The sequence below is a fragment of the Cryptomeria japonica genome, chromosome 5 (assembly GCF_030272615.1).
Source record: "Cryptomeria japonica chromosome 5, Sugi_1.0, whole genome shotgun sequence".
NCBI lineage: Eukaryota > Viridiplantae > Streptophyta > Pinopsida > Cupressales > Cupressaceae > Cryptomeria > Cryptomeria japonica.
In genome coordinates this window covers 743,194,593-743,266,681 of record NC_081409.1, presented here as the reverse complement: position 1 = coordinate 743,266,681, position 72,089 = coordinate 743,194,593, and the positions used below count along the sequence as shown (strand labels likewise).

The window sequence follows — 72,089 nt, the reverse complement described above, 5'->3', positions numbered from 1 at the left end:
TAAGTTTGAGGAATTTTCACTCTTGGGAATGTTAGGAACCAACCATGTCTTATGAAACCCTTGGTAGGGTTTTCTCAAAACCTGAAACTGAAGAAAATCAATCCCCTGGCTCCAAAATTTGTTTCAACTCCCACAACCACTTGGAGATGTTAGATATAACATTGTTTCAACCCTCCAAACACATTAGATGCATTCACCAATCAGATACAATAATGAAACAAAGAGAATACACATACTGAGACACAAGTTCTTGCAACCAAGATGACTTCTCATTCATCAAATCATCATCAATCATACAAGTTTGGCCTCATAGGCTTTTATATGCAACATCCAACATCTCCCAACCTCCACAACTGAAATTTTAACCATAGGACCGTTGGAGACCAACTAACTGCAAAAGTTGTTAAGTTGACAACAAAAGTTGTCATGACAATTTGGCAACAATGTACAACTTTGCACTTTTGGCCTTACAACCGACCAAGCGAACACAAAACCATTACATAGGAGTCAAATATGCCCACATAACACAAATGACATCTTTTAGGACTCATCTTGGTCCTTTTGAACAAGTGTGACCAAGGTTGACCCCCTAGATCCTATTACATGATTGGATAAACAAGATGGCTATAAAGCCTTACAAACATGATATTGTTCCACTTGGATCTTAAGATCCTTATTACATTCAAAACAAGAAAGATTAAATTGATTATGGATTGGACTCAATATGTTCACTTGGTGCCCCTGCACCAATTTAGTCATCCATGACCATAGGGGCTTCACTTAGTGAACCTGAGTTATATCACATGCATTCATGGCATACTAAATAATCCCCCTATTTTCAAAAAGTATTGACATAAACCCCTTTTTTATCACCCCCTCCCAATACACAATCTGAATTAAAACCCCCTATTTTCACCAGATATTGCATTTTATTTATAGCTCAAATTAAACCCCCCTTCCCCCTATTTTCACCGATAGGCAATATATTGTACCCTCATTTTTGGGATATTAAACCCCCCAATATAAATGCACGTGATATAATATTGCCTTGGCAATGAAGCACTTGTGTCCATGACTTGGATGTTTTTTTTCATTTTTGTTTGTTATAATATTTAGGTTTTTTTTAAAAATTTAATTTAATTTAAAAAAAATTCAATTGTATTGTTTTGTTGTGTTATTTAGAGGTGTTATTGTGTTTTTCTTTATGTATGATGTGTTTAGCTTCTTCAACTATTTTATCATGTTTATATTTAGTTGAGAATAAGTCATCTTCTTCCTCATCACCATCCTCATTCTTTCTATTATATATTGGTTGTTTTAGTTTTGTGGTGTTTGTTCCATGTCTTCTCACTATTACAACCTTATTTTTATCTTTATATTCTACTATAAATTTTTGTTTTTACTTTTTTTTTTTTCTCTTTTGGCATTGATTTTCTAGAGTTTCTTCTTCATCAAAGTTGTTTGAGCTATCTTTGTCTTCTTTTTGACATCTCCTAACCCCTTGCGTGACATTTTTGGGAGCTTTTAGCATAATTTTGGCACCTCTAGTCACATTGGGTCTTGCTAGTTCATCACTCTTTGACTATGGTGGCATATTCTTGAAATATTATTGGACTCTTTCACATGTAAATAGGTCATGTTTTGGGTTTCTAAAAAGAACACACCACTTCTTCCTATCCAATTAATATTTATTTATGTAGTGTTCTTGCTTATTGAATTTGTAACAATTGTTATCTTCTCTCTTGTAGCTACTCTTGTCTCTTCCTCTTCCACCTTAATAGTTTAAGAAGTATCTTCTATCCTTATTTTGGCTTTGTAGAGGTGTGTTTTAGAGTATATTAATGTTTCTTTAGTTCCTCCAACTTGGTAGTCCATATCCCTAGTCCTAATTATACAAGGGTTTTAGGAAAAACCCTTAATATAGGCAACTTTCTTATACATGGTCCATTTGTTGTGGTTGATGCAACCATAACCGGTAAAAACCCTCAAAGGAGTCAATCGGCTTATGCAGCAAGAGCCACACCACGAAATCAACAAGAAAACACAACAAATTCACAGAAACAGATCATAATAAAGCCTTAGAACTTCCATCAATCATCATATTATCAAAGAACATCCGAAAATTAACCGGTTACATGCAAGCTTCAAGCCAAATACAATCCAATCGGGACTCTAAGAATCAATCAAATCACAATATGTGAATCTCAATCCTTATTCTCAATTCTACTTCCTCTGCCCCTACAAATGATTACATAACATCATATTTATATCCACCAAAACATATCTGGGTCGACCTCCTAAGATTACATTCACCAATGCAAGAAAATGAAACGTGTAATTAGGTTGACCCCAAGAATTAGACAAATATTTCTGGAAATAACAACCAAGTGATGTGGCTCAATAGGAAGGTCAACCACACACCAAACAATATCGGACAAGACCCAAGATAAAGGTTCCACACGCCAAGAATCGCGTCGATAATGAAGGAAAACCAACCGGTAAGCATAAGAACTATCCCGGGAACCTAGAAACAGCCCACTGGAAGCGACAACTAACTGGAAAATAACCCAAATGAGCTAGAAATATGGAATCAAGCACATGAAACTGCTCGGAAACCGAAAATAAGATCTACCACGAAGAACAATCAACTACTAGTGCCAATCGACAAGAACATAGAAAAATGCCCAAAGAACCAAACAAGAACAAGAAAAAAAGGAAATATTTTTGGTTGATGCAAGATTGCTCATCAATCGAGGATGCTCTTGCATCAAACAACCCAGGTAGAAAAAAGATGTTCCATGAGAGGCGACTCATGAACATCTAAAAGGATTCATAATGAAGATCCCATGCTCATTTCTGATCCAAACATCTTTATCTATCAATCTTTGCTTTATCTTTTCTGGTGCCTTAACCGACTTCTCTAACCTCTGACTCTCTTTGTTTCTCTTTCTTTGCTTCAGGTCTGAACATTGTCTCTATTTCTGAAACTCTGATTTGGTCCTGCCACAAGACTTCATCTGGTTTGTCACCATCAGCTCTTTGTCCTCCGGTTCCATCTACCTAGTAGACTCCTCCGTCAGATCCTTCTGCCAACTCATGCCACCCTCTGGTATAATCTATGTAACTGTTTCTATCAGATCTTTCTTAAAAACCTTTGGTATGATCTCTGCAATCGGTTCTTTCAAACCTTCTGGTATAACCTCTGCTACCGGTTTCTCAGTACTGCAACTTTTCTCCAGACTCAGATTCTTCACCTCCTTCTCTTTCTCCTTCAAAGAAATCAATGTGAACTTCTACCCATCGTTTTTAATAGTAACTAGGTTTCTTCTACAGTCATAAATAGTTCCTCTATCATACTACCAAGACTTTCCCAACAATACATGACAAACACTCATAGATACAATATCACATAAAACTTCATCTCTGAAAGGCCCAATATTGAAATTCACCAAACATTGCTCCTTTATCTCTATCTTCTGATCATCTTGTAACCAACTCACTTCATAAGGGCAAGGATATTTAAGCCTCTTGAACCCAAGCTTCACAACCATCTCCTTAGATACTAAATTATCAGTACTTCCACTATCTACAATGACCTTGTAACACTTACCACCATATTTGCACACAGTTCGGAAAAGACTCTTCCTCTGAGTAGATCCGGTATCCTTTCTTCTTAACATAAGGGATTCTCCCTGCTCCGGTGCACAGTCAAGTCTGGTACCATCCGGTTACTCACTTGCCACACAACTTCTTGACATTCCTTGCTTACATTCATAGAATCTATGTCTGGTTTCTCCACACTTGAAGCATTTGCCAGAAAATTCTCTACCGATACTACTGCTACCTTTCCTCTGTGTCTTCTGCTCTAGTTCTTTACTCCACTTAGGTTTTGACTCCTCTTCTTCAACCGGTTTCTTCATACCATCACTCATCTTGAATTTCTCCTTTCCCTTATTCGACTGTCTTATTCTCACCTTCTCCTCAGCTTTCAAAGCATATTGGTAAGCTTCTTCAACTATGGAAATCTTCAACATACTCATCTCATCTTGAAAGTTAAAAGCAAGCCCATTGATGTATCTTGCCGCCTTTTCTTTGTCCATCTCTCTACGTCCAAATCTGATTGCCACCTTTTATAATTCCTCAGTATATTCCTTCACAGTCATGTTTCTCCGTTTCAGGTTCCACAACTTCTTGAACTACTCCAGTTCATAGTCTCTGAGTATGAAATTGGCCTTCAATCTTGCAACCATCTGTCTCCACCGGGTGATCTTCAATTCACCATTCTCCACTTTGTCTTTTTGCAACTCTTTCCACCACAAGGCATCATGCCCTTTCAACTTGGTTTGTGCCAACTAGACTCTCTGCGGGTCCTTGACATCCTCAAACTCAAAGTAGTCCTCCAACTCTCTGATCCAATCGATCAGATCCTTTAGGTTCAACGTTCCAGAAAAGTTAGAAACCTCAACTTTATGAACTTTACTTTCTTGCACCACTGCTTTCAGGAATCTTTCCTCTCTCTCATCTTCCGGTCCTTCATCTTCCTCAAGCTCTTCACTGGCTTCCTCGTATTCATCCTCAGAATCAGGGTTTCTTTGCAAACTAGCCAAAGCATTCTGGATTTCATTCCTCACTTTATTCTTGAAGTGTTCCATCATCTGCTCTACCCTTCAGGGGTTTTTTCTCCTTGGCGGCATCTCTTCTTCCACTCTAATGAACTACCTCAATTCAACGATTTGACTACCGATTTCAATTGTCTCCTCTCGGCGATCTATTAAACACATGCGCAACCTACCTCCAATCGACGATCTGTCCACTTCAAGGAATGCCTCAATGTTCGCAAACCATTCTTCCACCAACCGGTCCATAACCAGCTTTGATACCACATGATGCAGCCATAACCAGTAAAAAACTTGGAAGGAGTCAATCGACTTATGCAGCAAGAGCCATGCCACAAAATCAACAAGAAAAAATAACAAATTCACAAAAATAGATCATAATAAAGCCTTAGAACTTTTGGCAATCATTTGACAATTATCATATTATCAAAGAACATCCAGGAATTAACCAGTTACATGTAGGCTTCAAGCCAGATTTAATCCAACCAGGACTCTAAGAATCAACCGAATCACAATATGCGAATCTCAATCCTTATTCTCAGTTCTACTTCGTCTGCTCCTACAAATGATTACATAACATCATATTTATATCCACCAGAACATATCAGGGTCAGCCTCCTAAGATTACATTCACCAATGCAGGAAAATGAAATATGTAATTAGGTCGGCCCCAAGAATTAGACAAATCTTTCCAAAAAATAACAACCAAGTGATGCGGTTCAGCAAGAAGGTCAACCACACACCAAAGAACATCGGATAAGACCCAAGATGGATCCACACGCTAAGAATTGCATCGGTAATGAAGGAAAACCAACCGGTAAGCACAAGAACTGTCTCGGGAACCCAAAAACAGCCCACCGGAAGCGACAACTGATCGAAAAAGAACCCAAATGAGCTGGAAATCTGGAACCAAGCACATGAAACTGCCCAGAAATTGAAAACAAGATCTACCACGAAGAACAAGCAACTACCGATGTCAACTAGAACACAGAAAATTGCCCAAAGAACAAAACAAGAACAAGACAGAAAGGAAATATTTTTGGTTGATGCAAGATTGCTCATCAACCGGGGATGCTCCTGCATCAGTGGTGGTGGTGGTTGCACCAAGTATCATGTTCTTCGTCTTCTTCTCCTTTGATTTTCAAAAGTAATGAGGGACAATCATTTATTTCGTAATTGCCCTATTCATTGCAAATAACACAATAAATTGATTGATTTTTATTAAAGCTTTTTTAAAGTCTATCCTTAATGTGACATCTCTCTTCTCTCCTTTCATAATTAAACATTCATTTCTTATATGTCCGCACAAATAATAGTGCACCACATATTTGGCCCATGTATTTATGGTATCTTGTTTGGCAAGTATTTCTTGTTTAAGTGTTAATTTTTCTAATTCTAGCTTTAATATATCTATTTCCTTATTTTTCATTAGATTTTTCCTTCTCCAAGTTTGGACTTCTATGAGAGACTACAATTACTATTTTGAGTATGTTCTGAAAAATTCACTATCTAGGTTTGATTTTAGGTTTTAGTCCTAAAATGAACCAATATTTGTGTTATTTTTTTGTTAGTGGTTCTAATTTTCTAAACACTTCTTTGAACCACTATTAATAATCTTTTATTGATTCACCTTCCTCTTGTACCCACTCTCTTATTTTACTAACACTTTTTATTAGGATTTATAGAGATTCAAAGTTTGATAGAAATTTTCCCTTGACTACATTCTATTCTTTTATAGTGTGGTGGGCAAGTCTTCCTATATCAATTAAGTGCATCATTCTGCAATGTTCCCACAAAGTCAAAGAACTTGGCCTAATTCCTACTTGTGATGTTTATTTCTTGGATTGATTTTGAAATAAATATATGTTATATGGCTTTAGTAGTCACTTTTCACATTGGTAGTTTTATCGTCAAGTTTATTTTAGTTTTAAATTTTTCTTGTCTGGATTTTGTTTAGTAATTGATCCTTCTTTTTATTTATTTATTTGTTTAGGTTTGTTTTCTCTAACTTTGTGTCTCAATAGTTGAACACCAAAGAATTATGTGTCCAATATGGCATCACAATCTTATATATTCTATTATTGTGGATCCAATGCTTGGTTTTAATTCTCACTTGTATTTGATGGTAAAATCCTTCTTGAATTGAATAACACATGTGATGACTCCTGGTCTTGGGGGTGTAAGTCCTCAAACTGGTGCTTGGTCTTAAGGGACAACTTTCTATTTTTTATTGACATATTATTAGTTATTGAGGATAATGTTAGAACTATGTTGTTATTGATGTCAAGAATGAAACAAAGAAAATGTGGGCCAATGCAAGGTTGGAGTAGTAATATTTAATTAAATATTATTCATTTGTTTGGTGCCCTCCTTAGACCGTAATTATTGCAAGAATGTTTTTATTTTGGGCCAAACCCTCCTTAGTGGTGCCCATGTGAAGAGGAAAATAAAAAATCATATTAAACATATCCTTATTGGTTGGCCTTATGAAGTTTGGTGCATATGTTTGGGAGAGAGGTTTCAATTTAAATAAAATTATTTTTCTTCTTAGCCAACCTCCTTCGAGCAAGCAGCCACTTTGGGCAAGGAAATTAAAAATAAGAAAAATATTTTGCATTCCCTTTGGGCAAGGAAATTAAAAATAAGAAAAATATTTTGCATTCCCTTTGGCCAACCTACTGAAGGATATGAAATTGTTTGATGAAAGGGTGCAATAGTTGGTATAAATAAGAGGTCATGCAGAGATAATTTAATCAAGCATTCCATTGAATATCATATCTATTCAAGACAAAATTAAGTAGACCTTTGAGTAGATCTAAGGAACATTTATGAGCATATTATTTCAAACATGAGCATACTTGAACATACATGTGAGTAGTTTGTTTCAGAGCTTTTTAAGGAATTTTTTTGAAGAGCACAAGTAGACCTTGAAGGTGATTAATTGCAAACCTTAGGGGAAAATAGTTGTATACTAGCAAAGATTCTTGAAGATCTTAAACAAATTTAAGGAGCTTGTTAGCAAATTTGTGAAGGTCTTTTGGATTTGACTCAATAAGGAGATTAACATTTCTCACTTTATATTTTTGGAGGTTGGTGCCTCGCTTTCAAAGACTTTGGTGTCTCTTGCTGATTTAGTGCTCAATTGTGGGGATTAGTGTTTCAAGTAGGTCGGTGCCTAGAAAATAATCTAGAGGGGATTGTTGTCTTGATTATGGATTGATGCCTATAAAATATGTAAGAAATTTATAATACAAAAGCAATATTTTATTGTGATTTTCTCTCACAAGGGTTTCCACATAGATTGTGTGTTCTTTTGTGTTTCTCTTGCTAAATCTTGCATTTGTGGTTGATTAAGTTTCCAAAGTATTGCTACTGTGACTAAACAAGTGTTGAAAGTTGTTGATATCCTAATTCACCCCTCACCCCTCTTAGTATAACCACGTGCTCTTAAGATGACTCATTTCCCAAGTTGGACATGGCCTTATTTTCTTTATATAGCCCATCTTTCCTTAATTAAGCCCATCTTTCCTTAATTATATTACACTATTGTTAACCAACTAATCTAGGTATTCCATGTCAAATGTTAGAAGTTATAACTTCTTTGAGGTTTTTAGTAGTTTCTCAAACCTTTCATCAATTGTACTTTGGATATTAGAAAATTAGGTTTCATGTGTGGTGGTTGAGTTAAAACTAAGAGTGTTGCTCGACCTAAATGCTATCACAACTAGCTTCCCACTTTGTTAAGATGTGGATTCATTTTTAATTTTTTTTTCTGTATCTCTATACTTCTACTAAGTCTATTATCATTTCTTCCACTTTGTCTAGACGTGAATGCATTTTTTGGATTTTAATATGACTATTTTGTTACTATCATTAGTACCCACATAAGATTTTGTTCTAATGTTTTTTAGTAGCACCCCCTTTGGCACACTTAGTAGCACTCTTCTTGGCATGCTCTAACTCAAATCTTTTTTGCCTTTTCCATCCTTCTACGATACCTTCCTTGATGTTCCAATGTATATTTTTTATGTCTTTCCTTCATGCTTGTATCTTCCATGTTCAATTATTTTGTTATTTGAATTCCCTCTCTAACTTCTCTTAATCTTTTTTTATCTCCCTTAGTCATGGATGTTAATGATTTGTTGTTTCATTATTCATTGTATGCATCCCATGGTGTTTATAATAGACATAATTTGATTAGTTGCATCTTTTTAGGGATCTATTTTGGGATCCCCTCTTTCCATTTCCCTTCATCTAGGTGCATGACCCCCTCTCATGATACTAAGACATAAGTGAATGTTTTGCAAATATATTAAAAAAAAAACTCCACCTTTCTTATAGTTTCTTTGTTTATTTGTAAGTTTTACTTGAAACTCTAATTTCTTATTTATAGGTTTACAAAGGTCTTGACAATATAACCAATGTTAGCAAGAAAAATGGGGACATAGATTGGAGTTCTAAGCCCTAGGAATTTAAAGAGTTGTATTTATACAAAGGTGATTAGAGAGTGAGTGGTAAAGAATATCACTATGTGGCACTATAACAAAGTTTGCACATGCATCACATAAATGTACATCGTAATCAACTATCTCCTTTATATATATGTTAGTGTCTTTTCTATATATAATATATGATGAAAAGTATTTGCTTATAATATTCTTTCCTATCTAATTTTCTTCTTATTACTTCTTACATCATCATATTATCTTATACAACTATAGGCGATAAATTTTCCACTTTTAGAGTTAAAAGTTTGCAATGACAAACTCATCCCTTAGATAGAAAAATAACTTTTAATTCAAAATGTCAAAATAGACCATTCGACAAATGGTAAAGGAAAAACATGAAAGACACGTTGGAAATTTTAAGAGGTTGACATGGCATCCTACCTTGAAGATACCATTTATTTATTTATCGCATTTTGCTAATTAGCTCATGAATTGTTTTCTTATTCATCATTGGACTTCCCACATAGAATTGTTCATCTTTGGCAGTGACATCATGGCCAAAATTATGTTGATGATAACTATTTGTAGGTAAAGAAGGGATTTTAAGATAGGGGTATCAATAAGGCATTGAGCACTTTTTGTTAAGAAGTAAGGTTAATGGGAATGGTAGTCAATGTAAGGCACATGAACCTCATATTCACTATGGGAAGACTTACTAAAGGCGTCAAATAATGAGTCATTTGTAGAAGTATAGGATCCTTGTAAAGATAAGTTATCATGAAGAGTGGATGATAAAGAGATACCATGATTATCCCTAAATAGCTTGAGCATAGAGGGATGCAAGAAAGACTAAGCCATTATTATATGCCCTAAAATAAGTATCAACAAGATAAACCTTATGGGAAAATGTAGTGAGAGTGTTGATAAAGGAGGATGTTTTAGGAAAATTATGTCTCAACCTTACAATTTCAAGAGATTAATATAATTAGCTTAAATTTCAGCATAGGGGGTTGCAAGGGAGGCACCCCCTTTACTGTTAGAGTATTCGGGTATTTACTTGATTAATTAAACATTCTTTGTTTAATTATTTAAGTTCCCTTTATCTCTATTACACTTAAGCTAACTTTAGGTGCATATAATTAATTGTTTTAATTAATTATTATGTGCAAACCTAGGTTTTCCCTTTTTAGGGTTTCTTAACCTATTAAAGGTTGAGTTCTTTCTTTTCATTGTAAGAATCACATTACATATTTTTGTGATTATTGAGCTCTCTCTTTTTGAGCATATTCTCTGTGTTTTGTATGTTCTTCAGATTTTGCTTCATTGCTTCTCCTTGTAACAGGTTATTCGGCTTGCAGAAGATCTTTAGGCTCCTGTGGTGTTGTATTTTCTCAACTCTTATATGGTATCAGAGCGTAGATCTGCAACTGCCTGTTCTTGTTTTGAGATTTTTGGCTTTGGAAGTAGATCTGGGGTTTCAGGAATTTTTTTCTGTACCTAGGGTTTGAGCTTTTTTTCTGAGCACTTTGGGCCTAAACGGACCTCACCATCGTGCTCAGAAGGCCCGAAAACCCCTATGGTCATATAAAATTTGACCTATTTTGGTTCCTGAGCCTCTGGGAGCAATTTTTTTCTCAGATCTAGGCCGTACGGCCCTGACACGCAGATCGAGAAATTTTTTTTAAAAAAAATAAAAATTTGCCTTTTTACGACATGCAGGCCGAAATTTTCTTTTGAAAAAAAAAAGGTGAAAAAAAAAAAAGGGGAAAAAAAAAATTTTTTGGGAAAGTTTTTTTTGGGGTTTGTGGGTACCGCAGGGTACCGGACTGACAGGCTTGTCAGACCTGTCAGTCCGGCCCCTGCGGCCCCCGCCGGCGGCCCCTCCGTCCTTTTCCGGACGCCGCCGCTGTTCCTCCGGCTCCCGCCGCCCACGATCTTCCTCCGCCGGTGAGTCTCCCGCCGCCAGCGAACTGCCCCCGCCGGCCACCGCATATCGCCGCTCCGGCTCCCCGCCGGCCAAGTCCGCTGTCTCCGCCTCCCTGCGCTGCCGCCGCCGGCCAGTCACAGCTCGACCGCCGCTCACCTTCCAGCCGCCGCCTACCAGCACTGCCGGCAGCCCGGCTCCGTCCACTCCCCGGCCGCAGTTTTTTTCCGGCCGCCACCGGTGCGCCACCGGATCTCTGCTCCCTGGCCACCGGACCACCAACAGGCCACCAGACCCCTTTTTTTGGGCCTTTTAAGGGGGTGTTTGGTTTTTTGGCCCTATCTTGGGCATACGGAGTCGAATTTTGGTGAACGAATAGGCGTCGGAAAGATGGTTCCGAGGCCGACCTCATGGTGTTGGTACTTTATTCCAATTTTGCTGTTTGACTATGTTTTTTTACAGTCAAAGTGAGGTCTCTTTTTTGCACTCCGGGAGACGTAGAATGAGCATCTGACCTCCATTTTTTGAAAACTTTATATTTTCGGAAAGCGTGTTCTGTGTCCTTTCCAGAAAAATGAGTTTTTTTTCCAGATTCTGCTCCATGCATATTTTATTCAGTTTTTTTTCTTTTCAGCACTCTGGTGGATATCGTGGTTGTTTCAGGTCCTGGGATCTCTTTTTTGAGTAGGGTGTCTCTGTTTTGATTCTCGTTTCTATTTTCCAGTCTTCTTATCATTGTAGCTTGTAATTATGCAAACGCACTGAGATAAAGTGCCATCATGCATTGTTTACTTGGAATCTTGCATATCTTGTGTCTTGTTGTACATGCATTGTTGATCAAGTGCCATGAGGGGGTTGATGTTTGCCTTTGTTTGCCATCTTCCTTTGTCAAGTGAGTGTTCCTTCCACGACATTCGCCTCATGATGATGTGTCTCAGCACCTTTGATGTTCTTGTTCTTCGTCATGCAGTTGTTTTTGGCTGTCCTTTTCAGTGTTCCTGTCCCTCTCCCACTTCCGCATTATGGGGAGGTTTATCCTGTTGGTTCTAATGCTTCCGTGGTTCGATTGATCAGCTCTGCAGGCTTTGGTTTCTCCTGCCATCTGCATCTTCGATTTCAGTTGTTTTTGCCTTGTTTGCCTCCTGATTCGAGTAGTGTCATTTGAGGGCACTCATGCAGATTACAGTCTTCTCTACCTGGTCATGTTCTAGTTCAGTGGATGTTCTTCAGATCAACAGTTATTCTTCGACAAAGTTTGCAGGGTCTTCATGCTTCAGTGATATTCTTTTCCATCTCTTTTTGGAGTAGAGTTTTGTTCCCATGTGGTTTTCTCTATTTCTCCAGTTCATAGAGATTTCATTGTATTTGGGTACCTGATCAGGCCTTGTTGCTGGGACCCATCTTTCATGCTTTCAGTAGTTGTTCTAGGTTTTAGCTTCTCCCTAAGTCTAGCTTAAGGGGGGGTGTTAGAGTATTCGGGTATTTACTTGATTAATTAAACATTCTTTGTTTAATTATTTAAGTTCCCTTTATCTCTATTACACTTAAGCTAACTTTAGGTGCATATAATTAATTGTTTTAATTAATTATTATGTGCAAACCTAGGTTTTCCCTTTTTAGGGTTTCTTGACCTATTAAAGGTTGAGTTCTTTCTTTTCATTGTAAGAATCACATTACATATTTTTGTGAATATTGAGCTCTCTCTTTTTGAGCATATTCTCTGTGTTTTGTATGTTCTTCAGATTTTGCTTCATTGCTTCTCCTTGTAACAGGTTATTCGGCTTGCAGAAGATCTTTAGGCTCCTGTGGTGTTGTATTTTCTCAACTCTTATATTTACAAGGTCTAGGATGATGACCCCTACGATGGGGGTCTAAGGGTTGCAGACCTCAAAAACGGTTCAAGGGTAGGACCCTCAAAAGTCACGTTTTATATATTTTTTTCATTGTAATATGAGCATTTCATCATTAGGTCATAGATGTAATAGTAGAGTGGATTTAGTTACTTGAGTTATGAGATAATTAAAATCAAAATGTGTTTGTATTTTTATTATCAGGAATGACATTGAGTAAAGGAGTATAAGGGTGTGAAGTGCAGGTTGAAAATTGTGTTGTTGCAAATCACGCTACTGAGGATGGTGTGTAGGAGTTGGGGAGTCTATTGTTTAGTCAAGGGATTGAGATGGCCAAGGACGATGGAGAAAATAAGATCGCAAGGATGATGGTAGGGAATTTGAACATCTCAATCTTTAAGTGCGTGCTAGATATTGCCATACCAAATCATTTTCAGCACTCAAAGATCAAAAGGCTAAAGAAATGGGCAACCATTACGAAATTCATAGGAATGTAGCCTACCATGGAGCACATCAAATGGTGGGTTTCTCATACCTGGACCAAGATGGTACATGAGATTATTTTTTTGGCACTCGGTTTTATTCAATTTGTGTTTTAGACAAATCTAGAAAGGGAAAAGGTCCTCGAAGGGGGGTTGTGGTTCTTATGGAATATAGGACTATATGCTAGGGCTTGGACCCCTAACTTTGATCCTTACTCTGAGCAGATTAGGGCAACTTCAGTTTGGATTTGCATGCAAAAGCTTCTACTGGAGCTAAGGATGGAGGAGATTTATAGGCAAATTGGTCCAATTCATCGAGAGTCTTTGGATCCTCTAGGTAGTGGCATACCGATTCCATAGGCACAAATATGTGTCAACTTGAATCTGAGGAAGCCACTAAAGCATACCATTCGACTTAATTCAATTTGGGGGGAGAGACTACAACAATTGGATTACAAATGTTTTCCCATTAGATGGTTTGGTTGTGGTCAAATTGGTCATGTGGTGAGCAATTGTGACAAAAAACCCCATGAGTACAACGATAGAGAAAAGTAGTCATGGTTGAGTGTTGATCATATTCCCATGGAGAAGGATGGTGTTGATCGAGGTAGGAAGGAAGGTGTCTTGGACGAAGCAGGTTATGTAAAGACAACCTAGGATTTTTTAAGCATGTGTCTGAGGGTTGCAGGGACCCTAGGGCTTAGGCAACGGATAATGTTGCTACTGCTTCACATAAGAGAACTGTCGAGGAAAGGGAGACTAAGGTAAATCCCCTTAGTTTGGAAAACAATTCAAACATGGTTGTGCCTCACTTCGGATTGGACTCACCCTCAAGCAAACAAGTGGCCACAAGCGGTGACAGCTTGGACAAAGAAAACAAATGGTTCATCGCCATAAGGAGAACTAGGAAATGTGGAGGAAAGAGCAGAATTCAGGTGGATGTAGGGGAAACAATATTAGAGGCAAAAAAGGAAAAGTTAGCAAGGCCAAGGTAAAGGCTTTGGAGGAGGTTGAGAATGAAACCCAGACATCAATGAGGCAATTTGTTTCTAGGGGAAGAGCACCAGTAGTCGTCATAGCTAACTTCACACACCCACAAATCCTAAACGATACATCGGATTTTGATTTTGATTTTAGTTGTCTTCGTATGTGACTTACCTGCTTATAGCTATTGATCTGGCTTTTGGGTAGTAACGATGCATGCTGTAGAATTAGTTATGCGCACAGAGGTCAAAAAGTACACATTTCAAAGTGTCGCCTGATACCTAACTAAAGATGTTCCAGTAACTGTCAACTCAAAATCGCTAGTACTTGTTGACAAATGTCCCAATAGTGGTGCACAAATGTTCCAATAGTGGTGCACAAATGGGCCAATTATGAACAAAAATTACAAAAAATGATCGCTATTGGTACAAAACAAATTTATTAATGGTGTTTTCACTATGATGGTTATTGGGGGGTCAACGCGACAATAAGGTGATGGTTATTGGAACTATGTTATCTATTGGTGCTCTTCCCCTAATAGAGATGGGCACCTCGCTGAATCCAGGAAATTATGAACATCCTTAGTTGAAATGTACGGGGCCTTAATGGCTAGGAGAAGCACCGCTTGCTTAAACAACTAATTGAGGTAGAATGTCTAGACTTACTATTGTTACAGGAAAAAATGGATAAGGATTTATTTCTCAATATGGTTTCGAGGTTTTGGAAAAAATGGAGTGGCAGTTAGTGCTTTAGGTTCAGCGGGAGGTTTGGCTCTTCTTTGGAACAAGGCTTCTATCGAAGGGGTGGTGGTGGAATCCAAGGACTACTTTATCAGTATCAAATGCAATAGGCCACCTATAATGACATTTATGGTCACGAATGTGTATGGGCACAATGTGTTGGAGGTAGATTGGAATTGTGGAATTACCTCAAGTCTTTTAGGATACAAGGGCTCCCAGTTCCAATGCACGGTTCTGATCATTGGTTTAAAGGGGGTGAATTTAATGTCATATCTTCTTCAATGATAAGAGGGCTCCTCGGACTTTAGAGGGTTCTGTGAAGATTTATCCCTTATTGATAGAAAACCAAAGTCAAGATGGTTCACTTGGTCTAATTGATTTGAGGGAGCTGACAATATTGCTATTAGATTGGATAAATTTCTTGTTGGCACGGATTAGCTATTGAGCTTGAATTATTTTTCTACCAAGGTCCTCCCTTATGGCAGATTTGATCACTAGCCAATTGCTCTTTCGGTGAACAAAGCCTCTAAACCCAAAGGCATCACTTTGAAGATGGAGGCAATGTGGTACGAAGTCCTTGAGTTCAAGCAACTATTAGAGAGGTGGTGAAATATAAATGTCAGAGGATGTTGTAGGTTTATTTTACACAACAAGTTCAAGGCGATGAAGGGTTAGGTAAAAAATTGGAACAGTAGCATCTTTGGGGATCTCTTTGAGAACGACGATAAGGTGGAGCTTGAATTGCGAAGAACAGAAGTGAACATTGCTTTGAAGGTCCTCTCCCTCGAGCTTTGAGCCAAGGAGATTGGACTTCTGGAGGACATTAATTGATACTTGCATATGGAGGAAATTTTTTGGCACCAAAAATCCAAGGTTAAGTGGTTGAAAGATGGGGACATGAACTCCATTTTTTTCCACATTTCAACTAAGATCAGAAGACACTATAATTGAATATATAAGATTCAGACCCCAAATGGGGCCACTTTAGATAACCTAGAAGCAATTAGATTAGCTAGGAAGAACTTCTTTCAATCCTTGCTTAGTGGTGCCCAATTGACTGGTGATAGGGATGCCCAAGGTGAGCTATTGAATAATATCTCGAGCCTCATTTTGGAGGAGCAAAATGCCTTCCTTTTGGTCCTCTTCTCCAAAGAAGAAATTAGGAATGTGGTTTTTTCCAGGAGCACCAGGAAGGCCCCAGGCCTTGACGACTTCCAAATAGAGTTTTTTCAAATATTTTAGCATATTGAGGGGGATTACATGTGGGCGACTATGGAGGAAAGTAGGGTTTGTAGATCTATCATCAAGTAGTGGAACAATACATACATAACCATTATCCCAAAAGTTAGGGACCCAACCTATTTTGATCAATACCAATTGACATCTACAAGAAAGTGGCTAAGGCCATGACCTCAAGGCTCAAGGTAAGTTTGGACACCATCATCTTAGATGAACAAAACAATTTTTTGAAGAATCGACCAATCTTAGATGGTATTATTATAGCTCAAGAAGTGATTCATTTAGTAAAAACCAAGAGGAAAGAAGGAATGGTTATCAAGCTGGATATGAACAAGGCTTATGATAGGGTCTCATGGGATTTTCTTATTAGTAGAAAGAGGAAGCTTGGCTTTAGCGATTCTTGGTGTAAATGGTCAAAAGTTGCCTTTCATCTACCTCGTACATTGTTCTCATCAATGGTGTTTCGATAGACTTATTTGCTAATCGAGGGCTTTGCCAAGGGGACCCTTTGTCCCCATTCCTCTTCCTCATTCTAGCCAAGCCCCTCGGCAAGAGCATCCAAAGCAAGGCCAACAAGGGTGACATCAAAGAGCAACAAGTGTCGGCAGGTTGGGCAATATCTCTCATCTACAATTTGTAGATGATACTTTGCTATTTGGAGAAGCCATTGGGAGAGAGGCTTATGCCTTCAAGAAAACTCTTGCTCAATATGAGCAAGCTTTTGGGCAAAAAGTGAAAGTAAATAAGTCCTGTATCTATTTCTTGAAGACAAATTATTTGGAAGGTTCAAAGATTCAAAGGACTCTTGGTTATGTGGTTGGGCTTCTGTCAAGCAAATATCTTAGCGTGCCTTTGGTGTCCAAAAAGCTCGTGATTAATGACTAGAGAGGGGTTATAAATAGAATTAATGGTATGATGGACTCCTGGAAAGGGTGTTGGTTGTCACTAGAAAGTAGAATCACGCTCATCAAAGCCTTTGTGTTTGTTGTCCCAATCTTCACCATGTTGGTATTTCAAATCCCCAACAAGGTTGCTAAGACCATTGAGGATACTAAGAGGATTTTTTTGTGGAAAGGATGTGAAGATAATTTTAAATATAATCTGGTGAAGTGGGATAATGTTTGCAAGCCTATTGAATGCAATGGATTGGGAATCAGAAAGTGCAGGGAAATGAACTTGGCTTTGGGGGCTAAGCTTGTCTAGAGGATTCATGTAGAAAGAGGGAAATTGTGGAGTAGGGTGGCACAAGCTAAGTATCTCCAAAACAAAATTGACCACCTTTTTGATAAGGACATTATTCTTGCTCCAAGCTCTAGCATTTGGAATTTCCCCGACCAGTGCAAGAATCTCATTATGCCTAAGTTGAGATGGTGTGTTGGGGATGGTGGTAAAATTTGTTATTAGAAGGACGAATAGTTGGACTATGAGGTGTTGGAAAAGTTTCCATGTTTCAAACTGTGATAAGCCATTTTGAAGACATCAAGGTTGATAAGGTAAAAGGTTATATTGAGGGTTGACCCTTGGTTGTAGATGGGGCTAATTTGAGGCTCCGGTGAATGAGCTAAAGAAGGTGTGTAATGAGATTCAGACAGAGCTTGAGAAGTGGCCTTTGATTGGCTCTATCAAGGAGGATATGATGATCTAGGGGACATGGGCAATGGCCAAGTCTCTGTCAAAACTGTTTTTAGAGATCATGTTTGCAACACAGACAAGGTTGAGTGGGCTACAAAAAGCTTGTGGTATAAACACAATATGCCAAATATGAACTATTTTCTTTAGATTATTGGTAAGATAAGGATGCTTACTTGGGACAAGTTGAGACTCCTAGGTCGGGTGGGGCCTTCAAAGTGTGTGATGTGTGAAGCCAACGAAGAAGATAATGACCATCTATTTCTACATTGCTTCTTTGCCAGCTAGCTTTGGACCACCTTTCTTCCAAGTTGAAAATTCAGAGTCCTGGCCTAAACTTGATTTGGTGTGCTGCTTAGGCCATCATTGTGTGGAATATTTGGATTGGAAGGAACAAGAGCATCTTTCAAAATAAAAATAGAGGTATTGAGTTGGTCTGGGACATGATTGAAAGTACTAGAATGGAGACCAAGGAAATTCAAAAGAGCGGTAGAAGAGAGGTTCATATTAGTGAGAAGGATTAGGGGGACGTCTAACCTCGTTTTCTTTGGCTTGAAGTTCATCAAGCCACTATGGGCAAAGTCTCTAGTATCATGTGTTGGTCTCCCCCTTGTAGAGGCTGGATTATATTCACATTCAATAGTGCTACCAAACATAATCTTGATAAGGTGGGCGAGGGAGATGTTTTTAGAGACGAAAGTGGTTAGTCGATTGGTATCTTTGCCTTGGACTTAGGAATGGATTCTAATAATAAACCAGAGGCCCACACTTTGTTGTGGGGGATCATACTTGAGAGAGAAGGGATGGAAGTTGTGGATTGAAGGAGATTCCAATTCAATCATTAAAGCATTGGAGGGGAGGGAAGTTGGAGAATTGGAGTTTAGAGGTCATATTGTATAGTACAAAATGGGCAATCAGGGATTTGGAGTAGGTGAAGTTCTCCCATATCAAAAGGTCGAGTAATCAAGTGGCTGATTGGATGACCAATATTGGTGTTTCATTGGATAGAGAAGAAGGCATCTGTGAGAAGCAATGGTATAGCAATTACCCATTTTCGTTTATCAAGGTTTTGCAAAAACACATTCAAAACTTCCCTATTAGGGATCTCAAAGAGCATCCCCTAGATGAGTTATAGGCAATTCTTCTTGTTGCTATGTTTGTTGGTTGTTGTCTTTGTTTGGGTTGATGTGCTCAATTCCATTCATGGATGCATTGTGTTGTAATTGAACACTTGATGGTTGCTCCATCTTGGTTATGTATCCATTGATGCTTTATGGCATCTTTGGATTGATCTTTTATTCTAGTTCTTGGACCTAAACCAAGTTATATTTAACAAAAACAATAGATCTAATGCTAGAGATTATATAGCTTTGCTTGCTCTAGAAGGCAGCTCTATTTTAAAAGGGTATTGTATTACGATTTGCATTGTTATATTGTGTGTGAGAGTTTGATATCTATTGACTTTCCTTCAAATCTCTAATTGGTGATACTCCTAAGTAAGCTTGCTCTAAAAGTATATTATAATCTTTTTTCATTTCTGAATATATATAGGGTGGCTTTTGGAGCATGGGTTTTTTCTCTTGAGATGGCTTTCTCCACGTAAATCATTGTGTTTTGATATGAATGATATTTATGTTTAACTTTTGTAACTATTGTTAAGATCTAAAAAGTTTTTGCATAACCCTCGTCACAAGATTAGTCAAGTCTAAATTCTAGATTTGTTATTTTTGATAGTGTGCTTAAGACTCAAGCATGGACAACCATGTCTAATATGGTGCAATCTTATCTACAAGGCTGCAGTATTGTCTAATGTTCCACAATAATTTACTTTACCACAATGGTATCTTTTTCTATATCATTGTGTCTGCTATAAGTGTTGGAGCCAAACTTGCAACTTTTGTGGGAAATCAAGTGCCTAATGGCATTTTTAGTTATCCACCAAATCCCTAGGTTAAGTAAACAATGGAGAATGTACATGTTTGGATGTGTGAGATCTTATGTGCTTAAGAAGAAATAGTGTGCAAAAATGGGAGTGTGTCAAATGGGGGAGTTTAATAAAGCTCTAACATTTCCTAGGTGTACATTATGCCCTAACTAGTGTGTGTGGTTACTTGGTTGTGCTTGACTCTCCTTCCTAATAGCCTTCATTTTCTTTTACACCTTGTTTCATAAACATTTTACCTATTTGTCGTTGTTGGAGATGAGCTAGGGTTAGGGTTTTATAAAATGAGGATTCTTTGAATGGCAAAAGCATAATCTAAATTTAAGGAACACTACCATGCATCATCTTATCCAAGCAGAGAGGAGTGTGATGTGTTGACATCTAAGATATGTAAATAATACATAATGAGTATGAGGAGGTTTCAATGCATTGTAGAATTTGGTTTGAGTATAGGAGACTAGCTCAAGAATGAATTGATGCTCAAGCACTAAAATAAATACAAAACAAATAAGAAAAGTGAACACTTTTTATCTCTAAAATAACAAATTGAATTCTCTCATTCATCATCTTTGTAGAACATCTTTTATATGACAAAAATAGAAACATACCAGATCATTTTATTTTTATCTATGTATATATCTAAATTACAATATGATATATATTGCTATAAGGACTAAGCTCTTGGAGTGAACCCCAGTCTCCCCTTATAACTCCATAACTTTATGTACCTCTTGCTTACTTACAATGTGATGTATGTTGCCGTTTTGATTACAACTCTTGGAACAAACTCGTAAAATATGAGCCATAAAAAATATTTACTTAAAACGGCAATTTCATTGGGATAATAATACAGAATAAAATAAAATAAATAACAAATTACAAAGCCGAGTTCCAAGATGGCCAACGACTTCACTCTCCTCTCCGAACTCGACGAGAACATCACCAATTTACAAAATTCAAGAGTATGTTTTGTAGGACAATTTGTTTACAGCTTCAAGGCAAACTGTTCTGATAGGCCCAAATAGTTCAGGCAAAGATTGTATAACAAAAATCTCAATTTCCTGGATTATTATAATGCCATGTTTCTTACCATCTCTTTGTTTCAACAAAGAATTCCGGTTCTTGCCCATAGGATTGTTCACTCCATGGATATAAATTATCAGGCTTCTTTCGTGGTCTTTCCTTGACCAACAAACCATGCAATTTTCATGAGCTGCATCCCAAGCACTAGCACCCACCATGCTACTAAACCTTTCATTCCTTGCATTAACCAGGATGGTGCATTTAGATCTATTCCCAACTCTAGGCTTCTACTTAACTGCAGAAGACGGTATGCTTCATACACAACAGGGACAATTAAGCAAACTGGTGATTTCCAATTCCATGTCAAGATCTCTGCTAGCATTTGCACCATTAGCAACATCAGATAAGGTCCCAACATTGTAGCAAACGAAATCAAGCAAATTTGTGGTTCAACTATAGATCTGTACGATGCAGCTATTGCCAAAGAGGGCACAACAAAACCCACCACATTCAAAAGAAAATTCCAAAACATGTAGCTGAAAGGAATTTTGAAATAAGAGACCTGGCCCTTCTTAGAACGGGCACAGTAATCTGCTACAAGAAGAAAAATTGTTGCTCCCAAATTGAAGGTACCATCTAATCCTGTCAAAGACAAAAGACTGGCCATGTTGGATGCTGGAGATATTATAGAGAAAGGTAGCCATAGGATAGGAATGGCCGCTGTTGCAAGGAGCATAGAGGGCCCAAGCAACCATAAAGGCCATTTCAGTGGCTGTAAGCTATTCCCCTCTGCTCGCTCCACATTTTCATTTCCTTTATCTGAGATAGTCCCTGCTGCTTCTCTAGAAGTAGCATGCACAATATTAAGGATGCCATCAGCAATGTTCTGCTCCCTTTCAACCTCAGCTTCATTCTCAAATGCATCACATACATTTTCCCCTAATGCTTCTGGTACCCACTTAAAGCTTTTGCCCTTCCCTGTGAATGCCTGGGTTAACTTGTTGTTATTAACTGGATTTCTGCAGCATAAGGATGAACCAGTTAGCCTGTAATTGTACGGTGAACTGGGTAGAATTAGCCTTCTCTTCCTCACATTGAGTTGAGAATAGGAGTGAAGCCGTGAGTGAGATGATAGGGAAGTTTGATCAAATTTTGCACTCCAAGTCTGCTCCATGAAGCTTTTTGGGCTGTATGAACGAAATACCATATTAAATTAGATCCAAAAGTTCATATAATTCAGGTTTGTTTAGGCTTCAGACATGTAGGAAAATTAGATCTTATATTTTAGATTGGTTTAGGTCATTGCAGACATATACAAAGGGAATAAATTCTTGGAAAATAAATTGCATCATTGAAAGTCTGTTCCAAGTTCCAACCAATCATCAGACATCTTAAATACATTAAATTCCTTAAATTTGTCTGAATTTATTCCGAATTCACTCCCAAGCTAAAGAAGTGTGAAGAAGTTAAACCAACAACACAACCATTACAGTGCTTACAATCACTGGTATCTTAAGGAAGATAGTTCATGGATAACTTGGATCTGGCTAGTAGTAAAGAAAAATTAAAATTAAAATAAGTCAATCATAAATCAACATTTCACCTGGAGATGAATTTTGCTGAAACATAGAACATGCTTGGACAGTTGTATCTAGCGAATTTCTGGAAAATTTGATAGGTCATAGGACAATTGGAATAACTTTGTATTGAGGATTCAATAGCAGATTTTATTACGATCAAATTTGAAAATTAAGTGTATTTAAATTTAAGGAAATTTTTTGAGGGTGATGTCATCGTAATTTTTATCAAGCTTTACACCATACACGAAAAGATCTAATATGATTGAAGGATATGAAAGCATTACCATTGTTGTTGAATTCTTTCCTCTAGGGTTTATCCAACCTAAGTTTTAGAGAAATTTATAGTACCAACTTTTTGGAAGTGGGTCCATGTTTGGAAATTTTTGAAAAGTTACCACTGACAAAGGTAATTAGTATGATTTGGAACAGATGGCCAATTAGAAACATAATTACATCTAGGACTGGCTTATAAACGACCTATAGACTATTATAGTGTTCTATTTCAGACTACTGCCAAATCTAATATTGCAGTAAAACTATCATAATGTTGACTTTACTCTAAAAAAGTCTGATTTATTCTAGACCAATAACTTGAGGTTCACTACTCGTCAAAGAACTTTGTGTTCAAAAGTGCTGGGCTACGTGATACTTGATTATGAGGTTGGAAGATGTCTGTAAGGCTGTGGACAACATATTAAGGAAATCCATATGTCTACTATGTGAGAGTACAGTGAGACTATAATAGGTGAGTGAGTGAAATCACATATTATGGAGAGTAACAACAAAAGAGATGCTTATTCAAATTCAATGATTAAGTTATCAAAATAGAACCAGGAACCAGATCATAGGATGTCTAAGTTGGGAGGAAATAATATGAAAAGATTCTTGACAGACTTAGCAGCCAAGAAAAAAAAGAAAATCTTTAAAGTAGTTCTACCAAATATGAAATTTCCTGGAAACAAGTCAATGTATGGTAAGAAATATTATTGTACGTGCCGATGATGAGCAAAATGTATAGCTATTTGCAGTCAAATGGTTAAATGAATAAAAGCTTTTATTCTGTAGGATCCAACGGTTTAGAAGTTTTTAAAAACTAATATTTTAAAAAATCTCACCATACGACTGTGTTGCCAATTGTCTATAAAGCTCCCAAAAAAATGCTCAAAGGGCAATGTAAACTTCTAGGCCCCCATCTTGGGCAGCCATTGAAGGTTTCCTGCTTAAAAATGGATGTTGCTCATTTCTAGGAGAAGATTATGTTTATTATAATTTTCACTTTTGAAAACTTTGCAGGGGACCACCGAGGATAAAGAAGAGCTGTAGTCCCCCCCATGCGGATTATAACTGCTTTATTAGCTGTCTAACGTAATTAAATAAAGCTGTTGATTTTCAAAAACAGACTCAATCATACATTAGAATACTATGTTTCTAATATTCATATAAAGGACCCAATGGTTGACATAAAAAGCACTATAATAACATGCAGACACGGCTTCTCTCACAGCATTGCGAATTCTCCTGCAAATCAGATTCAGACTGTGTATGCTTGTCAAAAGAACAGCAAGGGTAGGGGGAATCGTCCCACCTTGCTTGATCCCTGAGGGTAGCGTCCCAGGTCTCTGCTCGTGCACTAAGGCTGCACATTCAACTTTCAAAAACTACCCACCTTCAACAACACATCCTTTATTTATAGGAGTTGAGGCAGATTTAGGCAAGGTTGACTCCAAAATGGAAACAACACAAAAAACAGAAAATACTAAATAAAATTCCCACTCAAGTCTGCTGACCTGATAAGGAATCTTCTATTTATTAAAAAATCTTCCTGCTAAAGTCTGCTGACCTAATAAGGAATCTTCTATTTATTAAAAAATTTTAATTTGAAAAAAGCTCAAATGTGGGGTGTTAAGGAAACTGCCATAAGACTGGCCCAATTATTTCAGATCATTACATTCAAAGTGTAGCTAGGGGGAAGATCACGCAGTCAAATGACCGATTTGTGAAACAAGAAGAATGCATGTTTTGGTGCTATTGGAACCAAACAGGTAATAGTAATTGATCAAATAATAGTAGTGGGACCCAAATACAGTATGGCTCCAAAAGTAAGCCCATCATACAATGTCAAGAGTCAACGAATAGGGTCAATTCACAAGTGACTACCCAAGAAGTCAAGGCAGGATAGGACTACTTCGTAAATGGTGCAGATCTGGAGACCATGATGATGCTAGATGACCAAAGTAGAAGGTGAGCATCAATATAATTGATGTAGAGAGACATAACAAAGTATTGGTTATTATTTAAGCCCAAGCAAAGAAGGTTGTTTACTTGAACACACATATTGAAAAAGAGAGACTTCATGAAGCAAGAGTCGAGGTGAAGCAATGTATGGACAACAAACATTGCTACTCAAATGCAAATGCAAGCATGGTAACAAATCAATTGTACTCAAATAAAAAGAATGCAAGGCTTCAAACCAATGTACCAATTAAAGTAGTGGTTTTATTGCAAATAGTCACAAACTTAGAAATGTTATATAACTAATACAATACCTAAGAGGGATGAGATGGTGTGTGCTACCACCTATTTAGAATATGAAAATAATGATGACACAATAATTGAAGCTCCATTTTTAGAAGATTAGGTAATTGATCCCATGATTCTTATAGTGAATTTGGCAAGGACACAAACAGTGGTACATATAGAGATTCTTAGGAAAAACCTAACAAATACAATTCTTGATAGTGGGTTTGATGTGAATGTACTTCTAGAGGATGATTGGCAAAGTTTGGATAAGCTACCTAATTGGTCTCCAACTTTCTAGTTGGTAGGACTGGATTGACAAAAAATAGAGGTGCTTGGAGTCCTCATGGGAAGAAGATAATATTTGGTACTCAAAACATTTATAATTAACTTCGTTGTCACTTGTTATGCAAAAAGGTGTGTGATGCATTGTTGGGTCAAGGTTGGTGGTTGTAGCCAGAGCCAACTGCAATTAGGAAAAAAAAAAAAAAACCTCCATTGAAAAGAAAGGCTCTTAAAGTGTAATTAATTTGAATAATCAAGTAGTCAGCGAGGAAGCAACTTCCTCAAATTCATCAAATCCAAACTCTAGGGAAAAGTGGATGAAGAAGCATGATCAAGATCCTCTGGAGCCAAACACCAAAGGAATCTTGGAATTGTAGTCGTGTTCAGAAGATGAATCAAACTCCCTTTGTGGTTTGTTCCACTACAAATGGAGGTTTGTAAAGTGTTTCCATCAAATTGTAATTTTATTGAAGCCATGGATATTATAGAAGATGAACAGAGGCTATGAAATGACAAGAAGCAAATGAAGAAATCATTTACAGTTGCAGAAACCCATGAGAACGATTCTAAAAAGTTGAATGGTTCATGTGTGTTGGACAATATACATGGTTCAAAATCAAAAGCTTATTCTCAAAGGTTGGAAGCTATCAATTGCATGGGCATGCAGAACTATTTGAAATAAACTCAGTGGGCAACAATATGAGCATAAGAATTGTAGTTATTAATTTATTTTTCATCTCAAGCCAACTCATGTATGTTGTGTTAATGAACGTTATAGAGGAGCATATTGCATAAATCAACAATTATGGAAATCTGGTGAAGTCAAAAATAGTAATAGAAAGCATATTAATGAAGTTGGAAAAAGAAACACAAGATAAAATAATGAAGTTGGAAAAAGAAACACAAGATAAAATAATGAAGTTGGAAAATAAAACACAATATGGACCCCATAATGAAAAAATGAAATAAGTAATAAACGGAAAAACAGTAGGCAATGCGTAGAAAAGAGCCCAAGTCCACCATACGGTCTCTTTCTCCATTTACTAGAAACAAGTCAACCATATGATCATTTTTTTCAATTTACTAAAAACAAAGTCAATTGTATGACTATATAGTAATTTTTTTCATTTACCAAAAACAAGTCCAGTGAATGGTCATTTTTTCCATTTACCAAAGAACAAACCTACCATTTGGCCATTTTTCCACATACTAAAAACATGTCCACCATACAGTCATTTTTTCCACTTACTAAAAACAAGTCCATTGCATGCCCATCCATAAATATTCGTTCCACCGTACAATCAAAAAATAATTCTAGGCACTCTAAGCCTGCAAAATGACCTTGTTTTTCCAATGTCTTCTATCATGCACCCTCTTGCAAAAATTAAGTTTTCATCTCTAATCTATGTATGGATAGAGGGGAGGATGGTAAAAAGTTTGATTTAGAGTCACTGGCCACTTATTTGCATGGTTCTCCAACCCAAATTATTTAGTTTTATGGCCACTAGTGAGTACATTCTCCGTATGGTGCACATTATTCTAGATACAAGGTTGATTAGTGTGTACTTCAAAAGTTTATTTATCACTTCTAACTAAAGAACCCGTTACCAATTTCAATCTTGTGGAGCAAATACTTAGCATTCCATGGATCTCTGTCAGCTATTAGTGGTGGAACGTTGAAGTTTTAATCAAGCTTTCCTGGCTGAACTAGGGGAACATCAGCTCAAAGGTCCTTTTTCCTTTGCTGCCACCAAAAATTTCAAAAATTGTCCCAGATATCGCATGATTTGTATTCTTGTTCTCTATTTGTCATCTAAGAATCCAACTTTTATTTTTAGGAGGGATGATGTAAATCATATAAATGAAATTCTAATGTTTTGCTAAAGTGCTTATATCAAACTATGTATTATTTACTTGTCAACTTATGGGTAGTTGCTAGGAGTCAATTGTTAGTGGTTATCAATGGTTGTGTTCTATTTGACAGCAATGAACTAATGCTAGTAGATTTCCACAATCCATGTGATTGATATGAACTGCTTCTGGATTAGATTGTGTGAGTGTTTTTTCATAAGCAGCTCATATCAAGCAATGAAGTACTTTATAATTAAATAGGCTTCTAGTAATTAAGGAAGGCTGTCTTATGTGGTATGCTATCCTCCCTGGTCTAAATTTGGATTGTACAAGCACTACCCTGAAAGAAAGAATTCATTGCTTTTCATCTACAATTATTTGGCATGTATTGTTATATTTTTGTTTACATTGCAATAGCTATTGTTATAATTTGGCATAAAAATATCTGTTAAGCTAAATCTGACTAATAAACCTCAATACGAGTTGAAGCTTTAATTTGAAAGGACTGGAAAAGTTAATTGCCATTGTTCTGTTGAATGCTTGCAAAATACACTGCAAGTAGTAACTTTAATGAGAAAGATGTTGGGTTCAATATATGCATTGAGGGCAAAATAACTCATTTTCATTTGGCAAGTGATCTATACATTTATTCTGAAATGCAAGAAGTTTTTCTCTAGCTCTTTAATCTTTTTGTATGATTTGGTCTCTATGGACAAAAGACATTTTTCTCACTATATTGGGTCCTGTTGGTGTACGTTTTATCATCTACCAAACATTAGAATAAGATACCCAAAGGTATTCTATCCTCTCCTGAAAAATCACTGCTGATTCCAAGGTCTATATGTGCGAACAAGCGACTTTAGTGGGATAGCTACTTGGGTAGTGTATGCTGAAAATCTCTAGGGGGACTTACATTTACGAATGTCTTTCAAGCTTCTGGACTTAGATGGATTTATCAATTTTAGTCTCTCTCTATTTTTTGAATTTTCCGGGATTTAGACTTTCAAAAAGGGAAAAAGGGGATAAGGTTTAAGAAAGCTGATCTAAACCTACGAATTCTGGAGACGGTATTAACTTGGTGTTTTCGGGAAACCGCACTTTGCTTTGCCACACTAAGGACAACTACACAAAGCGGGTGCAATCTTCAATGGGTTGTGCTTATGATCGAAGTTTTGTCATACACAAGGGATAGGCTCAGGCTAACCTTGCACAGTGAAATGGAAATCATCCATTCACCAAAAGTATGAGCAGAGATACACCATTAATTAATACTTATCAAATCCTTCATTCAATTCTATCAACTTTGAAAGCAAATCTAAATTAACTTCTAATTAATGTGTTGAGGAAATTGAAACCATGCCAATCACTCAAATAACAGAGATTACAAAGCCTTAAGAGAAAGCGCACATGCAATGTATTATTTGAAAAACGACCTTCACGCAACAATATATCAAAATCCTCACATTCTCCAAATGAGAGGAGGTAGCCTTATATAGTTTTTCAGAAAATAATGAACGACCGAGATCAAACAGTGATCAAGGGCCCAGATTGAAAGTTACAAACCCTAATTAGGGTTTCTCAAAACTCTATCAGTTAGAATGAACAAGAAGAAGACAAGTGGCGCAGCTGCTATTATTACTGAGGTAAGTGTCCAGTTTCCTCTTTTGTAGATTCAATGTATCTGGACACAATAAGTCGCACTTCCTCTATGGCCACACTTGGCAAATTGCTGATTTGGAAATCGACCATATCCACGTCATCAGTACAGGTGGCAAGAGTATCTTCCCAGCCAAGTGCTTGTGTCAGGAAATCTTCGTCTATGCGCATTCGAGACTCTAGAGAGATTTTCCTTGAGAACTGGCTCTGTAACTTTGAAGAAGTTTCCTTGAACTTTGTCCCTCAAATTCTTTGCACGCAAATGCTTCTCTCGCACCTCATCCTGTTGCAATATCTTAGCTGCCACAAGAAAAACCTTGTCTTGAATATCTCTGATGGTTTTTTCAATTTCTACACATAGCCTCGGATTTTCTCAGAGATTCAGCCCTTGTAATCAAGGCAAAGTACCAAGTGCTGAAATCATACAGGTCACCAAGCTGGATGACTTTTCAGTTTACAAGATCCTGCCGAGAAAGTCCTCTGATTACCTTTAGCTATGGAATAATCCTCTTTTGAATATCCTCCATATCTTCCCAAGTTTCAGCTGTGTCTCGAATTCTGCTCAATAAGGAAGATGTGGGTTCATGTGCTACTATTAGGTTCTCAATGAGTATGTCAGCACGTTCTAAGGCATCCACAGTCCATTCTTTCACTTCTTTGAAGGTTGCCTTCATGTCTTCATAATCCTTTAACGACTCTTGTGGAAGAGGTATGGGCGGAGTAACAGGTACCTCCTCTTGATCTAGAGGTTTCATCCACTATTGAACATATCTCTTCCATTGTTGATTCTCTTCCTCAACCTTCATTCTTTTTTCCCTCTCCTTGGCTAGTCTTACTTGAGGACATTGCAAGAATCATCAAAGTCTTGGATCTCTTGAGCCTGAGTAGGCTTACCCAAACCCACTGTAGTGATCTCATAATCTTCCGGAGCAACATTGTCCCGAGTTTTACCTTCCTTCGGCACAACTATCTGAACCGTTCTAAATCCTACGCTATCTCTTTGAATCAAAGAGAATCTCTTGGCTGGTTTGGGCGGTCTTATCTCAATCAATTTACTCACCATAGCCAAGAATGTTGGTGTGTTCTCCTTTGAATGATCCTCTTTAGGAGCCTGAGCCTTTATTCTTTCCTTTAACCAATCTGGAATGGTTGACTGCTCCATGCCACTTTCATCAAACTTATCCTCTGTTTCCTTTGGTCTTGTAACTATACCATCTAGGAATTCCCTTGGAAACTCACGTTCTTTAATTTCTACATTCCTAGCAGATTTTGACTCTTGGGCTGGTTCTTCCATTACCTCTTCCACTGAAGGGGAAGGAGCTCTTACTCCTATATCAATATTCATCCTCTGTTCATTAGCTGTAGCCTTGACTGGAGCAGCGGATACAGTACTTAAGGTCAAATGACCCTCATCAGATTTATACTTTTTGCTTGCATCTCCAACTACTTTCTTTCCTTTATCCCTCAAAGAATTTCAGTGGGTTCTTTCCTTTTTCTGGATCCAACACTTTCTGGATTTCGAGCATTGCCTGAAGAGATACCATGGTTGGAAGACATTGATTCATTGGTCCCCATGAGATCATATGTGAGATCAGTACTGTTGGATTTAAGATCCTTTGTCTTCTCACATGCCCACCATTTCAAATATTCAATTATTGGTCTCATAAGGTCACTCAAGTCCGACCTTTTAAAATCTGACCAATTAACCAAGGCAAGGGGCTCGTTTCTCAATTTGTCAAAGTGAGCCTGCTCAAACTCGGGATCATCTTCAAGCTGATCTACTACTCTAAATACTTTTGTTGCTCTAATCAAATTCAAGGGAAGTCTGGACCACAATCTCTTTCTGACTTCAAAATTGTCAGTTGCATCAGCCCAATAGTCTTCGAGATCCGGTCTATGCTCGAATATTTCTCCATCAACCCTTTTCATCTGGTGAAAAGGCCAGATGAAAAGGGTCAAAATGTGTTCTAGCCTTATACTGGAAGAATGGGTACCAAGCAAGCTCCTTTTCAACACTAGCAACAACTTGTGACGATGGACATGTCTCCAATCCATTTCCAATAGTGAGAGAAGATGTTCCTACCTTCTTCTGCTTCTCTCTTTGAACAATCATATAACTTTCTAGCTGCCTAACAACTTCAAGCAACACTACCCTGTTGGTGGGATACATAGGTAACTTGTAAGGAGAACCAAAGAATCCTTGAATTCTTAGATAAGTAAACTTAGGATACTAGATGTACCAATGCCCGAATCTGCTGATAAAATCTTTAGATTCCTAGGAGGGCCTTTGATGCAAACCACCTTGGAGTGTCCTAGTAATGTGCATTAAGAATGCATCATTGACTCTTTTGAAGTGAAATTTTTCCGCTAAGTGCAACTACGGGTAGCAATCGCAAACATCAAACTGATTTTCTTTATTTCCCACTTCTCCTCTACAGGTGAGTCTTCTATATCTGTAGGTTCGAGCAAGAGAGTACACCAAATAGGAACTCATATAGAATGTCCTGTTTTTCTCTAAATTCTTCAATTGGTCATCAAGATTATCACTTATAATCCTTGCCCAATCAATCATCTTCAGTTTGGTATTTATCTCATTGATGAAGTAGTACATCCAAGGCTCAAATGGGACGCCTTGTGGACTACCCATGACCCTGTTTAACAAAACTATCAAATCTCCAATATCTTCCTTGAAATATGCTCTTATAAGATCCTTAGGTAACTTGGAAGCACCTTTCCTTGGCTTTTCCAACCATTGATGATTGATGTTGGCCTCATATTCTTCAATGTTATCCTAGTACAGCCGTGTTGCTTCTTCCTTGGTCATGTAAATAGGGTTATGATATTCAAGGATGTGGAAAGCTTCCCTGATAGCAACATTGCTGACATTTGCCAAGACTCTCCCATCAGATGATATGATCTCTCGGCTTATAGAATTGTAGTGCTTAGAGCATTCTACTACCAACTCAATACACTGCATCGCTGGAAGGAAACCAGCAGCCTGTACAATTCCATTTCTCAACATCTTTCTACCAGTTGTTGTAGGCATCAAGTTGTCTAGGCCATACATTCGCTTCTTGAAATCCCTCAGGTTGATATGCCCTAGGTTCGTGTCTCCGACCAGCTTCCACTTAGACCTCATCTTGGATTCCATAGGGGAATCTTTATCCACCTGAAACTTCATCCTGGCTGCAAAACAAACAAACTTAAGTTAAATTCTATACTTTCAGGCGTAATTTGTGAGTTTAGTGGCTAAGTAGTCCTTGAAAATTGGATTTTCAACACTTGATATTCCGAAGATCCTAAGGAAATCCCTTGAAAATATTCTAACTTAAGGAGCTTATAGTCTGATTTAACTTCAAAATCAGAATTAAGTTCGCTCAAACTCCTTAAAATTTACTCTAACTTGCTTGAAGGACAGAAAATGAGAAAGAAAGGAAGGGAAATCTATTAAATTTATTCTTTCTCCTTAACTTTGAAGAAAATTGGGTTCGAAACCCAGTGCCCTGCCCTCAAAACTAATTTTCACCTTTGAAAAATGAAGAAAAATGAGAGGAAGCTGTTTGGAGAAAAGAATCAGATGTTAATTAATATGCTCTCCAAACTATCAAATCTCTTCCAAAATCTGTGTTGAAACTTGTGAAAATGGTTGAAAAACTCAGGAATAAGCTTGGGGTCTCCTCCAAAACCCTTTCAACCTGCATAAAACCTTTCAAGTTTATTCTCAATCTGCTCTAGAAACTTCGAATATCAAGTGAAGAAATGAGGAATGAAGCAAGTACTTGTATTAGAGTTCGAATCTGAAATTAGAAACGTAGAGGATCTTTGAAATTTGTTTCTAACTTGTCATTTAGTCTTTTGAATCTGCAAGGAAACGTTTCTAATTTGGTGTTTAGTGAACTTGTCAACACTTAGGCAAGTTCAAACTTCATCTTATCTTCCAAATGCAAGTTTCTAAATTCATTTCCAATCTACAAATCGAGCTTGATCTTCAAATCTTCTAATCCAAAAACTTTCTATTTTGATCTCAGTTCGAACTCTATCTTGAAATCTTGCTGACCTCACCTTGGAATATTCTTTTGCTTTCAAACTTAGCATGTCTTCTCATGAGGCGGACTTTATTGTTTTGATTCTCCTTGCCATGGCGGACTTGAACAAACTTAAGAACCATTCCTTATGCCTTAAGGCTTACTTCATCTCTATCATGCACCAACATACTCTCCAAGGGCGGACTTTGCACTTTAATACTCCTTCATAGGGCGGACTTCATGCACTCAACTTCAAGGCGGACTTTGGAGGGTGGACTTTGTGAATCTCCATCATGGGGTGGACTTTGGAGGGTGGACTTTGTGAATCTCCATCATGGGGCGGACTTTGTCTCTCCTCCATAAGGCAGACTTTTGAGGGCGGACTTTGGAGTTCAACACGGACACCTCACCTTAGGTGGACTTTGTTTGGAGTCTCCCTCTTCGTCATGGGCGGACTTTAGAAGACTTCATCATGGGCGGACTTCATTGTTTTGATCTCACTTTGCTTGTTTCTTACCTTAACCTTCATTGCAAGACGAACTTTGAGTTGGCTATGATCTTAGAAGGGCAGACTTTTTCTTCCTCCAAATTTCTCAACTTAGACAAGGCAGACTTTTGGAGTTTGGCACCTTTTCTAATCACCTTGGGCGGACTTTTAAGTTCACACACTACTTTGCTTGGGCGGACTTTTAAGTTCACACACTACTCTACTTGGGCAGACTTTTAAGTTCACACACTACTCTGCTTGGGCAGACTTTCTCCTACATGTGCACTTTGGAGGGCAGACTTTTTGGAGAACACGACCATTGCCTTTGTACCTTGGGCAGACTTCTTGAAGTTCACCTTGGACAGACTTTTTGTGAGTCTTCATCATCTTGGGCGGACTTTACGAAGATCATGACCATGCTTCCCTTCCATGAGGGCGGACTTTTGAGTTCCTGACATACATTCACCACCAAACATTGATTAGCTAGACTTAGAGAAATACTTGAAAAACTTGATAACTTCATCAATTTAAGCCAGATTAACATGAAATTTGAAATCCATGCTCAGATAACCCATTCGAAGCGTCATGACCCCTAAAATATAGGAACTTAGCTTTTCGGGTCAAAACTTGAAAGTTTTTGATGGCAATCGATGCAGGTCAATGGTGCTAGTGTAAACCCTAGGTCCCCACTCCGAAAAAGCAAAAAGAAGACATCCCTAAAAAATAGGGAAAACTTTCTAAAAATAGCCATCCTGGGGATCGAGCTAAAAATGCCAAAAAAAACTTCCTAAAAATAGGAAAAAGCAAAAAAGCAAACTTTCCAAAAATAGAAAGTTGTCCAAATTCGCTCAAATCAATTGCATTCTTCGTCCTTTGGCCTTTCTAGGCACTCTGACGGTGTCTAGACTCTGTTATCACTTGGCTTGCAAAAACTGACTTTCAATCCTTAAGACTCAAACCGTTCAAAACTTGACCGAACTGAGCAAAAGTGAAGCGGAAGGCAACAAGACACTAACAAAAAACCCTAGAAAGCAGCAAACGAGAGGGTCCCCATCTTCAATGGGGTGATGTGTGAGAAAGGTCACAACAGGACAATGCAATGTTCCTTACGTGTTCCATAGGAAAAGAACATGAATGCAACTGAAACAGTAAAAAGAAATATGTGCAGTTCTAAGGTGTGACAAAGCCAACTAGCAAGTCAATCCTTCCCATGCAAGAAGATATGCATCAAGATATCATGATTATGCAAGTCCTTTTAGAAATATTCCAAACACAGTATCCTAATGCATGATTGAATTTGTTTTAGAAAAGCAATAGATTACATTTTGAGTATGGTGGAATGCTCATAATGCACTTCCAATCCCCATGGAGAGTCAAAGGACTACAGCTCCCTTATATCCTTAGTGGGTAGTCCCATGCAAAGTTCTAAAATGTGAAATAGAAATAAACAGAATCTTCTTCTAAAAATGAGGAGTAGCCACTTTTTTAGCAGGAAACCTTCAATGGCTCAAGAGAGGGGGCTAGAAGTTTAGATCACCCTTTAAGCATTTTTTGGGAGATATATTTGTTAGTGTAATATTATATTGCAACTATTATGTTATTTACTTTAGTAAATACATTTGTCTCCTAGGTAACAAATAATGACACATCATCGTTGATAGGAGGTAATCAAGCGCCAGCTTTGCCTCATCAATTCTTGATTGATTGCAATTATGTGCCATCACTACCTAACCAAGTGCAACCATTGTCTCCACTTAATTAACTCCAGTATTGACTCTAGTTAATTCTTATTCTCTTAGAGTGTATGTCACCATGACTCATCCATCCAGGAGGCTATATATATGTATATTTTTCTTTGAATTGTTAATCAAGTTAAATCAATTGAAATAGAATGATTTTAAATGCTCAATTGAATCTTTCATCAAAGTGTTTAATATAACTAATCCAAGCATTTCTGGTTTTAAGTAAATTTGTTTTGCAAATGTAGCATGGTATCAAATTTGCTTTGCAAATCTAGCATGGTATCAAAGCAGTGATGTTTTAGGATTAGTTTTTTCTGTGGTGAGAGCACAAGGATCTCAATTGCACGTATTCATTTTGAACTCACCATTGTATCTGAAACCATCAAATTAGCTAGGATCAACCTTCATTTTGTTTGAAACTAACAACTAGAAGCTTGCTAATGGGATTGCTAGGGTTTGAATTGTTTTTTGGAGGAAGCCACATGGTGAAAAGAAGATTAGGTGTTGTTTCTAGAAGGCATCAATTTGTTAAGATCAACAATATGCACTTCTAGGTTGGACACAGCAATCTGGAGCCCGACAAATTCTTCCTTGCTTCTAGACCGTATGGAGAACTGCACAGATTTAGAGATCAAATACAGATGGCACATTTCTTAAAAAAGCTTTTGAAAAATAAGGTTTCAATACTATTTTTAAAGATAGCACTCCATTTTGCATAAGAAGTTCGTCCCCTTTTAAAAGGCATGTACCATGTTTAAATTAAAAGGGAGCTCACTTTTATAATAAGCACTTCATACATGGGCATCTGCATTGTATCTCTATCTATTCACAAGCACTTTTTATACTTTGTACCCATCAGTTGGTTGATTGGAGCGCCACAATTATGTATGGTATTTAGAGTACTCAGACCTGTGTAGCGTACCCCTATTCTTATAGTACCCCCTTGTTGCTTGTATCATACCAATACCCTTCTGCAACACCTTTTATTTTTCTTTGACTTGTACTTTGATCCAAGTACTTTGAGTGATTCATTTTTTACTCGTACTACTGTGCCTTGTCACCTGTCATGCAAGGGTCACCTCTACACCCATTCATCAGCAGTCCATTCAATGCCGCCTCAGCTCAGTGACACATAGGAACCACATCGCCAGTCCAGTCCTCCTCTCTGCATGAAGGTATCAAACTTTGGAAGCTCATAAGTTTCAAACGGTAGCTCAGATATGAGTGTTGTTTTATTTAAAGTGTATAATTTTTTGAGAAGAACCCATTGATGCAATTTGTTTTCCACTAGGATCTACATTTTTTTCAGACTTTCCATAAAACCATTGTGTTCCTATAAGCAGTCGGTTGGGCTCATGTAATCTCACTGTCAAATTGTATAACCTGTGGGGTCCTTTGATTGTGTAATCTAGGGGGTGTGTGCCAAATTTTGATGGGGATCATGTATTAAACAAACTAATATAAAATTTCAATTCAACAGGGGCAGAAGGAGCATATTTCATTATGTTTTTTAGTATTTTCTTCCATTCTTCTGTTGTCACTTTGAATCACCAAAACTATACATGCTAACAATAAGGGATCAAGAACCATTGCATACAGCAGGATCTATTAGCCTATCTCCTTGATTCCAAAGCCAAGTGATTCTAAGCAGAAGGTTTCATGGTTAAACAATAATGACAGGGTCCATGGACTAACCTGTGTTTCTATTTCCAATGATATATTTTACCTTTCAGAAGGCAGACTAAGTGCCCTTATACTGCTTCGACCATAATCAGGCAATCATTTGGACATCCATTTGGACCCCCATCTACTTGTGATGTTTCCTTGGCCGACCCTTCATTTAAGAATGTACATGAGCAAACTAAAAAGATTCCTCCTCTTCCTAACGCCCCTTCTACAACTCTTCATGCTCACACAGTTGATGTGAGCAGACTATAGGATGAGCTGTTTAGTCACTTGAAATACCAAGTCCTTGTTTAAGCCACAGTTATAAAGACATGTACAGAGATTCCTCCATTTCTTGCTTAAATACAAAGATTAGTGTTGCTTCTTTAAAGGCTTGATGATTCTCTTCAAGAGGGTCATTCATGTCTAACAGATACGTCTTATTAGGATGCATGCCTACCATGCATCTCACATACGTTTGTCGAAGCTCACCTTTGGGATCTGGATGAGAATATTGAAGGACATGGTTTTCCTCTTTGATGACAGCTCTTTAACAGTTACATCTTATTCTCTAGATGTAATGAGGGTACTTATAAACCCTCATGTTCTCTCTTCTCATCTACATGCTTCCATGATGTCACATTCAACAATTATTCTTGAGACCACTAATCAGATCCTGAAACATCTCAGTATAGACATGGCGAACTTTAAGCATTTTCAAGATTATTTTTCGTATTTCTTCTCTTATATCCTTTTGTGAAGCGGAAAGATCCTTAGCATGCACCTATGTTTATATTTTTTTCCTAAAGGAAGAAATGTTGTTTAGTGCAAGTACATCTTCTTTAGCATTGAGTTTTGTCCATCTTCATCCATTTCCAATGTAGGAGGTTACTCATTTGGGAGGGCTACCTAGCCCTTTCTCTCTTTTTTGGAAGAGCTATCTCTTTATTCTTGGGGGTCTCTTTGTACATGAGTGCTTAGCATGGCCTTGTTACTGGGAATCATTTCTTTTCCTTCCTAAGTTAGACTTAAGAGGAGATGTTGGTGTACCATGTAATATCCTATTGCACCTTTTATTTATTTAGTTTATTTAAGTAAATGCATGTCTCTCCTAGATAGGTATAATGACATGTCATTCTTGATAGGAGGTAATCGAGTGCCATCTTTGCCTAATCAAGTGACACCATTGTCTCAGTTTTATTGAGTTAACTCCTCTCTTGATTGGAATTAACTCAAATCCACTTAGACCATCCAAGAGGATATATATATGTGTGTTTGAAATGTTAGTCAAGACAAATCAGTCAGTAGAATTGCTTTTGACTGTTCAATTGAGTCTTTCATCATAGTGTTTAATATACTTAATTTCTAAGCATTTCTGGTTTTAGGTAAATTTTCTTCCAAATCTAACATAATTAGCAATTGGCAATGCTTGAATTGTGAGAATTTTGTTCGATGTTTGCTTTTAAAAACTTCCAAAAAATGGATCCTACAGAATAAGATCTTGTATTCCGTGGAAGCAATTGGCTGCCAGAAGCTCCACATTTTGCTCAGCGGAAGCATGTACAGAAGTATTTGCCACTGTCCATGACTTGTATTACAAAAATATCTAGCTATAAGTTGGTCCGATGACTAATGATAAGCACGATTATAAGTGCTTCTTCTAGGCCATGACATCAATGCAGAGAAAACAGTTAGGCATATAATGCACTGGCATATTTCAGTCTCAATCTCCAAGGGAAAGGAGAATTGGCTGTTACAACACAATCTCTGCCAATTATATAACAGAAAATATAGACTACTTTCAAGCATGTCAACTGCCATTGCACAGGGCCATGATCCTGACCATTCATTTTACAAAGCTTTGTAACCCATACTGACCTTATCTGTATTAAGCTAATAAGTATTCTTAGGGCTCAGGATAAACAAATGCTTTATAGAGTTTGGATGACTCCAGAACATATCATCTACAAAAAATAAAAATACAATAAAGATAAGTAGATGAAATAATCATGGAAAGATGATTATACAATGAAACAGTCACATGGATATGAACCTTGTGACTCAAAATCAGATCACTGCAATATCAAGCAAAGTTGGTGGATATTTTAAGAATAGAGGCTGAAATTTTGACACTCTAAAGTACCATCTATATAATGAAGATGAGATGAAATGAAGAAATTTACTAATGATTAATTGCTTGTAACTTCAAATCTAAAATCACATACTTATGTACTGGAACATCCTTAATGCAACTACCTAGCTATTTAGGAAGCCTGTGTACCCTTGGGCTCATTTATGCTTGGACTTAATCATCCATGCAAGGGTAAACAGCCAGGAAAGGTTGAGATTATCAACCAAAGAGATGAGTACCTAAAAGAGGGACTCGATCTTGACCAAAGACTTCCCTCAATTAACTTCAAGGCTTGACCACTAAAGCGTGCATGCCCTCTTATAGCTTTTTATGTTAAATAAAGTGGTTGACCAGCTGTGCATTTATGTGTTAACTTAGTATGTTGTACAAACTGTTCAAGATATTGCGCTTTATTGAGGGTTCCTATTTCCCTTGCTCATACCCATACAGCATATAATTTTTGTTTTCTAAAGTCCTTCAACTTGTCTGAATTACGTAGCATATACAAACAATGAGGTTTTGAAATAAATGCTGTGGATATTTTATATTTCAAGAGAATCAATACTTACCATTTACCTAATGTTGCAAATATGGAGTGATTCAGAAATATGTTGAAACAGAAAAGCTACAGGGAACACCGTAAGAAAAAGAACGCAGATCAGATTTTATAAAGTTTAATAACTCCCATCTATTCTCTGGAATAGATCCTAGATGTTTTTTTAATTGATTGTAAGTTAAAGGTGGAGAAGAAGTTGATACAGAATTGCAAGAGGAGTGCTTAACACCGGGCATTTATAGGTAATTTTGGCAGATTGTATCAATTTTCCATCTCCTTATGCTTAATTGTGTATTCCATTCTTACTTTCTCACACCTAGACACTAAAGCACCACCTATTTTCCCAATTAGGACTCGTTCTTAATTACATAGAATACACAGACATTGCAATAAATCTAGTGGATATTCTTATCAGGAACAAATCATACACAGAAGTCCTCCTTTCCCTTTATCGAAAAGTCCACATGATACAGCCCCAATAACTATGGCACCCAAAGAACAGTCCTAACCATTTATAAACCAACAAAACATAATAACACAAAGGAAAAAAACATATGCTCTTACCAGTGAAATCCCATCCGTAATGAACGTCAACTCCTGTAAAACAAGCAAGGGTTTGAATAAGAACAAATTCACAACCTGCAAATACAAATTGAAACTTTACCGAAAGTTCAAAAGGCCGCCGTAATTTCTATTTAACTTGTAAAAGTAGTTCACAAAGCAATCAAAAGTTCATCATTGACCTTTAAAATTAAGTATAAACTAATCCAGCCATCAAATGACGTCAAGTTTTGTTTTCGTGTCGATTTATCTGTAATAATTTTTAACCATAAAGACACCTAAGCTTCCAAACTGAAAGCATCTAGAGTGAGTGAATTTATAGCCGAGTAAGTACAGTTGAAGCATCTGGCATAAACTGAGATTTTATGCAGCAATTTGAGCTTATTTGAATTACTTCTGCGTGAATTAACCGAGTATAACCTTGCTCAGAAGTTGAAAAATAAAAATTATTTAGCTGAAATCTAAGAAATTATACAATTTTTACCTTGTTTTGTGACGACTTGGAAGTTCTGTTCAGACTAGCGTACCGCAGGTAGATGACCGTGAATTTATGGAATCGGGTTCGGACACGGGACGAAGTAAGATTCTCCTGTTATACTCCGGAAATAAGGGCGTATAATTAAGGCTTTGTTTTATTTTTAATTAAATAATTTTATTATTTAGTATTGCAATTATGTTAGTATAACCATGTTTTCTATTTAATTTCGTGTTCGTTTTGATGGGATTTTTTTAATGTAATAAGATATTGATAGATATTTTCTATTTTTTTAAAATTTTAGTTTATGGTTTAATTTTTATTTATTTTTATTTCAGTTCATTTGTATTGGTTCATACATTTGTTTTTCATTTTAAAATCATCAATTTGTTATTTCAAATCATTTCTATATGATTTCAAATTAATTCAAGTCAATTTATCTATATATAGAATTAATCCCAAATCTAAAGCATCAAATTTAACTTTCAATCTTCTTGCCTTTCTATTAGGCATTATGAATTGACCTAGCACATGTTTCATACAACATGTTTTTGTGTCTTGGTGTTTGAAGTCATTCACTATGCACTAAAATTAAAGGATCAAGAATGCAAGGTGAATTTAAAAATGAGTATCGTTAGAGGATATTGTACTCTAAAGAGTACTAAAGGAGTCAAATATGCATCACCATTAGGACATCTACATGTTTGTGTATGTTGTCTTTAGTCTTTCATATTGTTGTTAATTCAATCGACCAAGAGGTTTGACCTAAGATGACTCATTAACTATTGAGTTGGCAAGCTCTTCAAAGGGGACTCTAGGCATTGTGTTGACAAATTCACATATCCAAAAGCTAAAGGTGAACTTCTTTATAGGTGAGCCTCGTATTTGATTAATTATGTACATTAGATCATATTCCTAATAGTTGAGATTTATTCTATGGATCAACCCTACAAGGTGTGGGATCGATCCATATATATTTTTTGTTTCTATTTAGACTCTAGGATATTAATCAAATAGAGGGAGATAATTTTATAGCAGTTGTAAGTTGAATTCTAGAAACAACATCAACATTATTTCTCCATTATCTACCCTAAAGCTAAGTAGGCCTATCCACTCATTAATTTGTATACTTTTTATTTCAATGATTGTCTCTAGCTCTTACGTTAAGGTTGGTTACTATTTAATTGTACATATATTTATTTATTTGATTAACCTTGACATTATAGATCTTCCATTTTAATTACAGGTACAACATAAGTTTGAAGTATATATATGATCTCAAAGAGACAAGGGCCAACTGAGCTTTGGTAGTGCCTAGAAACATTCACACTTAATGTTACTCCTCCCTAGGTTCTTATTTGATATCAAGACAAGATAAGTTGGTACTAGGCAGTAGACTCATTTTATTTGCTCTGCATTCCTTTTTCTTGTTATTCAACCTACTAATTTTGTCTCTCTTTATTTGTGTGTGCATGTAACAACGTTGAAGTTTGTAAAGAAAAAATAACCTTTTCAAATAGTGTCTCAGGGTAAATTGATTAATTAGCATTGTTAAATAAATAACCCTAAGATAAAGTGATGGAATTAACAATGTTACTAAAATAAATATTTAGAAATAAAATAAATGCACTTAGCTCTTGGATTGATATTGATTTGACTATGAAAAATGTTGTTAATTGATCCATCCCTACACTGTTTGAGATAAAAATATTTTTTTATCTACTAGTACAATTCACTTTTTGTATTTTTAGAATTGATCTCCATGACTTTGAATCTAAAAACAACTCACGCATTTGAATATAAGTCAAGGATAAATTGAAATTTTCAACTATGATTCTTCTTCACCTATAAACATACATTCACTTTGGTATCTCAGCCTATAATAATAACCTAGTAGTGGCGATAAACACCTTTGAGGAATTTGCTACGTTAGGATGGTTCTCCTTTGGACAAAACCTTAAATACCAATATAATTACTTGAAATGTTGATCAAATACAATAGATAACCATGTAATAAGCCAAGGATGTTGATGCCACAAAATAATATTTTTACATACTTTGATTTGTGCAAAAGGTGTGCTCAATTCTAGGTCCCGAATTCATAGATGATAGTAACAAATTATTGCTTGTCATTTTATAAAATACCCTAACATGCAATTAAAATACTCTTACCTTTTTAAACTCATAATGACTAGTTTGAGGGAATTGTTGGGTGCCCACAATTTAAATTTATGCTTTAAATAATGAGGATCATTTTTTAAATTGTGCATTTGAACCTAGGTGGTGGATGGATAAATAAAGAGTCAAGGACAAACCTCGTGTTGCAGATGTGTTGTTGATGATTATGAGTGTTATGAGTATTTGTTATTGATGTTCTTGGTGTTGGTGATTTGAAATATGTGTTCCCGAAATCCTTGGTGCTCAGGAAGATGTGTTGATGGATTAATCATGTTGTTGGCAATTTGGATATCTTTGGTTATCAGACATGATGTTGATCAATGGTATTTACGTGTATCTTGGTTCCATTCTTATTTTTGGTATATTGGGAAATGAGTTTTGGGTCCAGATTAAGTCCGAAATTTGAGGATGTGTAGCAGCTTTGATGTAGCATGCGAGTCACGATCTGGGTCTGGAATTTGTAATGGTTGTAACGTGTTGATGTGTGTTGTAGTATGGTCTACTTCTCATTCCTTCCCACCACTAGAATATTTAGTTGTGACCTATTTTAGATCTTTGTCTTGGCTGACTTGGAATATTATGCTTCTTGGAAGACTATATATATATATATATATATATATATATATATGTGTGTGTGTGTGTGTGTGTGTGTGTGTGTGTGTGTGTGTGTGTGTGTGTGTGTGTGTGTGTGTGTGTGTGTGTGTGTGTGTGTGTGTGTGTGTGTGTGTGTGTGTGTGTGTGTGTGTGGATGAACTGGATGTGTTAGTATGAAAAACACGTGGCATTGTTATTGAAGATATGTGAGATTGGAAAGAAAAGATCTGACTATTGGTGATATGTGAGAGTGTGTTACTAGTATTGAGGCACCGGAAGTAGTCCGACTTTGCAGACTGAGTTTTAGTGGTGGATTATTTCTTTCTTTCTCTCTTTCTTCAGTAGTGAGCCTTTTTTTGGGCAGTGAGCCCACTTGTAGTGAGCATTCTAGCAATGAGACACCCTTGCTAAAAATCACCTTAATTGGTGTTTTATATTGAGAACTAACATTCTCTATGGTTTTTCCCTTCTTGGGTTTTTCACATCATATTTGGTGTTCATTGTGTGATCTGTTGTATGCTTATGTTTTTCATGTTATATTTGTCTTAGTTAATTTTGTTGGTTTGGGTTCAGATATGAAAATGATAAAGGAAATTGTTTTGTTATCAACTAATTCACCCCCCCCCCTCCTCTCAGTTGTTTGGATATTCAACAATTGTTATTAGAGCTTTGGTTCCTTGGAGAAGAGCTTAATTGGTTGAGGTAGATCCTGATCCAATGGCACATAAATTGACTACTCCTATCTTTGAAGGATCCGACTATAGTTTCTGAAAAGTGAAGATGAGAGGCTACTTGATATCTTTGGGATACAACACTTGGAAAGCAGTGGAAACTAAGTATCTTCAACCGACAAATGGTCTTACTACTCCTGATGAGATTCAAGCTTATGAAGAGAATGAAAAAGCAAGGTATGCTATCTTTACTGTTTTATCAAAGACTGAATTGACAAAGGTTATTTCATTGAATATTGCTTATGATATTTGGAAAAACTTGAGAGACATCTATGAAGGAAATGGCAGAGTCGAATTATCAAAGAAACTAATAGCCAGGCGCAAATACGAGAACTTGAAAATGGAAGGAGAGGACATAACTAGTTACTTTCAAAAGGTTGATAGTGCGGTAAATGAAATCGGAGAACTTGGAAGCACCTTGATAGATGAAGACATAATTAAGAAGATCTTGATTTCCCTACCGAAAAGTTATAGTGATAACATCCAAAGAAGTTCACTAGAGAGCAAATTTATGGTACTCTATTAGAATTTGAGATAAGGAAGTTTGCAAAAGATAAATCTAAGACTGAGTTTGCCTTTAAAGCCTCTAAGGAAGAACCAAAAGATGAAATTTCAGATGGGATGGAAGAAAACTTTGTAAGGAGATTACAGAAAGGCACCGACAAATGCAAATGTATACATTACTACTTAAATGCTTTAGATGTTTAAAGATTGGCCATATTGCTACTAGATGTCCGGAAAGAGGTTCAAACAAAAATCTAGAGAAGGAAAAGGAAAATTAATAAGAGAGCCTATTATGTCAAAGATGATGTTGGTATTTCAGATGATGAATTAGATTATGAAGATGGTGTTTGCTTGTTTTTAGTAGAAAAAGATGTACCTAAGATTGATATTCCTAAGACTGGTGCTACTGCTTTACAAGCTAGAAGAGATAGAAATGAATGGTTGATTGATAGTGGATGTTCAAATCATATTATTGGTGACAAAAGTAAGTTTGTGAAACTTGATAAGTATGATGGTAGTTCTGTTAGGTTTGGATACGATCAGACAACACAAATTGTGGGATTTGGTTCCATTTCTTTTGATGGAAAACATAATAGTAACAATGTTTACTACGTGAAGGGTTTGCATCACAACCTCTTGAGTTTTGGATAGATGTGCAAAAATGTTTACAATGATGTTTCTCAAGATAATGGTTGTGAGATCTGGAAAGGATTTGGAATTGTTATTGTAGCAGGGAAAAGGACTAGTGGAAACATGTATCTACTAGAAGGAGCTACAAAACATTGTTTGTTATCTCCGATCAATGATAGTTGGCTTTGGCATCAAAAGATGTGTCATATCAATTTCGACAACTTAGTGAAGATTAGCTCATCAAGTGCAGTAAGAGATTTACCAAGGCTGACCAAACCAGATAACAACATTTGCAGAGAATGTTCAAGTTGTAAAGCAGACAAAAGGAACTTACGGAGGAAAGGAGCATTCATCCACTGGATTGTTGGATTTAGTACATACAAACCTATGCGGTCTGACCAAAATAAGGAGTATACAAGGTGAGAAGTATTTCATGTTATTGATTGGTGATTCTCCTAGAATGTCATGGGTTGTATTTTTGAGAGAGAAATCATAAGCATTAGAGAAATTCAAAATATTCAAGGCTAAAGTTGAAAATGAAGTTGACTGAAAGATCAAGTGTTTGAGGTCTGATAGAGGAGGATAATTTACTTCTGATGAGTTTAACAACTTTTGTGAGTTGCATGGTATTAGAAGACAATTGTTTTCCCCAAGAACACCTCAACATAATAGTGTAGTGGAAAGAATGAACCAAACAATTCAAGAGGCAACTAGAACAATGGTCAAAGGAGAAGAACTCTCAGAAGTCTATTGGAGAGAAGCAATTCATAGTGTATTCTACACTATTAATTGAATTCTATACCGAAAAATACATGGAAAGACATCTTATTGTAAGGAAGTTATGTAGCGGAACAACTTCCTACACTAATCTTGAGAGGAGGGTAATGCAAAAACTTTTACAGATCTTTACAATAGTTATAGAAAACAGAAATAGATATAGTAAAATTCAAACCATAACACAGTAATTTACGTGGGGAAAACCCTTTCGGGAGAAAAACCTCACACTCCAAAAGCCACCCAATATATTAGTCCGCAATCAAAACAGATTACAATATACTTGCAGAGAAAGCTCTTCCTAGGAGTATCACTAATCAGAGATTCAGAGGTAACTCAATAGCTATAAGACTCTTACACACAACCTCTATCTCACGCACCTTATATATAGGAGATACAATACAAAAAACCATCAAGCGGTATTACAAAACCATGGGATAAAACCACCCAATAAGGTGTAGCCAACCTTATCTCCCTTCTAGATGCCCTATGACATGTCCCTCCCTTTTTACATCTCATTTATGTGTCTGATGTATTTTATATTTTCCTATTTTAGGAGTACAAACTTTCGAAGGCCATAACTTGAAAACCGTGTGTCCTATTGACGAATTGTTTGAAGCACTGGAAAGCTTACGAAGTGCTCTATTGCCTTGTAAACATCTACACCATTTACACCCACTTTTTGGGGTGTTTTGGGGCCTCTAAAGTCCTCAAAATTAAATTTAAACCTTTCATTGGACCCCTCTAAAACGGAAAATTTAATATCTTCAAAACTAGCTATGATCTTGCGACGTAACTTTACCAGAATTCTTATCTAACCAACCAGAAGCTTCAGGGAGATTTTCACAATATTTTGTGCTCAAATGAAAACAATATAAATAGTAACCTCACGTAAATGCAAGGTTGTGACACCATTTTCCCAAAACTTATGAATTATGGCATGATAGAACTTTGAAAGTAAAATATTTAAAGGTATTTGGAAGAAAGTGCTATATGTGGAGAGATGAGGATAATCTTGGAAAATTTGACAATAGAGTTGATGAAGGAATTTTTCTAGGATATTCTGCAAGAAGCAAGGCATACTAGTGTTACAACAAAAGACTGAACAAGATTGTTGAAAGTGCAAATATGAAGGTCGATGAAGATATTTCTAAAGAGTCCAACAAATTGGTAGGTTATGAGTCTGATGAATCAGATGACAGAAAAATGGAAGAAAAGATTAGAGAAGGATAAAAAGAAAAGGAAGCTCAAGAAGCTTCGACATCTACATCTAAGACCCCAAGATATGTTCAAAAGAATCATTCAGTAGATCAAATTATTGAAGATAAGAACAAAGGTATCATCACTAGAAGAAAATAAGCTCAAGAACAAATTATGTTATGTTTACTTTCAAAGACTAAACCAAAAATAGTAGAGGAAGCTTGCAATGATTAGAATTGGATGAAGGCAATGAAAGAAGAGCTGGATTATATTGAGAAGAATTAGACATGGGAATTTGTTAATAGACCGACATATAAGAATTTGATTGGAACAAAGTCAGTATTCTGGAACAAGTTGGATGAAGATGGAAAGGTTGTGAGAAATAAAGTGAGGTTGGTTTGAAAAGGCTATACTCAGATTGAAGGCATTGGTTTTGAGGAGACATATGCCTTGGTTTCTCACATGGAGGCAATCAGGATGTTTTTGGCTCTTGCAACCTTTGAGGATTTCAAAGTTTATTAGATGGATGTGAAATCAATATTTTTAAATAGAGAATTGAAAGAAGTTTACATTGAACAATTAGAAGGGTTTAAGTTGAAAGATGATCCAAACATTGTTTCCAGATTGAAGAAGGCCCTCCATAGATTCAAACAAGCCCCTACAGCTTGGTATGGAAGGCTAGATAAATACATGATTGATCAAGGTTTTTAGAAGAGTTTGGCTAACAACAATTTATATTTCAAAATTGATTCAGGTAAAATCTTAATTGTTGTGGTGTATGTTGATGACATAATTTTTTGAGGAAATGAAGGTATGTGCAGAAAATTTGCTAATGAGATACAGAAGGAGTTTGAGATGTCTATGATTGGTGAATTAAATTTCTTTCTTAGTTTGCAAGTAAATTAGAACGATAAAATAATTTTCATTTTTCAATCCAAATACATTATGGAATTGTTGAATAAATTTGGATTAGAGAACTCCAAACCGATGTGTACACCTATGACCACCAAATACAAATTGACAAAAGATGATAAGTCCCCTAAAACAGATGCAAGTCAATATAGATCAATGATTGGAGGACTGCTATACTTGACTGCTACTAGACCAGATATAATGTATGTAGTCTATTTGGCGGTAGATTTCAACAAGAACCGAAAAAATCACATGTTGTGGCAATGAAAAGAATTTTCAAATATCTAAAAGGAATAGAGGAGTTTGGTTTGTGGTACCCCAGACATTCATATTTGACTTTGACAGCTTATACTAATGTAGATTGGGCTAGAAGTGTCGATGACAGGAAAAGTACAAGTGGTGGAGCATTCTTTCTCAGCTTCCGGTTAGTTGCTTGGTCAAGTAAGAAGTAGGATTCAGTCTATTTATCTATAGCTGAAGCAAGATATACTGCAACATCTTCATGTTGCACATAGATTCTATGGATGAAGCAGACTTTGAAGGATATTGGTGTAACATTCGATGAACCTATCTCTATTATGTGTGATAACACTAGTGCAATAAATATTTTAAAGAATCTAATAAGTCATTCCAGAACAAAGCATATATCCATTAAGTATCACTTCTTGAGGGAAAAGATGTTGGATAATGAAGTAAAGCTTGAGTATGTTGAAGGAACACAAATGGACCACTGAGAGGTGGGGGGGGGTGAATCAGTGGTAACAAAAAAAACTTGAACCTTCTAAAGAAATAAAACATTAATAACAAATATTAATATAATCTAAGTAGAGATATCAAGTACATTCACACACATAAGATGAACACATAACACAATATATATGAGGAAAACCCTCAAGAGGGAAAAACCTCGGTGAGAAATGTTGCTAGAGTCTACTGCTCTAATCCAACCTCATAATGAAAATATTTTGATTAGAATGTTTATGGGCACCTACCCAAAGGAGCACCAACCCCCTATCTGAGCACCAACTCAAACAATTACAATAAGTAAATTTTATGTTACAATTAAATACCTTGTTACAAATGAAATTTTGTAACTCACAATTTGTTTTTTGCACTTGAGATTATCTTGACTCCTCTACTCACAAACTCTATCCTCTGCTCTCTAGTCTCTATTATCAATCACTGGCCTCTGCCTTCTATCCTATTCTTGTCTCTACACACAGTTCCCTAATTTCTGCTCTATTCAAACCTCTTTCTGTACCCAACTCTGTGTGTATTACCTTCTTTATTCTCTGCCTTGACTCTTAACTCTTTGGTCTCTACTCTTTGCTCCACTCGGTGTGTAAAACCTACTATATTTTTCACACTTGTATATTTGTTTTGAGTTCTTTACATACTCTATATAGCCTTATGTTCTTTGTGCTATCTTTCTTTTCTTTTTTGCACTCCTATGTTCAGCACATGCACACTCTGCTCTTTTTCTCCTATCTTCTAACACGCTACTGTTGGCAATTGACACTCATTGGATTCATTTTTTTATCATTGATGGCAGCAAGATTTTATAGGAGTCATTTATCGGTATTATAAGGCATGTACCAACAGACACCAGCTTTGGAGCATTCAGGGCTACACTGGCACCGACATCCAACACTTTAGGGAAGCCGACATCAAGGAAGATTTATTTAGAAAATCATTTTGTAATTATTGTATAAAGCCGACATAAGGCATATTGTTGGTATGGGTATATAGGTCAGTATGTCAGGACACTATGAGATATGAAATCATTTTTGGTTGTGTGAGGATAGAACTTGTGGATGAGGATTGTCGAATGCAAAGATCATTTGTATGCGAATGTTGTATCATGCAATGCTCTATAAATGTTTTGTTAGACATTCTTGAAGGGAAGGTGATACCTGTAGAAGTGTTCAGGGTTTATGAACCAGTACAGTGTAGAGCTATAACCAGAACTCTTTTTGGCATAGCAGATGCATTTTGTGAGTTCACTTTCATTGTTTTACTTCAACAAAAGCTTGTAGTCAGTGAGACTCTTTAGTGATGAGCAATGTGCTCTAGGTAGTGTGCCTTCCTGCATGTGCAGGCCCCCATTATATGTAATATCTTTCATATTGCCAGTGAATTGATATTGTGGGTCACAAATCCCACCGTGTTTTTTCCTCTTTGAGGTTTTCCACATATAAATTAGTGTGTTATGGTGGTCATTCATGTGGATGGTTCATTTGCTTCAAGTTATATGTTTATTTGTTTACAAGTTTATCTGTGTTTGGTATAAAAGCATAAAATTTGATTTTACCGGCAGAACATTGATTCACCCCCCTCTCTCAGTGTTCTTGGATCCCAATAGCTACCAATCAAATTTTTATCATCTTCCCCCTTTTTTGGTCACTTTCCAACTTTCATGCCAGGAGTTGAATTGAATGCACATCATGGCTTACAAGTTGATTTGATCCTCAACATATTTCTTTCAAATAGATAATGTATCCTCTCCATCCTCATATTATTCTTTGTGTTTAGATTACTAATTTTAGTAATCTTCACCTACTCATAGATCTGATATCTTGTTTTCCTAAAGATTGTAGATCTTCTCGAGCCTCACAATCACTCTTCTACCTGTTCTGCAACTGTAAGCATTAAATGCATCCACCTTCTCAACTTCAATTTCTGCAATCAGATTTGATCAGACCATTAATCACCATTTTTTATGTGTCAACATATCTCTTCTTAGTTCAACAATTAAATCTCATCTATCAACAAATGGAATTTGATTTGTCTCATACAGGCCACATCCTCGACTTCTCCTTCTTCGTCATCAGGTCGCCTTTGGTCAACATCCATTTGGGCCACATTTATGTCAGCATTCAAATTTCCTTCTATCGCTATACTGCAGAAGACCTAGTCAACACAAAGAGTTGACTTGCGGGATTGCAATAACATCTTCTTATCCCTACTGCACTATCGTCGAAGACTTGTCTGTCACATTATGTTGACTTGTGGTACTACAATAACCTTTTACTGCTCTATCATAGAATGTTTGGCTGAGGTGGGGTCCATCCTTGCAAGGTGGTGATAACCTTTTTTCTTTTATTGCTATAATGTAGATCGTTTAACCGTGGCAACAACTCGACTTGCGAGGATGCAGTAACTATGCCTCCTTACTACAATATTGCCAGATACATGGCCAGAGGCAACTCATTGCTTGTGGGGATGCGGTAACGGTTTTCTATTTACCACCCAACTACAAGAGACTTGGTTGCAACATAAAAATAACTTGCAATGTTGTGATAACAATGATAGTCTTCCCTTCTTCCTGCATAACCACAACAGTTTTGATAGCGATAAAGTTCCTTCCTATGGGACTGTGATAACTAATTCTTCTCCCCACGATACCGCTGAAGACTTGGCAGCGATGGAGTTAAGACTTGCATGAGTGCAGCAATTATCTTTTTTTATTCAAACTAGCCTCCTACACCATTGCCTCAAGCTAACAATTTTCTTTCTCATGTTCATCTTTCTCAATTTTGTATCTATGTTCAATGTATGTTGACTTTAATGATAATACAATGCCAACAATCTCCCTCTTTTGTATTGATGTCAATCATGCTTTCCTTATTTTCTTCTCCCCCTTTGACAACAATGGCAAAGGGTGGATCAACTACTCTTTTCCTTCTCCCATTTTCTCTTAGATGGAAACACACATAGTTCCCCCTATTAATTGTGCATACCAGTTATCAATCTACTAACTTGTTAGAGCAATGGTCTTCCCCTGAGAACCACAACTCTTATGCTGCATCTCCCTTGGAGCATAAACCAATTCAGAGATGTGTAATTTGATGCTATGAGCTCCCCCCCTCTATATTCATTTAGATGCTAAAGGAGGGAGGGACAACACCCAACCTTAGTCTCAGATATTCAAAAGTGTCTTTAGATAGAGGTTTTGTGAAAATATCAACCACTTGCTCATTGGTACTTACATATTCAGCCTTGAATTACTTTTCAGCTACTTTCTCCCTCAAAAAATGATACTTAATTGCTATGTGTTTTGTTCTTGAGTGCATGACTAGGTTTTGGATATATTTATTGTATTGGAATTATCACACATAATAGGAATGGGGTCAAAATATTCTACTTGGATATCCTTCAGTGTTTTCTTCATTGAGAGAACTTGTGAACAACACGTAGTAGCAACTATGTACTTTTCCTCAGAAGTAGATAAATAATTTTATTCTTGTTTCTTGTTGGGCCATGAAAGTAATTTGTCCTCAAGGAAGAAAGCTCCACCACTAGTGCTCTTCCGGCTTTCTTCCTATCATCCACACAACCAGCCCAATCTATATTTGTGTAGGCTTGCAAGCTAAAGTCATTATTCCTTACATACCACAAACCACAATTAAGTGTACCCTACAGATATCTAAATATCCTTCTCACAACATTTACATGAGATTGCTTTGGGGCAACTTGAAATCTAGCTACCATGCATACAAATTGGACAATGTCTGGTTGAGAGGCATTTAGATACAGTAAGCTTCCAATCATCAATCTATACATGGTCTGATCAACATCTGGTGATTCATCTTTTAAACTTAGTTTACATCTAGTCACCATGGGAGTACCAACGAGCTTGCAGTCTTCCATTTAGAACTTGTTCAACATGCCTTTGGCATACTTGGTTTGTGAAATGAATATACCTTTTCTTAATTGAGATATTTACAGAGCAAGGAACTTGGATAACTCTCCTAATAATGTCATTTCAAATTTTGATTATATTTGATTAGCAAATTCTTTGCACAAATTGTCTTTATTCTAAGCAAAGATAATATCATCCACATATACAACAACTATAATCATGAGATTACCTTATTTTCTAACATATAGGTTGTTGTCAACACACCCCTTCTTGAAGCCTTGTTGATGTAGATATTTGTCTAACCTAGAATACCATGCTTTGGGTGCTTGCTTCAGACCATACAATGTTTTCCTTAATTTTCATACAAAGTCTTCATTCTCACGCAATTAAAATCCTTTAGGTTGCTCAATGTACACCTCTTCTTCAAGATTGTCATTTACAAATGTAGATTTTACATCCATTTGATAAACTTTATAACCTTTATATGCTGAAAATGTCAAAAATGTTCTAATAGCCTCAAGTTTGGCAACAGAGGCAAATGTTTCTTCAAAATCCAAACCCTCTACTTGTGCATACCCCTTCCATACTAATATAGCTTTATTTATAATCACTTTGTTGTCCTCATTCACCCATTTCCTGTAGACCCACTTTGTGCCAATTGCATTTTTATCAGTAGGCCTTGGTACCAAGTCCCAATTTTTGTTCTTTTCAATTTGTTGGAGTTCTTCTTGCATTTTCTTCACCCACTTCTCATTCTTGTTAGCTTCATTGTAGTTCTTTGGTTCCATTTTAGCTAGGAGGTAGAAATTGACCTATTCATTATTCCTTGTATGTCTTCTCCTTGTTTGTATGCTTTCATTCTTGTTGCCAATGATTTGATCTTCATGATGATTCTTGTGCACATATCTATTTGGGGTCTTGTTAGTGACCTCTTCTTCACTTTCAAATTGTCCTTCATCTTCATGACATGATTCTTCAATCTGATTCACCATATTTTACTTACCTTTTTGCAAGTCTTCATCAATTCTTACATTTATACTTTCAACAACTTTCTTGAGGCATTTGTTGAAATATTTGTATGTCTTGTTGTGAGTTGAGTAGCCTAAAAATATCCCTTCATCACACCTTGCATCAAAACTTCCTAAACCACCGTCATCCCTTCTGGTAAAATATTTGCTTCCAAAGACTTTAAAATGCTAGATTGGGGGTTTCTTGTCATACCATATCTCATATGGTGTCATTTTGTTGTTCACCCTCAGTTGAACCCTATTTAAGGTGTATACTATTGTGTGGACTACCTCCTTCCAATAAACATCAAGCAGATTTGACTCATATAGCATTGTTCTTGTCATTTCTTTGACTATCTTGTTCTTTCTTTCCACAACACCATTTTGCTGAGGTGTTTTAGTAGCAAAGTATTGTCTTTTAATTCCATGTAGCTCACAATAATCTTTAAACTCATTTGATGCAAACTCACTGATGAGCCAAAAAGAATGGCTCTATTTTGTCTATGTGTATGTGTCTTTTCTGGGACATTAGGAGTTTGTTTATGTCTTTTTAGTCTAGAACCTTGTACTAAAGTGATATTATTTATATGTCATGATGATATGGTCATTTGGCATAAACTCATTTGATATGTGCTCCTTTCTGATGCAATATGCTAGATAATGGTGTTATGAGGGATATCCATGGTAATGTCGCATGTAGATTTTGAATGTTATTCTAATAGGAATAATTAGGCCTATATTTGTGCATGGTAACGAATTCATGCAAGATTAAAGAAGGATGTTGAACCGGTCCAGGATGCTCAACAATAAAGATGATGGAGTCGCTAGCCAAGGAAGGGACAACAAGGATCGTTGTTGAAGAAGTCAGCTGGTGGTCGGAAGTGGTTCATTACGAATTATTTGAAGACTTAATGGTTTCCTTTGTTGAAGGAGTTAATTTAGGATTGAATTTATATTAGATTCTCTCTGTTATTCCAATGGACTTTGACTGGTTCTCAAAATGTGTAATTTCGCCTTTTTCTTTCTCCTTGTTCAATAAAAGCATCCTCCTTGAACCTTGGGAGTGGTATGCTAGTTAGTTAGGGATTTTATGCTTTAAATAAAGCTCCCACCTTCTCTTGTGTGGTGGTTGAGAAAAAGATAGTTTTCAGTTATAGTAATGTAGTTCTGAATTAGAAAGAAACTGACTTTCAACAAATTGTTATGTTTTGAAGTACTTTGAAATCAATAAAGATGATGCTTTAAACTCTAGTCGTTTGGCTCAGTTATCTGGATGCTTTCTAAGGGGGACCACTTAGTGAGTAATCCTTTGGTTTCTTTTATCAGTTATTTCTTGTTCTGTACTTAGTATTATTTTGATCATGGACTGCTCCTAGAGCCACTGAAACATTTCTTGTGATTGTTCTTGCAACCACCATGAACTGGGTAGAATCATGTTCGTTGATCATGGATAAATTATGCTTTCCTTAGTTGATTCTTAGAAGGTAGTTAGCTTTCTTTGCAAGTATTTCAATTATTCATTTCCAACATTCTAATTCCAACAATAGGAAAAGGGGTTATTTTAGTCTTTCTAGTGCATATACCTTGCAGACCCATTTCAAGTATACACCCTGGGTTGACAATTAAATGAAACTCCATGGTGAAAGATAATTACCTGGTTGGATGTCCAATCCCCGAGGTATGATTTCAAGGTCTAAATTATTGAACCATTAAGAAGAGCAGTCACTCACCTCCTTGGTCTAATCTCAAGCACTTTAGTTTGTACCCACTCTTTTTCTCAACCATTTTCCTAAAAATATTGAATCTGTCAAAATCTTGTGACTTGTCCTGCAAGAAGGCAACCCATGTCATTCTTGAATAGTCATCTATGAGAAACATGAAGTTTTTTTCATCATTTAGAGCTCTTATCCTAGTAGGACCACATAAATATGTATGCACTAGTTCCAATGGTCTTGTTGTTGAGTATTCCTTTGTCTTGAACCTTAACTTAGTTTGCTTGCCCTTTTGACATTCATCACAAATAGTGTTTTCTATTTTTATAATCTTAGGTATGTGTCTCACATATCCCTTTGAGCTCACTTGAACAAGATTATCAAAATCTATATGTCTTAGTCTTTTGTGCCATAACCAGCTCTCATCAACCTATCCCATCATGCATTATGTCCCATAGTAATTTTTCAGATTATATACATTTCCATCAGTTCTTTTACTTTCAGCTACAAGTCTTTCACTTATTTCTCTCATAATTTCAGAGCCTTTAGAATCAAATGTGAGCTTATAGCCATTTCCACACATCTGACTGAGTAATTTGTTCTTTAGCCCTTACACATTATATGAAGAAAACAAATGGAAACCGAGAGGGGGGGTGAATTAGTGTATTTCAAAACTTTTGGTTCAATGTGCATATTTCAAGAATGTAATGCAAACATAAACACACACACACAAGAGCACATCACATAACACTAGATGTACGAGGGAAACCCAATGTGGGAAAAACCTTGATGAGAATAGATGTTGGAGTCTACTGCTCCAATCTAGCCTCTCAATGAATAATAAATTACAATAGAGTTTTATTGGCACCAAACCAAAGGAGCACCAACCCTTGAAATTTTGAGTATCAACTCAAGGAGCACCAACCCCTTAACAATTTAGAGCACCTACTCAAGCAACACCAACCCCCTAAAATTTTAGAGCACCTACTCAAGGAGCACCTACCCCTGCTTTGAGCACCCACTCAGAGATTACAATGAATATAGATTCAATTACACATTAGGTACCTTGCTACAAATGAAGTTTTGCAGCACCTCACTGGTTTCATTTTTGTCTTTCTTCTCTCTGCTCTTTGTATCTCATTCTGCTCTACTTTCCTTTTGCTGCTCTTTTTGACTCTACTCAAATTCTTGATTTCCTTTAGCTATCTCAACTTTTTGCACTCTGATCACTTTACTTTGTTTGCCTTTGTTTCTGGTTCTGCAACTGCTCACAACTCTCTCTTCTCTCTCTCACTCTCACTTTTTCAGCAACTCTTTACCATTCTTAATATCTTCAACTCTTTATCTTCTCTTTGTCTTTGTAGATAACTCTTTGTTTTCTATTTAGAACACTTCTCCTCCTCTACCTTTCTACCTTAGTTATACACACACTGGTTTCTTCTCTCTCTCTCTCTCTCTCTCCACAAATTTTTCTACCTTACCCCCTTTTTTTCACACTATCTCTGTCTCTTTAAACCAACTACCTTAGTCCAATTACATTTATTGCTCTGCTCAATAAACTTTGTATCAAAGAATGTTTTTCCCTCTAAATCTACATTTAAAAATAATTCTTTATGTCTCTTTAAGATCTACAGATTAGATTTTCACTTGAATTGACCACCTGCATTAAATAACCCTATTTTGTTTTCCTGGATGTTCTCTATACTAGGTTTCCATTTTTAGCAAACTAAATATGCCTCACAGATTTGGTTCTTCCACTGTCGATCCCCTCGAGCCCTGCAAAAATCTCCACCTGGTCCACTATTAATCAACTTTTCATCCTCTGTCAATCTACCTAGAAAAGATTGACAACTACCATACTAAAATCCACCATCACCAACTTTTGCATATTGGATTCGTTCTCTGTTCATCAAGGAGTCTCATGTCTTCATATTATTTGTCCAGATCAGATGGTAAAGGTCAGTCATAAACCATGTAAGACTCTATGACAATTAGATTGTAGTCATGGCATGCTCTGCAAACATGTTGCACATATTGGGTTGACTCATTTTGATACAATTCCTCAAAGCTCTATCGATATAGCTTTAACTGTCAAGATGACATCTAGCACTTACTCCGCCTTCACAACCTATCTCAATGACCATGTGATGCCTTTGTTTCCTTTTGTCAGCATGAGTTACTCCGATGAGAACCTCACCTTTGATTTCCCTTATCGCCATAAGCTATCCTGAATGAAGAACCTCCAAGCCAAATGACCACATATCGGAATTACCATAAGTATCAGCATAGGAAAAACGTGTTAGAACAATAATATACATCATTTCAATGACATATTGTCAACTCACCTTTATCGGTATAGGTATCCCTAAACTCAAATTCTAGGGTGACAAACTTCATCGAAATAGGTTACCCCGAACTACAAACTCATCGAAACAACCAACACTATCAGATTAACATCTGGATACTAACCCATCAATACAACCTTATTCCGATGATCCAACATGAACAAGCATCGACATAGTTATTCTGAAATCGCATACTCATAGTCCTTCAACATGTCAACATATGTTATTCTGATTATCAAAATAATAGATCTATCAGAATAGGTAACATAGTCGGTATGACATTTAGAGACTATATCGACAACACAAGTTATTCCGAAAAACACTTCATTGGAATAGCTATTCTAAACAGTAACTCATTGGCCAAGATAATACTATCGGGATAACATGAAAGGGGTGCACTGATGTTGAAAGTTATTCCGATCTGTTATTCCTAGTTGCTCATCGACTGAGTTATCCTGATACAATCATAAACTAAACTTAGAAGATCAAAATGATCATCGATATTGTTCTGATGTCTCCTGCAACCTGCAACACTTGTTTCTTTGCATCCTCTTGGCATCCCTACAACACTTGTTGATATCAATGACAATAATACCAACAATCTCCCCCTTTGGCATTAATGTCAACACACATAGGCTTCTCTTTCTCCCCCTTTGACAACAATGGCAAAGGGACTTGCGCACCACCTACCATAAAACTTGTACACTTCTTCTCTTGCTTTGAAAGACATTCAGCCTGGACAATGCCTATCTGATGATATTTTCTGTAGATTCCACTAGATGAACCATTATTACAATATAAAAAGCAGTGTTAATACTACTCACAAAAATTTTAGAACTCCCCTTGAGATAAACAGGAGGTTCAAGGATGAAAAGTAGCAAAACAGTATGCTCCCCCTGAACCACAAACCTCAAAAATACGTTCAAGTGCTGAAGGAAGGTGGGAAAACACCCAAACTATATCTTAGATACTCAAATGTATCATTTGGAAGAGGCTTTGTAAAAATGTTAGGAACCTGCTTACTTGTGGGAACATATTCAACCTTTACCTCCTTCTCTACTATCTTCTCCCTTAGAAAATGATATTTGATTGAATGTGCTTTGTCCTTGAGTGCATGACAAGGTTCTTGGAAATGTTAATGGCACTTGAGTTGTCACACATAATAGCAATAGGATCTTAAAATGATACTTGAATGTCCTTTAAGGTCTATTTCATCCACAAAACTTGGGAGCATCATGTGGTAGCAACTATATACTCTACTTCAATTGTAGATAACAAAATAGAATCCTTCTTCTTGTTGTGCCATGAAACCAATCTGTCTCCAAGGAAGAAATCTCCACCACTAGTGCTCTTCCTATCATCGATGCAACCTACCCAATCAACATCAGTAAAGGCTTTTAAAGTGAAATCTCCTTTCTTTGAATACCATGAGCCATAAGTAAGTAAAGGCTTGCACAATATCAGGCCTTGAAGCTATGAGATACAACATACTACCAATCATGGATCTATACAAGCTCTGATCTACACTAGGTGACTCATCATCCTTGCTTAATTTGCATCCTATCACCATGGGAGTACTAACTGGTTTGTTGTCCTCCATTTGAAACTTTTTCAACATGTCCTTTGCATACTTGGTTTGCGATATAAATATTCCTTTATCTAACTAATAAATCTGCAAACCAAGGAAATATGACAATTCTTCAAGCATTGAAATCTCAAACTCAGACTACATTTGGTCAACAAACTCTTTGCATAAGATGTCCTTGTTGCCTCCAAAGATGATGTCATCTACATACACCACAACTATGATCACGTGATCATCATTTGCCTTAATTTTTAAATTACTATCAACATATCCCTTTACGAACCCTTGTTGATGGAGATACTTATCCAATCTTAAATACCATGCTCTAGGAGCCCGTTTCAGACCATATAATGCTTTCTTCAATTTGTAGACAAAGTTCTCATCTTCATGCAACTGAAAACCTTCAGGTTTCTCTATGTAGACCTCTTCTTCAAGATTGCCATTCAAGAATGCAAACTGGACATCCATCTGAAATACTTTGTATCCTTTATGGTTTGAGAATGCCAAGAACATTCTTATAGCTTCAAGTCTTGCAACCGGTGCAAATATCTCTTCAAAATCTATGCCCTCTACTTGAGCATATTCATAGAAAACTAATCTAGATTTATTTCTTATTACTTTACCTTCTTCATTCATCTTATTCCTATAGGCCCATTTAGTCCCAATGACATTTTTATCAACGAGCCTAGGAACCAATTCCCATGTTTTGTTCTTTTCAATATACAACAACTCTTCTTCCATAGCTTTCATCCACTTCTCACTTTTGTTGGCCTCATCATATGTTTTGGGTTCCTTCTCAGTCATAAGACAAAAGTTTACTTGTTCATTATTTCTTTCAAGTATTCTTCTAGTTTGTACACCCTTATTTTTGTTGCCTATGATATGCTCTTCAGGGTGATTCTTTTGCACATATCTATTTAGAGTCTTGTTGGGTACTTCTTCTTGTTCACTTTCAGATTGCTCTTCATCTTCACTATATGATTCTTAAATTTAATTTATTATGCTATGTTTTCCTTTATGTAGATCTTCATACACTCTTACATATACACTCTCAATCACCTTCTTTATCATTTTGTTGAAATATTTATAGGCCTTGCTATGAGTTGAGTACCGCAAGAAGATACCTTCATCACTTCTTGAACCAAAGCTTCCTAATCTATCTTCATCTCTTTTGATAAAGCATTTGCTACCAAATGCCTTGAAGTACTTGACTGAGGGTTTTCTATCATACCATAGTTCATAGGGTGTCATTCTATTGTTCACTCGCAGCTGAACTCTATTTTAATGTATATACAGTTGTATGAACTGCCTCCTTCCAATATGCATCAGGTAAATTGGCTTCATTCAACATTGTCCTTGCCATCTCTTTGATTGTTCTATTTTTCCTCTCCACGACACCATTTTGTTGTGGTGTCCTAGGAGCTGAATATTGTCTTTTGGTTCCATGCCTTTCACAGTAGTCTTAAATTTCATTTGATGTGAACTCACCTCCATAGTCTGATCTTAAACACTTCAACTTGTATCCACTTTATTTTTCAACCATCTTCCTGAAGATTTTGAATCTTTCAAAAGCTTGTGATTTGTCTTACAAAAAGGTGACCCATGTCATCTTTGAAAAATCATCTATGATTAGCATGAAGTATCTTTCTCCATCTAGAGCTCTTGTTATTGTAGATCCACACAAATATGTATGCACAAGTTATAAAGGCCTTTTGGTAGAATATTATTTTGTTTTGAAGTTGACCTTGGTTTGTTTTGCTCTTTGACATTCATCACAAAAGGTGCTCGATGGCTTAATAATTTGAGGTATGTGTCTTACATACCCTTTCTTGCTTACCCTGACAAGGTTATCAAAATTGATGTGGCCTAGTCTTCTATGCCATAACCAGCTCTCATCAACTTGTCCCGTCATACATTGAGACTCAAAGCATTCCTTAAGATTATATACATTGCCATATGTCCTTTTGCCTTGAACAACAAGGTGTCCATTGCTTTCATTTCTTATCTCACATCCTTTGGAGTCAAAAGTAAATCTATATCCTTTGTCACATGTTTGACTCACACTCAACAAGTTATGTTTCAGACCTTCCACATAGTATACATCATGAGATTTTAATTTTTCATCTATGCTAAGAGTACCTTTTCCTTTAATTTTTATTGATGAGTTGTATCCAAATTTGACTGAGCCACCATTCCAATCTTCTAATTTAATGAATTTTTTCTTATCTCTAGTCATGTGATTAGATCAGCCACTGTCTACTATTGGAGCAGCCACTGTCTACTACCCATAAGTTTTTCCTTTCTACATGTAGGGCAGTTTGAACAATCAAGCTTGATTCAGCCTCATCCTTATCTTTTTCAATCCAAACTTATTTTGTCTCTTTCTTCCTTTTAGCGGTCTCATTCTGATTTGACTTTATTTTTTATTCCAATATTGACATTGCCCTTTTTTGCTTTGCTATCATAATCTTACAATGCTTTGCAATATGACCCAAGTTTTGACACAGATTGCATTTTACATTCACATTGAATGATGAATTTTAAAAGCTATTGTAGGGTTGAGATATGTTTCTCTTACATTCATAACTCCTATGACCATACCCATTACAATGATAACAAGTGACATTCATATCCCTAAGTGCTGTAAATGGAATTTTACTTTCAAATAAAAGAGGAGACCTATGCATTAATCTGCAATCAACAATTCTATGACCATATATATTACATTTGTAGCAGTAGCCATGAAATCGAGTTACATACCACTAATTGTTGAAGTTGTTTCTCATTTGTCTCCTTGGAGCAGCATAGTCCGGTCTTCTTGAGTTCTTTCTTCTTGTGTCCTTGACCTTGGTGAAGCCTCCATCATCAATCTTATATTTTCCTTTAGGATCAACATGCTAGTTCCTTGACTGATTTCTTGTAGCACCAACATATGTTTTCTTTTCAGTGAGCTTGTTGATAATGAAGGTCTGTTCACTTCCATTCTTACTTGAAGAGACAAAGTGTATTTCGTCATTTGATAAATCTTTATTGGAAGAGCATTGACCAACATCAAATCCAACACCTTTTGTTCTTTTGAGTGCTTTTTCTTGTTCAGCATTTTGTTCAGTGCATCAGTGTTGCCCTCATACTTGATTCTCACTTTGAGTTCATCTTTGCAATTTTTAAGTTCTTTTCTGAGACAATCTCTTCCTCCAACTTTTGACACTCTTTCTCCTTGGCTTTTAAATATGATTTTGTCACTTCACACATTTTTTTTAATTCTTCCAACTAGATTCTAAAATAAAAAATTATTGTCTTTGACTCCTCATGAGATTTGTTTAATAGCTCTTGTTCTTTGGCAACAACATACTTGAACTTCTTGAATATTTTCTTACTTTTCTCAATTCTTCCAGAGAACTTATAATTTCACCTTCTAGGTCAACTACGACTTCAACTTCTTCCTCTTCATCACTACCAACTTGAACATCATTTAGTACTCCTTGTGTCATAAAGAGATTAATCTCTCTTTCTTCTTCGCTACAATTATCATTAGAGACACTCTCTTTGTCTATGGAATCATCTTCAAAGGTGTAAAGACTATTCTTTTTCCTAAAACTTTTTCTCCTTGGTTTGTAGGATTTCTTCATCTTTTCTTTACCAAAAGGTTTATTTTTTTGCTTCTTATCTCCATCTTTCTCACCATAGGGACATTTAGAAGCAAAATGTCATATTTTACCATAGTTAAAGAACTTGAAAGGCAGCTTACCTTCATACTTGCCTGATCCCTTTTTGATTTTTCTCACAAAGTTGGCTATAACAGTATCTGAGTCTTCTTTAACTTCTTCATGAGTAGCACCTTCCTTACACTTTTTGGTAGTATTAAAGACAACCTCTCTCTTTGACGTTTCACCACCTACAATCCTCATCTCATAAGCTAACAAAGAGCCAAACAGTTCATCCATAGAGAAGGTTTACAGATCTTTAGCTTCTTCTATTGCATAAACCTTGTGTCGTATTTTGAGGTCAATGATCTCAAGACCTTCTTGACAATCACTTCATGTTTGACTTCTTCTCTGAGTCCTCTTATGGTATTTACAATTTAATCTACTCTTTGAATATATTCAGCTATTTTCTCTCCTTCCTTCAATTTCAATCCTTCAAACTGTCCTCTAAGAGTTTGAAGTTTGGCCTCCTTTACCTTGACATCCCCTTCGTAAATTCTTTGCAACTTATCCTATGTTTCTTTTGCAGATGTACATTGCATCACTTTGACAAACTCTGTATCAAATAAGCCACTAAAAGTGGCATTCTTGGCTTTAGCACTATTTTCATATTCTCTTTTAGCATCAAGGTCAGTAGGGGTTACTTGAGGAACAATATAATCATTTTTCACAAACATCCAAACATCAAAGCCTAGGGAAGACAAGTAGGTTTCCATTCTTCTACTCTAGAAGGCATAGTTGGTGCCATCAAAGATAGGTGCTTTAGAAGATGAGGATTCATTCCTAGCCATTGTGTTCACAAACCAAAATCTACCCAAGCTAGAGAAAGATTTTACTACAGGGGGAACCTAGGCTCTGATACCAATTGAAGAACACAAATGGACACAGAGAGGGGGGGTGTCAATGTATTACAAAATTTATGGTTCAGTGTGCAGATTTCAAGGATGTAATGCAAACATAAACACACACACATAAGAGCACATCACATACCACCAGATGTACGAGGAAAACCCAACGTGCGAAAAACCTCAGTGAGAATAGTTGTTGGAGTCTACTGCTCCTATCCAGCTTCACAATGAATAACAAATTACAATAGAGTTTTATGGGCACCAACCCAAAGGAGCACCAACTCTTGAACTTTTGAGCACCAACTCAAGGAACACCAACCCCCTAACAATTTAGAGCACCTACTAAAGGAGCACCTACCCCTGCTTTGAGCACCCACTCAGAGATTACAATAATTATAGATTCAATTACACATTAGGTACCTTGCTACAAATGAATTTTTGTAGCACCTTACTGGTTTCCTTTGTCTTTCTTCTCTCTTCTCTCTACACCTCGTTCTGCTCTGCTTTCCTTCTGCTACTCTTTCTGCATCTGCTCAACTTCTTGCTTGCCTATAGTTGTCTTGGCTTTATGTACTCTGATCACTTTACTTTGTTGCACTCTATTTTTGGTTCTGCAACTGCTCACAGCTCTCTCTACTCTCTCTCACTCTCACTTTTTCAACAACTCTTTATAGTTCTCAATATATTCAACTCTTTGTCTTCTCTTGTCTTTATAAATAACTCTTTGTTTTTTGCTCAAAACACTTCTCCTCCTCTGCCTTTCTACCTTAGTTCTACACACACTGGTTTCTGCTACTCTCTCTCTCTCTCTCAATCTTCATTGCTTTTTCTGCCTTACCCCCACTTTTTTCTCACACTATCTTTGTCTCTTCAAACCGAATACCTCAGTCCAATTGCATTTACTACTCTTCTCAATCAACTCTGCATCAAAGAATGTTTTTACCTCCAAATCTACATTTAAAAATAATTTTGTATCTCTCTAAGATTTGTAGATTAGATTTTCACTTGAATCGACCACCTGCATTAAATGACCTTGTTTTGTTTTCTTGGATGTTCTTTGTACTGGGTTGCCATTTTTAGCAAACTAAATCTGCCTCATAGATTTGGTTCTAGCACTGTTGATCCCCTTGAGCCCTGCAAAGATATCCACTTGGTCCACCATTAATCAACTCTTCATCCTTTGTTGACCTACCCATAAAAGATCGACAACTACCATACTGAAATCCACCGTTACCAACTTTTGCATATCGGTTTCGTTCTTTGTTCATCAGGGAGTCTCACGTCTTCATATTATTCATCCAAATCAGATGGTCAGGGTTGGTCATTGGCCACATAAGACTCTGTGATAATCGGACTGCAGTCATGGCATGTTCTGCAAACATGTTGCACATATCAGGTTCACTCATTTCGATACAATTCCTCAAAGCTCTATCTGTATAGCTTTAACTGTCGGGCTGACATCTAGCACTTACTCCACCTTCACAACATATCTTGATGATTAGGTGATGCCTTTGTTTCCTTTCATCGGCATGAGTTACTTCAATGAGAACCTCACCTTTGATTTCCCTTATTGCCATAAGCTATCCCGAATGAAGAACCTCCATGTGAAACGACCACATATCAGAATTACCATAACTATCGACATAAGAAAAATGTGTTAGAACAACAATATAAGTCATTCCGATGACATAATGTCAACTCACCTTTATCGGCATAGGTATCCAAAAACTCAAACTCCACGGTGAAAAACTTCATTAGCATAGGTTACCCCGAACTGTAAACTCATCGGAACAACCAACACTATCAGATTAACATTTGGACACTAACCTTATTTCGATGACCCAACATGAACAAGCATTGACATAGTTATTCTGAAATCGCATACCCACAATCCTTCAACATATCAACATATGTTATTCCAATGATCAAAATAATAGATCTATCAGAATAGGTAACACAATTGGTATGACATTTAGAGACCATCTCGACGACACAAGTTATTCCGAAAAACACTTCATCGAAATAGCTATTTTGAATAGTAACTCATCGACCAAACTAATATTATCGGGATAACATGAAAGGGGTACACTGATGCCGAAAGTTATTCCAATATGTTATTCCTAGCATCTCATCGACCGAGTTATCCCAATACAATCATAGACTAAACTTAGAAGATAAAAAATGATCATCGATATTGTTTTGATCTCTCCCGCAACCTACAACACTTGTTTATCTACATCCTAATGGTATCCCTATAGCACTTGTTGACATCAATAACAACAATTCCAAGAATATCACCCTTTGGCATTGATGTCAACACACATAGGCTTCTCTTTCTCCCCCTTTGACAACAATAGCAAAGAGATTTGAAAAAAAAAAATTGCCTTTAATTTTCATAATCTTCTCATCATCATCTCATTTTTCATCATACAAACACTTAGCAACAAAATGTCCTATTTTACCACATTTGAAACATTTGAAGGGGATCTTACCTTTGTCTTTACCTGAACCTTTCTTTAGCTTTCTGACAAAGTTTGCTTCAATAGTGTCAGAGTCATTTTCATCAACACTTGTTGCTACTTCTTTCTATTTCTTAGTTGTGTTAAAGGAAACCTATCTCTTTGATGTTTCAACACTTACACTCCTCATTTCATAGGCTGATAATGAGCCAAATAGTTCATTTGTGGAGAATGTTTTCAAGTTGTTAGCTTCTTCAATGGTAGAAAGTTTTGTGTCATACTTTGTTGTCAGTGATCTCAACACTTTCTTGACTATAACTTCATCTAGAATATCCTCACCTAATCCTCTTACATCATTAACTGTCTCATCCACTCTTTGAAGGTAATCAACAATATTCTCTTCTTCCTTCATCTTCAATGCTTCAAGCTGACCTCGAAGATTTGCAGTTTGGCCTCCTTTACATTTACATCTCCTTCATAGATTCTTTGCAACTTGTCCCACATTTATTTTGCAGATGTGCAGTGCATAACTTTGACAAACTGTATATTAGATAGTTCACTCAAGATTGCATTCTTGGCTTTATCATTGTAATCATATTCCCTTTTAGCATTGAGGTCTATAGGAGGAGTTTGGGGAACAATATAGCCATTTTTAACTGACATCCAGACATCAAACCCTAGGGAAGATAAATAGGTTTTTGTTATTTTGCTCCAAAAAGTAAATTCAGTGCCATCAAATATTGGTGCTTTAGTAGAGGAGGATTCATTCCTAGCCATTGTGCTCACAAACTAGAATCTACCCAAGTAGAGAAATCTTGTCTAACAAGGAACCTAGGGCTCTGATACCAATTGAAGGAATACAAATAGACCATTGAGAGGGGGGCGTATCAGTGGTTAAAAAAAAAAACTTGAACCTTCTAAAGAATTAAAATATTAATAACAAAGATTAAGATATCTAGTAGAGATATCAAGGGCATTCACACACACAAGATAAACACATAACACAAGATATACAAGGAAAACCCTCAAGGGGAAAAAAAATCAGTGCTGCTAGAGTGTACTGCTCTAATCCAACCTCATAATGAAAATATATTGATTACAATGTTTATTGGCACCAACCCAAAGGAGCACCAACCTCCTATCCAAGTACCAACTTAGACAATTACAATAAACTAATTTTTTGTTAGAATTAAGTACTTTGTTACAAATGAAATTTTATAACTCACAATTTGTTCTCTGCACTTGGGATTTTCTTGGCTCTTCTCTACTCACAAACTCTACCCTTTTCTCTCTGGCCTATGTTATCAATCACTTGCCTCTGCCTTATGTCCTCTTCTTGTCTTTTTACAAAGTTCTTTGATTTATGCTCTATTCAGACCTCTTTCTCTGCCCCACTGTGTGTATTACCTTATTTATTCTCTAGCTTGACTCTCAACTCTCTGGTCACTGCTCTCACTCCAATCGATGTGTAAAACCTCCTATGTTTTTCACTCTTGTATATTTCTTTTGAGTTCTTTATACACTCTATACAACCTTCAGTTCTTTGTGCTAACTCTCTTTTCTTTTTTGCACTCCTGTGTTTAGCACATGCACACTTTGCTCTTTTTCTCCTATCTTCTAACATGATACCAATCAAATTTTTATCATCTTCCCCCCTTTTTTTGTCACTTGCCAACTTTCCTGCCAGGAGCTGAATTGAATGTACATCATGGCGTATAGGTTGATTTGGTCCACTGCATCTTTCTTTCACACATATAGTCTCCATCATTAAATGTATCCTCTCCATGTTCAAATTATTCTCTATGTTCAAGTTACTATTATTAGTAATCTTCACCTACTCATAGATATGATATCTTGTTTGCCTGAAGATTATGGATATTCTTGAGCCTCACAATTGATCTTCTACCTATTTTACAACTGTAAGCATTAAATGCATCCACCTTCTTAGCTTCAATTTTTGTGATTAGATCTGATCAAACAACTAATCACTATTTTTGGTGTGTCCACATAGCTCTTCTTAGTTCACCAATTAAATCTCATCTATTGACATATGGAATTTAATTCATCCTGTACACACCACGTCCTCGACTTCTCCTTCTTCATCATCAGGTCACCTTTGGTCAACGTCCACATCGGCCACATTTATGTTGGCATTCAAATTTCCTTCTATCACAATACTTTAGATGACAAGGTGATCATTTTGTGCTAACTCACGGGGTTGCAACAACTTTTTTGTCCTTATTGCTATACCACAAAAGGCTTAGTCAATGCAGAGAGTTGTCTTGCGAGACTATGGTAACATCTTCTTATCCCTACCGCACTACCACCAAAGACTTACCGGTTACATTATCTTGACTTGTGGTACTACAATAATCTTTTACCGCTCTATCACATAATGCCTAGCCGAGGTGGGGTCCACCCTTGCTGGGTGGCGATACCATTTTTCTTTCATTGCTATACCACAGACCATTTAACCATGGCAACAACTTGACTTGTGGGATGTAGTAACTATACCTCATTACCACAATACCACCAAAGACATGGCTAGAGGCAACTCATTGCTTGCAGAGTTGTGGTAATAGTTTTCTATTGACCATCTTGTAAGAGACTTTGTAGAGGCATAAAAATAACCTGTGATGTTGTGATAACAATGACAGTCTTCCCTTCTGCCCGAAGAACCGCAACAAATTTGATAGCAATGAAGTTCCTTCTTGCAAGACTATGATAACTAACTCTTCTCCATGCAATACCATTGAATATTGGGCGGTGATGGAGTTAAGACTTGTAGGAGTGCAACATTTATCTTTTTTGATTCAAACTAGCCTAGTATGCTATTACCTCGAGATAACAATTTTTTTTTCATGTCCATCTTTCTCAATTTTGAAATTGTGTTCAATGTATGTTGACATCAATGACAATATAATGTCAACATATGTACCTACAAAAGAGTAGATTGTAGATATCTTCACTAAGGCATTGTGTAAGGATACTTTTGAGTATCTCTGGTAGAAGTTAGGGGTTGTACTCCTTACTAGTGTGAACTAATATACATTCAGTTGTGCATTGGTCTAGTGAATAGCTTGCATATTTTCATCTTGACTAATGCTTGGGTGCTTCCTCTTAAGGGGAGCAAGAGTAAGTTTTTTAGGGGGAGTTATGCCCACCTTGTCCTCGATGTCAACAGGGGAGAGTTTGAGAGTTTCTAAGAGACTCAGATAGTTGTTGTAGAATTGTGCAAAGAGTGTCATGCCCTTTGTTTTTGTGGATGTTGTCATCAATGACAAAGGGGGATTGTTGCAGATGTGTTGTTGATGATTATGAGTGTCATAAGTGGTTATTATTGATGTCAACACAGTGGTTGTCATTGATGTTCTTGGTGTTGGTGATCCAAAATATGTGTTATCGGAATCCTTGGTGCTCTGGAAGATGTGTTGATGGACTAATCATGTTGTTGGTGATCTAGATATCTCTAGTTATCTAACATGATGTTGATCAATGGTATTCACATGTATCTTGATTCCTTTCTTATTTTTGGTGTATTGGGCAATGAGTTTTGGGTTTGAATTAAGTCCAAAATTTGAGGATGTGTAGCGGCTTTGATTTAGTGTGTGTCATGATCTGGGTCCAGAATTTGTAATGGTTATAACTTGTTTGTGTGTTGTGATATGGTCTACTTCTCATTCCTTCCCACCATCAAAATGTTTAGTGTTGACCTGTTTTAGATCTTTGTCTTGGCTGATTTGGAATATTATGCTTCCTGGAAGACGGTATATATGCGGATGATCTAGATGTGTTAGTATGTAAAAAGTGTGGCATTATTATTGAATATATGTGAGATTGGAAAGGAAAGATCTAACTATTGGTGATAAGTGAGAGTGTGTTGGTATTGAGGCACTGGAAGTAGTTCGACTTTGCAGATTGAGTTTTAGTGGTGGATTCATTTTTTATTTCTCACTTACTTCGGAAATGGGCAGTGAGCCCACCTACAGTGAGCATTCTAATAGTGAGCCACCCTTTGTAACAATCACCTTAATTGTTGTCACTTTAAATGGTGTTTTATATTGAGAACTAACATTCTCCATAGTTTTTCCCTTCTTGAGTTTTCTATGTCATATCTGGTATTCATTGTGTGATCTATTGTATGTTTATATTTTTTATGTTATATTTGTATTAGTTAATTCTATTGGTTTGGGTCCAAATGTGAAAAGGATAAAATAAATTATTTTAAGTTATCAACTGATTCACCCCCCCTCTCATTTACTCAGATATTCAACACCTAGAAATGAGTAGAGATGAAATAAATCTTAGATCATTTTTATTTTCTAAATTTCATGCAAAATATGTCATTTTGTACTCTTCATTGTGTTGGGGACATATGAGTCAAAGAGAGTCTAACATCAAAGAGGAAAAGTAGAGGGTGTAGTTTTCATTGTTACGTTCTCCCCCCACTTTGACTTGCATGTGAAAAACTATGAAGATGCATGTCAAAGTAAGATAAGAAACTAAAATGAAACTATAAGTATCCAAATATTGATATAAAGGATACGAGCAAGGATGTTGATTTTACACAATGTGGTGTTGTAAATTGTATCCTCATACAATTCACACTCATTTGGGGCTCACTTTGGTGTTTGTCCCTTTATACCCCTACACCTGACTAATTCTACTCAAGACAATGCCTAAATTTAGAAGCTCAACACCTTTTAGGCTCCCTAACCAAATCTTAGCCTACAAGATCTATACCATGGCATCTCACACCCTTGTCCCACTAGACTATGGTACCTAGCACCATAGTCTAGTCAAAAGGGGCCCAAATTTGAACCCTCCAAGGGTTGAAAAAAGTTGAGAGAGAAAGTGCTCCTCGATGTTGACCTTTTTCAATTTTCAACACATTTTGTGGTTGAGTACAAAGCAATTCTTATCCTCTCATTTGAAACATCTCTCATATTGTAATTCAGTTATCATCTATCAAGTTTCAATTGAGCAATCATGCAATTTCAAGGTAGTAAAAGAGAGATCAAGTATTCAAATGTTAAAGAGCATCCATGATCAAGTTTATGTGTTTTATTTATGAGTGAAGGCATGCATGAACTTCCACCTAGAAACATCAACCTTTCATGAGGCTTCAAGGAAAGTGACACTTTTTCAACAAAATTTCATGGAGATAATCTATAGGGCATCCCGATCTAGATCTATTTATGAAATTTGCATTAGACATCCTTAGTAAAATGACACCTAGCAACATAGATTGTCACTTTTGGGCTCAAATTATAGACACAAGTTCCTTTCTAAATTCCATTTCTAACCCTGTTTTCAAAATTTGCATATCTATTGTGTAGCTTACTATTCATACTGATTATTGTCAAATTTGCATCTTTATAACGAGTTCTTGTGTTTTCTCATTTTGTCTTATTCAATAATATCTAATCACAAAAAAAGAATAAATAATCATAGTGCCTAGCTTTCCCAGGGGTTTGAAGTTGGGCCAATTAATAAATAGTTTAATGTATGTTGATGTGAATGGATTCTGATTCCTAGTTTGTGTGATTAGACTAATGAACCCATTTTCACCACCTCTACATTTTGGTAAACCCAACATTTCTTACATAATTTCTAATAAATGGATATTCAAATATGATTTTAATTGCATTTCATTTTCAGATTTAGAGACATTAACTGCTAAAATATATCATTTCTATAACTCATTCTGATTAATTAAGGAGTTAATTGATCATTATGTTGCTATTTTGTATTGTAATCACTTATTTTATTGCTAGTACTTGCACTTTATTTCACAATTGTATAAAAGGCATTCTGAGCATAAACCAATTCCATTAGCTTTTCCTTTCTTGTGTG

The 72,089-nt window shown here is 36.5% G+C and overlaps 1 protein-coding gene across 3 annotated transcripts; it reads right to left on the bottom strand.

The window, feature by feature from the left end:
• Nucleotides 1–20,453: 20,453 nt before the first annotated feature.
• Nucleotides 20,454–40,515, bottom strand: LOC131028732 (uncharacterized). Of its 3 annotated transcripts, none has more exons than XM_057959071.2 (3): nucleotides 40,418–40,515; nucleotides 39,937–39,969; nucleotides 20,454–22,064 (listed from the first exon to the last, which is right to left on the bottom strand). In XM_057959071.2, the coding sequence occupies exons 2-3, from the start codon at nucleotides 39,948–39,950 to the stop codon at nucleotides 21,014–21,016; spliced, it is 1,065 nt and encodes a 354-aa protein (XP_057815054.2). In that variant the 5' UTR covers nucleotides 39,951–39,969; nucleotides 40,418–40,515; the 3' UTR covers nucleotides 20,454–21,013. The 3 variants fall into 3 exon arrangements, with proteins under 3 accessions (XP_057815054.2, XP_057815056.2, XP_057815055.2); XM_057959073.2 differs by having other exon boundaries at nucleotides 39,937–40,011; nucleotides 40,418–40,490; XM_057959072.2 differs by lacking the exon at nucleotides 40,418–40,515 and adding an exon at nucleotides 40,116–40,353.
• Nucleotides 40,516–72,089: the final 31,574 nt, after the last annotated feature.